Here is a 72089-nt window from a genome sequence, read left to right as displayed (position 1 = left end):
CAATGGACTGCGTGTTCATAGTAAAGCATGTCGGTTTTTGGTTCATAAATCCAAACGTCCGTATATCACTGAAAATACGGTAATTGAATCATATAATGCCGAATTCCTTAAACACATTTATCTGTATAAATTAGACATGAATAGCCTAGTAGAGGGTCTAAACAACCTCGAGATGAACCAAGTGAGGATGTACATAATGATGAGAATCCAAGATATAGTACACATCAAAGAACGTCAACTTCGTTTGGATCAGATTTTTTAAGATTTCTCTTAGAAAATGAGCCTCAAACATTTAAAGAAGCGATAACGTCTTCACACTCATCCTTGAAAAGAGGCAGTCAATAGTGAGATTGATTCAATATTAAGCAACCATATGTGAGAGTTGGTTGATCTTCCTCCAGGAAATAAACTTTTAGGTTCTAAATGGATCTTTAAAAGAAAAATGAAAGTGGATGATACTTTTGACAAATACAAGGCAAGACTTGTAGTAAAAAGGCTTTAAACAGGAGGAAGGCCTTGTTTACTTTGACATATACTCACCTATAATGAGGATAACGTCAATTCAGATATTAATTGCCTTGAAGGCGGTATATGGTCTTAAAATCCATTAAATGGATGTAAAAACAACATTTCTAAATGCAGAATTAGAGAAAGAAATTTACATGGAACAACTTGAGGGTTTTATGGTTAAAGGTAAAGAAAATAAGGTGTGTAAACTTGGTAAGTCACTTTATGGACTAAAACAAGTACCTAAACAGTGACATGCAAAGTTTGACCAAACCATGTTGGCAAATGGGTTTAAGATAAATGAATATGATAAAAGTATTTACATTAAAGACACTCCAAATCACAAGGTCATTGTTTGTTTGTATGTGGATGATATGTTGATCAACAGTAGAGTCATTTCTGACATAAATGCTATGAAACGAATACTTGAGAGCAAGTTTGATATGACAGAACTTAGAGTTGCTGATGTGATTTTAGGAATAAGAATCCATCGAAATCCACAAGGATTGGAATTGTCACAGACTCATTACATCAAAAAGGTACTTGACAAGTTCAAGTATTTGAAATTTGTTATTGCTAAGACTCCATTGGACATGAGCTTTACACTTCAAAAGAATGAAGGTGAAAGTGATTCACAGTTGGACTACGCAAGAGTGTTGGAATGTTTGATATATATCATGAATTGTACACGGTCATACATAGCATGTGCTATTAATAAGTTAAGTCGGTACATGAATAATCCTAATAAAACTCATTGGATGGCAATGAAAAGAGTTTTGGGGTATCTTAAATACACTCAAGACTATGCTTTGCATCATAATAAATATTCTGCAGTAATTGAAGAATATAGTGATACAAATTAGATAACTGGATCAAATGAAGTAAAATCCATGAATTGATATGTATTTACTATAGATGGAGGAGCAGTCTCTTGGAAATCATCCAAACAGATATGTATTGCTTACTCCATAATAGAATCTGAGTTTATCGCATTAGATAAAACTGGTGAAGAAGAAGAATGACTTTGGAATTTCTTGAAAGATATTCCTTATTGGCCCAAACCATTGGCACCAGTATATATACAGTATAATATCTAAGTTGTGATAGGTAGGGTAGGGAGCATGATGTATAACGATAAATCCCATCATATAATACGAAGACATAATACTGTTAGAGAACTTATCTCTAGTGAAATTATCACTGTTGACTATGTGAAGTTAAAGGATAATATGTCGGATCTACTTACAAAAGGCCTATCTAGCTAAGGAGTTAAGAGAACATCCAAGGAAATAGGTTTTGCGGCCTAGGACCAGTCAGCATGGCGATAAATCTACCTAGCAGACTGGAGATCCCTAAGAGTTAGGTTCAAGGAGATAGGTTCAAGAAGATCAAATAAAGTTATGTCTAACAGGTTCAACATTGTCAATATACCCAACCCATTCTCATGATGTAGACAGTGTTTAGTAAACAATGATAAGACTTATGGTGTGAAATCTTTTAATGATTATCTAAATTTGGCAAATGTGACCAAATAGTTTAATCTATAGGATTGAACGTTTAGAAATCACCTATGTGAGGGTGAAGTGGAAGCCGCTTCAAGGAGAATGTTAGTAAAGGCCTATTCCATAAGCTCTCATGAAATTGGGACGTGTTCATGGCTGAAATAAACAAAATCGTGGGAACCATAAACGATAAAAGGCTGGTTGTGTGACATGTGTTGTCTAGGTGTACATAAATCTCAACAGTTCAAATATATCAAATTTACCGATTGGTCGAGTGCATCCGATGCATGTTCACTATGGAAAGTTCAAAAGGAAACTCACTTATTCAGATGCAATCAATTTTTGCTTGATGATCACATACTTGTCCGTAAAATTTTACAAAGAGTAGTCATTCTCCATTCATGCGGGGAATTGTTGGATCAATGGTGTGAATAAAAAATGATAGTAAATTTTTGAAGGAAAAGTGAGCATACTTAAAAGGAAAATGTACTCACTAAAGGAAAGTCTATTTCTCCCACATTGGTGGGAGAAAGCAAGTTTATGGTATTCTTATTAAGAAACACTCCTTCAAGTGAATAGTGAGGCGAGAACCAAGAGGTGCCTCACGCAGTCGTCGTCATTGCTCGCTCGGCTCGACTTCAGCTTTGAATTGATGAGATTAATTTTTTTAGATAAAGTTTAATTGAAACTTGGAAAAAACTAGTCCAAAAATCCAATAGAAATCTTTTTAGTCCATTAATGTGCATGTAGAATGCATGCAGAAAAAACTGAAGGAACATAACTCTTCAAGTAAAAGACACCGTATTGTGAAAAAGGATGACTGTTTGGATGGTTGTTACAAAAGACATACTGTTTTGAATGGACAGACATGACCATGCCAAAATGATACACCTTTCTAATGAACCATTGCCTCATTTTCGAAGGGGCACTTCATGGCTATATAAACCTGCATTTTCTCCACAGGTTTGAATATGAAATTTCTGCAATGAAAACATTTCTAGTGCTTCTAAAACTCTATGTGATCACCTCTCGTTGAGTGAGTTCAAAGAATTCAATAGTTTGAGGTACCTCTACTATCAGATTGTAAGCCATTTTATTCTAGGAGGAAGAATTTCGCAACCTCGGATACTTAAGGAGAATTAATTCCTTAAGAACACTCCGTGAATTCAGTGGACTTGGTTTTATTTCTGCTTCATCTTGTTTCTTTTAATATAACACACTTCTTTGATAGTTCGTATTGAACTTATGTTGAAGGTATTGAAAAACTTCATAACTGTTCTTGAAAAAATCTTGAACGTGTGTTGAAGTTTAGTGAATAAACATACAGATTATGTCCTCAAAAACAACATTGTATCACTGTAAAAGCTCTTATCAAGAGCAAAATAAGAAGTTTAATATAATTTCTTTTAAATTTAGAAAAAGATCCTTTTTTGTGGAACAATCTAAAAAGAAAATAAAATGCATAAATTTTTTGAAAAATACCTATAAGCTATATATTGTAGAAAGAACATTTACATTATCAGTGTAACTTAACTGATTATTTGAGGTGGCTACTTTATTTTCTAAATTCTAATATCAAATTATTTTTTATATTATCAATACACAAAACATGAACACCTCCGAAAATGAAGGCACTTTGAACCTCCATTCTTCGAGGAGCAACATCTTTGTGTTTTCTACTTTCTAATAATATTATAGTTGATGAATCCATCAACTGTTTTTGTTTTTTGTTTTTGTAAGTTGTGTCTTTGGACTCATTTGTCAACCAGTCTGATACAACCTTTTTGGCGTCCGCTGAAACACTAATTTGACTAGAAGACTGTTGGAAAGGCCAGATTTTCTTGCTTCTCTTAAATCACTTAAATTTTTCAAATACAAAAAATTCCATTTTAATTTGTTAACATTTTAAATTCATTCGTTCAAGAGACAAGTTTCGTAGCTAAAAGTAAAATTTATTTCTAATCCTATTTAGTAATGAAGCAGTGATGGAGTTCGGAAATATTATGTTAGCTAGCAATTTAACGACATATTTGCAGCTAACTTTAATTTTATTTTTATTAATAGTGAGTTTTTGTAAAATGGAAACCAAACTGAAAAATTGATATCAAATAGTACATCTTCAAAGTGATCAATAAAAATGAAATGATTGATGCTGTTATGAAGCATCTTATAACAAATTAGGTAGGTTTTTGACCATGAAAATTACAAAAAAAATGAACTTGGAGCTGAAGTAGAAATTAGAGTTATTTTGATTTTTTTTTCAAATACAACTTCAAGTTATAATTGAAATTCTTATGATCAAATACTATTTTGAAATAAAGATTGTTTTTTTTCAAAAAAGGTAAAAAAAAAAATCCTTACGTCCAAATAGGGCCCAAGTGTTTTGACATTTCTGGTAACTACACATGGATATGAATATACCACTCTTTATACAAAGTTGCTCAGTATATGGAGAAAAATTTCCTTCATTTTATTTGGGTCATAGGCCATAAGAAGTGATAATGGACCAACACAGAGATTAACCAACTTTTGTAGCTCAAACATCCATCAATATAATGTAATAAATAATATACAGAAGTTCAATGAATCTTTTGTTCTTTAGCTGTGTTTGGTATGATTGAAAATAATTTCTAATTTTTCTTTTAAAATTTTTCATATTTTTTGGTAACAATATTTTGCTTTATCTGAAAAAATTAATTTCTTAAAAATTTAAAAAATATTTTTTCTTTAAAAGTAGAAAAAACTAAGTTTAATACGTTTTAAAGTGATTGTTTCCTCCTACCTCCTAACACCCTATCACACTCTTAATCCATCATAGCAGAGCCATAATTTTTTGTCTGTGATATCTAAGTTATGATATCTTTTAATCTATGGATTTTGAATAAATTATTCGACATATATTAAATATTTTTTTTTAACATAAATAGAGTGTTTGAGTTAAAAATTAAGTTATGTTGAACTTATATTGTAATGTCCCATAATTTTCTCGACTCGATATCACTTTGTAGAATGCTTAATAAGTTGACAACTTGAATGATGTTTTTCTTTCTAAGTGTTAAGAAAAGGATTTAGTCACATTTTGAGCTTCTAATCTTTGATGATTTTATTTTGGATCTTTTTGACCTTGGAAAGTTAATTTTTAAGTTGATTCATGATCGGGGAAGTCAATAGTATATGTCGTGTGAGTTTTGAAATTTTCGGACAAGCGTAAGGGCATGTTTGGTACCCCAAAACAACATCTTGGGGTAATATGCCTGCGGCGCTCTGCCCAGTCCGACACCTAGGTGAGCCGCGATGGAGGCCGCGGTGCCCTGCCCAGAGCGGCGCTCCAGAGCCCGCGGCGCCCTGGCTAGTCTATCCCGTGTATTTTTTTGCAGTCAATCTCCACGTTTTTAAGGGCAAATGGGTTATTTTCCTTCACCCTAATTCGCCCAAACACGAAATTAAATCATTTTTTGGGGGAAATACATAAAAAACTACTTATGTTATCTCAAATCAAAATCTAGTTCCTTCTTTTGAGATCAAAGTTCATCCTCAAGGTCAAGAACTCCATAAGACTAAATTAAGATTCAGATTTCTCTCTCTACTTAACAAAATAAGGTATGTGGGGTTGTCCTAATCTCATGGTCATGATTTTGATACGAATTTAAACAAAATTTTAATAATTACTTAAGTATGTATGCAATTATGAGTGGGGTTTTGTTTTAACACAAAAAGCATGCATCGTGATATGATTTTGAGAAGAATATTGAAAGATCATGGGGTTGGTTGCTTATATGTCTTAATTGTTGAAATGGTGGACATGCGATTTGAATTTTGAAAGGTGTTATGAACATGAGTTGTGAATCTTTTCATTTCCATGATGATGTTTTATGCACTCCATATTATACTATTGGTAAACTACTGAGAACATGAGTTTTAAATCCACTATTGTACTACTTTATAAATGATGAAGTTTCTTAACTATTACGTGTTGGGAATCATTATGCATATGTTGGTGTATGAGAATCTTGTTGGTATTCATACTATGATTTGCATAAGAAATTTTGAGAATTAATGTAGTACTAATGACTTGCAAGTTGGGGTATGACAATACCCTGCAGAGGAATTACCTCGAATGAAAAGAATATTGTGAGTATGATGCATATTTTTCTTATATCAAACTTAAAGCTTGATTGATGTGATTTAGATGGTTACCTGAAGAAATCACGAGTCAGATGACTCTATGCTGGAAACCGTGATTTGCCGACACGAGAACTCGGTACCCTGCTATGTGATCTTGCGTACTGTAGCGCCCTAATTTTTTAGAACCAAAACACCACACAGTTCTCATGATCCCAAAGGACCACAAGCTAACCCTCTGCTGGTACCTGTAAGTGAGTACTACATAATATACTAAAATAAATACGGAAAATTGATGGAAACTTACCATAGGGTTCAAAATATCTAAAATACTCAAAACTGAAAACTGAATACTGATATATCTATCCGAAAAGTCTCTAAACTGTCTGAACTGTGGAGTTGATGGGGCATGTCCTAACTAACTTCATCTCCTGAAACTAAATCTAATCTAATGCAATAATAATATACGGATGTTCCTCGAATGAAGAGGACTCACTGTTACATCTACTGCTGCTGACTGAGTCTGGACTGCTATGGATGCTCTGGATCCCGTACGTCTGAGCCTATGGTATAAGACACCATAGCGCAGAAAAGTATGCATCAGTACTTTGAATGTACTGGTATGCTAGATGAGGTAAGACAGAATGCAAGGGCTTATGCATGAACATTACTTAACTGAATAACACGAGAATACTGAATGGGGATATATGCATGAATACAAAAATCAAAACTGGAATCACAGTAACACTATATACGAACTCTGAATACTGGTTTCTGAATACTGACTTACTGATGACTGGGTTTACTAATACTGATATCTGAGTTTACTAACTCTAGAATACTGAATAACTGAATATTCTAATATCAATAACTAAATTCTGAGCTTGTTACTATCGAATGACTAAATTTGAGATCAAACCTCTCTAACGGATGATCGCTGAATTTGCTAATAATGATAAGGAATGATTGTATCTGAGATCAGACCTATCTAGCGAAAAATCTCTGAATTTTTTAATAATAGAAATGATGGACTGAGTTTGAGATTGGGCCTATCTAACGGGTGATCTCTGGATCTATTAGTACTGATACTGATTAACTTTATTGGAGACCAGGCCTATCTAGCGGGTGGTCTATGAATCTATGGAACTATCTAAGTTCCTTACTAAGATGGGTGACTGTATCTGAAAGTCCTGATTTCTGAGTTCAGATGGGTGATTGTATCTGAAAGTCCTGATTTCTGAGTTCTACTCTGAAGACTGATACTGAAACTGCAACTGTGGGAGTTCTCACTTATCCGACATACCCCGAATCTAATTTAGTGGGGTCCAACTTATAACCCAGCTGGAAGGGTGTTAATAACTTGGCACGGGTAAAGACCTCTGCTATGGTTAAGCCTCTCTAATAGGTGACCCTGAACAGGAAGTCAAGGCTAAGGCAGAATGATAGTCAAGCCTTAATCTAACGGGTGACTCCTGGTCCTGCACTGGCTACGCAGTTCTGGAGTTCTGGGAATGTTACTAACGACTCTACCTCTCTAACGGGGAGGCCATTATCCCTGTACTCACTCGGTGCTAGTTCCTATTCCCAACTGAAGGACTCTGAACTGATTCTTAACTGAACTTAGACTGAGCCAAATCTGTTAATGTTCATATTTCTTGACTGATCTGACTGAGTTCACTTGGTTTCGTTATCTGATGGAATGCTACTTGGATTCTACTATTTGGCTAAATACTACTGAATTCTTGTTAGCCTACTTAGTCTTACTGAAGTCTGAGCTGAATACTGAATACTACTGAGTACTACTAAATACTGATTACTTCTGAATATTGTTGAGTCAGAACTGAATACAAAGTCGGATTAGATTGATACTGAGACTGGATTGCACGTATACTGAGATTATTGAATTTCCTTAAGTTCTGTAACTGTCTGAATTCTACTGAGCATAGCACGACTGAGATTATCTTGAGACTGACTCAGCTCTAGACAAGCAGCTAAATTTTGGGTATTAAATACCCCCAGGACTCAATAACATAAATATCATAAAATAGGACAACTCATACATGACATGACAATAGGCTATTATCCACAACATAATCAATGCAACATCTCGCCAATCACTTGAATATCGTGAACATATAAAGGTATAGAAAATGCATACCAATATCTCAAAGTTCACTCAATAAGGAATACACGTGAATGGGAATGCATGCAACATATCATAAATCATTCAATAAGACTTTTCACCAAACACTTGGCTTACATGAACTTATACATAATTGGAGATTTCTTGCTAACCATGCTATATTGATTCTACTTCCTTTACATAAGCATTTTTTCAAACATATGGGGAGCATACTTTGGTTATGCAATAAATACTACAAGCAAGTATCATGATTACGCCAACCAACTTGCAAAATTTAGGGTTTTAACATGGACATGATGTAATTCAATCCATATCAAGATCAAGACTTGCAACTTGTATTCAAAAGCATGAATTATAACTCAACAACACATAATCATGAACTTCAATACACATAGATTATGAAATCTCATAAATACATAGATTTTGAAATTTTGAAAAGGATTCTTGGACGTCTTGGGTGGAAAGAACCCGAGAATCAACATCTAACATACCTTAGGAGACTCTTTCTTGAAGGTTCTTGGAGAGATTCTTGGTTTCTTGAAGAAGGATTTTGATCTTGTTCTTGGGTTTTTGATCTTGAAAGAAACCCTATCTTTTGATATTATAGATGAATAATGAATTTAGGATCCTTGATATGATATAAATAGGTGCTAAAAGGGTGGAAAAAGATGAAAAAGCCCTTTTAAAAGAGACTTAAAATTACTGATCGGGATATACGACGATGGGGTGCGACGGTCCATCGCTAGATCGATGGTCCATCGGTCCTGACCATCGCACTTGGCCAGTGAATGGGACTACTTCCTCATGGCGATGGCTATAGGTGACGGTCCGTCGGTAGCTCGACGGTCCGTCGGCCTGCTCGTTGCACCTGGGTAATTCAGACAGCTTTATGTAAAATGTCCATAACTTTTTATCCCGACATCGAATTTTGACGAATTTGGTATAGAAGGAAAGCTTATTAAATTATCCATATAAGAAAAAGTTGATATTAGGGAAATCTACATGGTTGAAAATATTTCTCACTTGAGAAGCCATCCCTTAATCATATAGAGACGAAAATAGGCTTTAAGAAAGTTTGGGGTATTACACGTACCTAGTACTATGTCATCCCAACGCAGACCTATGGTTAGGAGCCCTGCTGTGTGATATTGAGCCCAACTATGACATATTGAGTTGATTGGGGTTGTGGCACCCTGCTGTGTGATCTTGTGTGTCTTTCCCTCACTAGTACTCATATCTTGGTGGCAACTGAGATTTGGCAATTAGTGAAAATGTGAAATTGTAGGGTGTACCATCTAGCTCAATAGTGTTGCATTATTGTCGAAAATCATTAGAATATGCCCATGTGTTTTCAAATGATTTTGCGTTAAAATGTTTTATAATATCTCTCACCTATATTGTATAGAAGTTGTATTTTGTTTTTGGATTACTTTGCATAGCAGTACGATTGTATTGACTAGGGGTGTTCATGGGTTTGGTTAAAAATCAAGCCGAACTGTAAATCGAACCAAGCTGATTAAAAAAAACTGACGTTTGATTTGGTTTAGTTAGGTATGGTTTTAAATTTTTAAAAGCCGATGCTATTTGGTTTGGTTATGGTTTACTTAAAAAATAACCAAACTGAACTGATAAATTTTATATATATATATATGTTATAATTATTTATATATAATTTATGAATAAAATATAAATATTTTATTAAATTTAATCTAAAACTAAATTTTAACTAAAAATTATAAAAATACACAACTTATGTTTCCAATATTACAAAAAATCCCAACTCCCTAAATATATTACAAAAATCTGAACAAATACACAAAATGCTATGTATATGTCGACAATATTGTGTATATTAATAGGGAGAGAAAGTAAAGTAATTAAAAAAGTGGGAGAGATTGTAATTACTTCCAAAAGGGTTGGTACTTATGTTATTTATACAAATTTTAATCTATGTCTAGCCCAACCACTACTTTAGCCCAATTGCCCAAAGCCCTAAACCCAATCCCAACTCTACCTACTATTACTAATAAGTTAACCCCAAGGTCCCTACCTTACTTTTTCTACTTCAACTTTTACAATACGAGTTACCATGGTCCCTGGTTCAAATGATAGTTTTATGTCTCCTTATTTATTCAATCGTTTCCCTATATGATTAGCTCACCTAGCTAGTCTATAAAGTAAACAGATAACTAAAATTTGCCCAACTATGTCTCTTCTTGCAGTACACTGCAATAGAATACAAAGATATATTTTACAATGTACATGTATGTGTTTGTATGTTGTTGGATAATCTTAGTGCCTACAATACAAAACTAGTGCTTTTCATCTCAATGTTGGTTTTGTTTAATGTGTTTGTTCTAATTTTGAAGAGTTTATAGTGTCATTTATCCATCACTGTACAAATATTTCATGAGAAATTGTTCAATGTGATACTCATTCTATGGGTTAAAAAAGGAGTTTATTCTTGAGATAGTTGGAGTAGGCTAGTCAATAACCAAAAAAACCAAACCAAACCAAAAAACTGAACCAAACTGACAATAACCAAACCGACGGTTATTTTTTTTTGTGGTTTGATTTGGTTTTAGAAATTAAAAAACTGACTAAATTAGTTTTGGTTATGGTTTTAACCACTAACCAATCCAAACTGACCCATGAACACCCCTAGTATTGACCCTCTATATTTCATGGCCTGAGGCTCAGTCTAGAGGTCCTGCTAAGCCGTAGAGTTATTCAAATAGAACTGAAGTATGTAGTTGGTGAGCCTTCTTTATTCCATAAGGCCTAGTTCTTTTCAGTCACTTGTTACTTACTTTGGTTTAGGTTCACTGGGGGCCTTGTCCCAGTTCAGACAATTGTTAATTTCATATGTACTAGAGATTTCACAGAAAGAAACAGATGTTGTCTAGATGTTGATGGATTTTCTTTCGTATTGATATACTTAACTCAGTACATGACCATGATTCTATAATGATTTATATTTCTGCATTCTTTCTTTATTGTATGAGTATTGTGCATGATTACCAGATGTAGAAGGGCACCCGGGCCTCCACGATTCAGGATGCTCATTACGGCCAGGGGCCCAACTCAGGTTGTAACAAACTTGGTATCAGAGCAAGGTTCATGGTCCCAGGATGTCTGTGAAATTATGTCGGGTAGAGTTTTGTTTATGGGTGTGTAGCGTGCCACACTTATTGGCAGAAGGCTACTAGGCATTTAGAAATGTTTTCCTTCTTTGTTATTTAGCTCATGTTGTAGTGTCTGAATGTCCTCTAATCAATGATCGCTTGTATTTCAAAAAAGCTATCATGTCTCCACATTGCTCTAATGAACAGAACACCCAAACTGAAGATGTCCATCCTACCCACGGAATGAGGACACGTAATAGGGCTCACACTCCTGAATTTGTTGTTACTTTGGGAGTCCCTCCTGTTCAGACTATTATACCCAGGGCACCTAAGGCTCTCCGTTCTAGGACTAACCACACTCAACCTCCCCAGAGAGAGGTATCGAATACTGAGTTCAGACAATCGATGCATATGATCGCACAGCTGGTGGCTTCACAGACCCAACGGTAGGAGGATATTGAGTCTGCATCTAGTGCTTTTGAGACTACAGGAGTGGGTCAGTTTATGAGGTTGAATTCACCTAAGTTTACGGGTACAAAGGTGAAGAAGGATCTACAAGAGTTTGTAGATGAGATGGAGAAAATTTTTTGAGTGAGGCATGTGGATGAAGTGGAAGGGTTTGCACTAGCGGCTTATCAACTGAAGAAGGTAGAAAACCAGTGGTACAATGAATGAAAAGATTCGGGAGGAGATAGTACTGAGCCTTCTGTGTGGGGTGAATTTATGAAAGCCTTCCTGGATTGATTCTTTCCCTAGGAGTTGAGGAAGTCTAAGGCTGGATAGTTCATGAACTTGAAACAGGGAAAGATGAGCGTCAAGGAGTACACTCTAAAATTTAATCAACTACCCCGCTATGCTCCGGAATTGGCGGGAAACATAAGGGCTCGTATGAAGAAGTTTGCATCCTGTCTTTTGGATGACTTGGTGTTGGAGTACAAAGGGGCAATGTTGAACAAAGATATGGACTTCTCCAGATTGTCTGTTCACATACAGGAGGTTGAGGATCAGAAAAAGAGGGTTGCTGAAGCAAAGGAGAAAGACAGGCAGGCCAAGAGGGCTAGATCTTGAGATCAACACTACAACTAATGTTAGGATGGAGATTGGGGTAACAGGTGGTTGAAGAAAAAGACTTGGGGTAATGCGCAGCCTTCGGTCAGTGGCCACGATTCCACGTGATCAATGACCCTTTAGTCCTCAGGCTAATAGTGGTTGGAGAATGCAGGACACCTGTACCCAGGGAAGAGTGACGCAGCCCGCCAAATCATTTTCCCGTTATAGTACCTATAGGAAGAATCACCCAGGAAAGTGTTACTTCAAGAGGAGGAATTGTTACTCTAGTGGCTAGGTGGGCCACATTCAGAGATATTGCCCTTCTACCAAAGGTAATGCCAGGGGAGGGGGGCTAAGTCCTAAGCCACCTCCACAGCTCCTCCTCCTAAGGGTGCTATTTCAGCTACTGAAAGCGGTCGCAATCAGTTGTATACTTTGTCCAATCGCCAGGATGCAGAGGCTTCAAAAGATGTAGTCATGGGTATGCTGCAAATATTTTCCCGTAATGTATATGTGTTACTTGACCCAGGTTTTGCCTTGTCTTATGTGACTCCATATGTGGCAGTCAGTTTTGGTTTTGAGCCTGAGAATCTTTTGGAACACTTTTCTGTTTCTACTCCGGTTGGTGACTCTATTATGGTTAGGAGGGTGTACAAAAATTGTGTTGTGTCTGTCTATAATCATGATACTGAGGTTGATCTTGTAGAGCTTGATATGGTTGATTTTGATGCTATTTTATGGATAAATTAGCTCTATTCGTGCTATGCCACGCTATATTATTGAACCCGAAAGGTTACCTTCTCTTTTCCAAATAAATCGGTGATAGAATGGGAGGGGCATTCGTTAGCACCTAAGGGGAAATTCATATCTTACCTCAGAGCCCATAAACTTATATCTAAGGGCTATTTATATCATTTGATTCGAGTAAAAAATTTTGATACGAAAAGTCCTTCTCTCTAGTCTGTCCCCGTAGTCAACAAATTTTTAGAAATTTTTCCCAATGATCTTCCAAGATACCACCTGATAGAAAGATAAATTTTTGTATTGACTTATTGTCGGTAAATTTTTGTATTGACTTATTGCCGGACAATCGTCCTATTTCCATTTCGCCATACAAAATGGCTCCTGCTGAGTTAAAAGAGTTGAAAGAGCAATTAGCAGATTTTCTTGATAAGGGTTTTATCCATCCTAGTGTTTCTTCTTGGGGTGTACCTGTACTTTTCGTGCATAAGAAAGACGGCTCCCTCTATATGTATATAGACTACTGTTAGCTGAATAAGGTCACTGTTAAAAACAAATACCCTCTTCCCAGAATTAATGATCTATTTGGCCAACTTCAGGGTGCTAAGTGTTTCTCCAAGATAGACTTCGTTTGGGGTATCATTAGTTGAAGGTTAGGGAGGCTGATTTTCCCAAAACTGCCTTTCGAACCAGATATAGCCATTATGAATTCTTTGTCATGTCCTTTGGATTGACTAATGACCCTACAGCTTTTATGGACCTAATAAATAGGGTGTTCTGCTAGTTTCTAGATCTGTTTGTTATAGTCTTCATTAATGACATTTTGATTTATTCTAAAAGTGAGGAGGATCATGCCAGTCACCTCTGAATCATTCTTCAAACCCTCAAAGATCATGGATTATGTGCAAAATTTTCCAAGTGTGAATTCTGGCTTAATGCTATTGCTTTCTTGGGGCATATTGTGTCTAGTGAGGGAATTAAAGTTGACCCCCAAAAGATTGAGGCAGTGAAAAAATGGCCCAGACTCACGATTCCAACCGATATTTGGAGCTTCTTGGGTTTGACGGGGTATTACAGAAGGTTCGTAAAGAGTTTTTCTTCCATAGCTGCTTTGCTTACCAGGTTGACATAGAAAAGGTGAAATTTGTGTGGTCCGACTCCTGTGAAAATAGTTTCGAGAAGTTGAAAGACAGGTTGACTACCGTACCTGTTTTGACCATTCCTGAGGGTACAGAGGGTTTTGTTGTGTACTATTATGCATCTTGGGTGGGACTTGGGTGTGTACTTATGAAGCATGGTAAAATGGTAGCTTATGCATCCAGACAATTAAAGGTGCAGGAGCAAAATCACCCCACCCATGACTTAGAGTTAGCAACTGTGGTATTTACACTTAAAATCTGGCAGCACTATCTTTATAGGGTACACATTGATATTTTTGCTAACCATAAAAGTTTACAGTATGTCTTTTCATAGAAAGAACTGAATCTTAGGCAAAGGCGGTGGTTAGAACTGTTGAATGTTATGACATGAGCCTGCACTATCATTTGGGCAAGGCAAATGTAGTGGCCGATGTCCTCAGTAGATTATCTGTGGGTAGTCTTTCTTATGTTGAGAAAGGAAAAAGGGAGATGGTGAAGGATATTCATTGGCTTACAATTCTAGGGGTTCGACTCCTGGATTTGAAAGATGAAGGAGTAATTATTTATGAGATATCTAAATATTCCTTTGTGCTAAAGTTAAGGAGAAGCATGCCGAAGACCCTATCTTGATATAGATTAAAAATAATGTGGGTCAACAGATAGTGATGTTGTTTGAATTGGAGGTGATGGAATCTTGAGGTATCAGGGTAGATTATGTGTACCGAATATGGATGGTTTACGAGAGAGGATTCTTGATGAAGCTCGCACTTTGAGGTATGATGTTCACCCAGGCTCTACTAAAATGTATCATGACCTTAAGGCTATATATTGGTGGACTAATATGAAGCGTGATGTTGCTAATTTTGTTTCTAAGTGTTTAAATTGTCAACAAGTAAAAGTGGAACACTTGAGGCCATGTGGTACTTCTCAAGAGATAACCTTGCCTATGTGGAAGTGGGAGATGATTAATATGGATTTCATCACGGGACTTCCGAGGTCCCGAAACCAATATGATTCTATTTGGGTGATTGTAGATCGGATGACCAAGTCATCTCACTTTCTACCTGTGAGGAATAACTATTCGGGAGATGATTATACCAAGCTGTACATTGAGAAAATAGTTTATTTGCATAGGGTGCCAGTATCCATTATATTCGATTGAGGTACACAATTCTCTTCGCAGTTTTGGCAATCTTTTCAGAGGGGCTTAGGTACCCAAGTGATCCTGAGTACTGCCTTCTACCCTCAGGCCAATGGGCAAGCGGAACGCACCATCCAGACCCTTCAGGATATGTTGAGAGACTGTGTAATTGACTTCAAGGGTAGTTGGGTAGATTATTTACCATTGATAGAGTTCGCCTATAACAATAGCTACCATGCCAGTATTCAAATGGCTTCTTTTGAAGCACTTTATGGGAGGAGATGTAGATCACCAATTGAGTGGTATGAAGTGGGTAAAACTCGGTTGTTTGGGCCTGATCTTGTTCATGAAGCAATGGAGAAGGTGAAAATCATTAAAGAACAACTCAAGATAGCTTAGAGTCGACAGAAGTCCTACACCGATGTTAGAAGAAGGGAGTTAGAATTTGGGGTTGGTGATTGGGTGTTTCTAAAAGTCTCCCCTATGAAGGGAGTCATGTGATTCGGGAAGAAAGGGAAATTGAGTCCTCGCTATATAGGACCATATCAGATTTTGAGAAAGATAGGTAGGGTCACTTATGAGTTAGAGTTGCCCATAAATCTGGCTTCCGCTCATCCCGTATTTCATGCATCTATATTGAAGAAGTGTATTGGAGATCATTCCTTAGTGTTGCCTGTAGAGGAGATCAATGTGAAATACTCCTTGTCATACAAGAAAGAACCCATTATAATCTCGAATCACCAAGTTTAAAAGTTGAGGAGTAAGAAAATAGCTTCAGTTAAGGTGATGTGGAGGAATCAAAAAGCTGAGGAGGCTACTTGGGAATTGGAAGATGATATGCGGGAGAGGTACCCGACTCTTTTGTAAACCATGGATGATGATTTAAAAGGTACAAATCCTATACTACTCTTTTTTTTCAAGTTAGTTCTTGAAATCATGCTTATCTGAGTCCTAAGCCATTATTCGAGGACGAATGATCCCAAGGGGGGATAATGTAATGCCCCATAATTTTCTCGACTCGATATCACTTTTTAGCATGCTTAATGAGCTGACAACTTGAATGATGTTTTTCTTTCTAAGTGTTAAGAAAAGGACTTAGTCATATTTTGTGCTCCTAATCTTTGATGATTTTATTTTTGACCTTCCCGACCTCGAAAAGTTAATTTTTAAGTTGATTCATGATTGGGGAAGTCAATAGTACATCTCGGGTGAGTTTTGAAATTTTCAGACAAGCGTAAAGGCATATTTGGTACCCCAAAACATCAGTTCGGGGAGATATGACCGCGTCGCCCTACCCAATCCGACACCTGGGCTAGCCGCGAGGAGGCCGGGACACCTGGACCAGAGCGGCGCTTCAGAGCCCGCAGCGCCCTAGCTAGTCCGGCCCGTGTATTTTTCTGCAGTCAAGCTCCACGTTTTAAAGGGAAAATTGGTTATTTTCCTTCACCCTAATTTGCCCAAACACGAAATTAAATAATTTTTGGGGCAAAATACATCAAAAACTACTCTTATTATCTCAAATCAAACCTTAGTTCCTTCTTTTGAGATCAAAGTTCATCCTCAAGGTCAAGAACTCCAAAAGACTCAATTAAGATTCGGGTTTCTCTCTCTACTTAACAAAATAAGGTACATGGGATTGTCCTAATCTCATGGACATGATTTTGATATGAATATAAACAAGATTTTAATAATTACTTAAGTATGTCTGCAATTATGAGTGGGGTTTTATTTTAACACAAAAAGTATGCATTGTGATATAGTTTTGAGAAGAATATTGAAAGATCATGGGGTTGTTTGCTTATATATCTTAATTGTTGAAATGGTGGACATGTGATTTGAATTTTTAAAGGTGTTATGACATAGTAGGGATCCTAACCTAGTACTATGTCATCCCAACTCGAGACCTATGGTTAGGAGCCCTACTGTGTGATCTTGAGCTCAACCATGACATATTTATTTGATTGGAGTTTTGGTACCCTGCTATGTGATTTTGTGTGTCTTTCCCTCACAGTACTCCAATCTTGGCGGAAATCGAGATTTGGTAGTCGATGAATATGTGAAATTGTAGGGTGTACCATCTAGCTCAACAGTGTTGTATTATTGTCGAAAATCTTTATACTATGCCCATGTGTTTTCAAATGATTTTACATTAACGTATTTTATAATAGCTCTCACCTATGTTGTATAAAAGTTATATTTTGTTTTTGGATTACTCTGCATACTAGTACGATTGTATTGACCCCTTATATTTCAGGGTCTGAGGCCCAGTATAGAGGTCCTGCTAAGCTGTAAAGTTATTTAGATAGAAGTGAAGTGTGCAGTTGGTGAGCCTTCTTTATTCCGGAAGGCCTAGTTCTTTTCAGTCACTTGTTACTTACTTTGGTTTAGGTCCACTGGGGGCCTTGTCCTAGTTCAAACAGTTGTTAATTTCGTACGTACTAGAGATTTCACTGACAGGAACAGATGTTGTCTAGATGTTGATGGATTTTTTTTCGTATTGATGTACTTAACTCAGGACATGACCATGATTCCGTAATGATTTATATTTCCACATTCTTTCTTTGTTGTATGAGTATTATGCATGATTACCAGATGTAGAAGGGCACCCGGGCCTCCATGGTTCAGGATGCTCGTTACGGCCAGGGCTCTGGCTCGGGTCATGACATATATCTACTATATTAACTCTACAATGCCGTCCACACTTTCCACCTCACTGTCACGATCCAAATTAGGATACGTAATGGCACATGTCATATCCTCTAGCATAACTAAGACTATTTCAACCTAAAATCAATGCTCAATGTAAATCAGAAGCAAAAGAAGAAGAGTATAATACTCCTAAAATATTTAAATATGAGTTAATAATTCAAAGATATATCCTAGATTTGGTTGCCGCTAGTAACAGCCTCTAATACTAAATGATATCAATAATATAAAGTATCTTAAATACAGATAAAACATAAGATAAATGAAAAGAAATCCAGGTAAGCTCTATGAAACATCAGTTACTACCTTGATCTCTGCAAACCAATGCATGCACAGGGTGTGGAAGAAAAGAAAAAGGAAAGAAAAGGAAAAGAGAGTATGAAACACGTGTACTCAGCCAGTATCATCAATAATCGATCCTAATTCAAAGTGTTGGCGAGTTCCACTACCTCAACTACGCAAGGTTCTCCATCAATCTAATCTACAATTAATAAGTACACCACTTCACCCTAACAAGATATCCCAATACATCAGTCAATGAATATCAATATACAAGGAAAGCCAAATAATTCAAGTGAGTCAACACTATTCATTTTAAGATCAACAGGTAAAAATAGTCATTTATGAGGAAAAATCACTAACATACTATATCTGGCTCGATTAATTATGTCCAGCCAATAACCCAGAATAAAATAGTGAGAGTGTATAATTATTTGTATATCAGGCTACCAATAGGTGCGACACTACATGCCTCACTAATCAATCCATAGTTATACCCCATATCTCATAAATATTTCAACACTCAAATCAACCAAGAGATAGTATTATATGATATTATGTAGTGAAATAAATGGGGGATATACAATATCACAAACAAGGTTCAATCACAATAATTAAATATAAAAGTAAATACTTAAAACAATATCAAAACGTACCAAGAAAATGCAATGCAAGTGATACAATACAATATAGTGCTATGATGGTGGGATAATGATGAATGATTGAAAGCCATCACATGACTTTCTGCATACACCTTTCGGGCCTTAGCACTTTCAGGAGGGAAGATTCGCAACCCACATACTTTCACAATCTAAATCTCATATCTCAATCAACCTTGATGGTAAATGACCTCGTTCAAAAAATTTATAAAGTGTATCAATCAACCTTGTCAGCTAGAGTTCACGACCAAGAGTCTTATAAAGTGTTCTATATTCTTTCAAATGAAAGTTTCTCGGTGGTTCCATATCTCATGAATACGTATGAATGAATGAGAATTTAATGCTTACAACCAATAAGTATGAAGATGATAATCAATTCAATACGTATAAATGAGCATAGAATCAACTCAATATGATAATAATTCATGATATAAGCCCTATCACAGCACCTCTAAAATAAATAGTCATATAAGACATCGATAATATCATTTTCAACCCACCACTAGAGTATAACTATAATGATATATAATTTCATGCTCAAATAAGACATATAATATTAAGTCAAGCCCCCTCTCAAGCGGCACGACAATAAATAAGGCAATTTAACACATAAATAAGGTCATTAAAATCACATCGATCCCCCAGTTGCGTGACACAATAATAAATAATCTCTCAAGTCAATAATAATATCCACATATGCCCCAACCCCAACAATACAAAATTAGCAGTAATTCAAATAACAATATATCGCAAAACTATCCAAACCTAACTTGTTCTCTACAATAGGTCCATCTTTTTCAAAGATGGTATCATTAGGCTGAATAACTAAAAGAAGAACTTTGCTAGTTATCAATATGATTTAATAAGAGATACTAAACCCCAATAATCGCATCAATTATTACAAGTCTATTTATACTCTAAGCATTTTCTAAATCTCATTCAATCCATCAAATAATAATAATAACATATTTATTCCTTAAAGGCCACTAAGCCCCTATCTTATAATATATCTCACTAAAAATGATTCAAGCTCTTAATTAACTATCCATAATCAATTATTCAAGGTTGATATCTACGATATAATCTAAGTATAATTACAAGTTGCAAGACTAACTAAGGTAAGCAATTATATAATTAAAATTCATCAAAAAATTCTAGAACCCGCGAGGCGCTTGTCATTTCACCTAAGTTGGACCTCCAATCCTATGAAATTCACAAAACACAAGAAAAAGATGTACAATATATAAACAATTCAGAAAAAGTTAAGACACATCTTAACTTGTCTTTAAAGAAAATCTGCAAGTCAAAACTCACTCCAGGACATCAACTAAAAGCTCTGCTCCCCCAAATCATCTTCAAGCATGTCCAATCTAGTCAAATATGACATCAAGTCAAAATATGTCCATCAATACCCATATCAATATATTTTGGATCCAGACCACAAATCACTTCAAAAATTATTTTTAAAAAATTCAAGGATAAAATCAAAATTTAATATAAGAATTACGTTTTCCTTATCATAAGAGTCTAAATTCAAAAACTCAAGTAAAAATGATCTCAATCTACGCTCAAATCAAATAAAAATAATTTGATACTTTGATTTATTGCACTCAAAGTTAGGCAAAAGTTTTAAACTAATCAGTTTTTCAAGGTCTTATAATTGACATGTCCTAAACGTTCATGCCATAATTCATTTGACTCAAGTAAGTAAGATGAAATAGAACTCTTATTCATATCAATATTCATTATATTAATCTTTAAAAGGACCTTAGAGAGGTAACCTTTACATACACACACTTCACCCTTACTAAGTAAAACTTTATTAGAAATAAATACACATTTAAATTCATTCTTAGACAGAAGTGAAGTAGAAACTAATTTCTTTTGCAACTCTGAATATGAAGGACATTGTTTAGTGTGACCACCTTATCTAATGTCATTTTAAAGCAAATCTTGATTGTTCCTTCAACCTTTGTTGTAGCTGAGTTTGTTATGACTATCTTCTCATCAGTTTGAGCTAGAGCATATGATGCAAATAGTTCTTTGTCGGCATATGCGTGACAGGTGGCACCAGAATTAATCCACCATTCTCTAGAGCTTCCAACTAGATTTCACTCTGAAAGCATAGCACACAGATCATCTTCTCATCTTTGAATTCAACCATATTTGCTTAATCCTTTTTTTACCCTTCTTTAAAGCCCGACATTCTACAGACTTGTGGCCAACTTTGCCACAGTTAAAGTAACTTCCTTTAAATTTCTTATTAGGAGGATTTTCTTATCTTCCTGATGCATTCTTTGTCTTCACTATTTAGATTTGTGCAAAAACCAGTTTGATGAAAAGACACCTCTTTTCTTTTTTAGATGAGAGATGATTATGGCTGAAATATCATTAGACCAACTATCCTAATTAGTACAAAATAACATATGTAAGTTTGTTACATAAGAGGACAAAACTGTGCAGACAACGTGTGCTAGCAGTACTGTTCCTTACACATCAGGGACCTAGTCCCTTGCATTTAGCTGTTCATCATCAAAACTACATACAATAATTTTGCCCCTTTTTTATGATGACAAACCAACAATACAGTTTTGAGCATCAATGCACATTCATCACATTTATTCATTGTGATTACCACCTAAAGATAAATGTTTTCCCTATCATTGTGCTTCCTCCATCATGCAACACAAGGACCTGGTTCCTTATTGTCATTTGTAGCAAATACTCTGATAGTCCCTTGTTGTCATTTGCAGCAAAACCTTGATTTCTTCCCCCTGTCATCATGCACCTTCATTTAGTTTATTTGCATACTTTCCTCTATCAACATGACTCTCTTCAATAATTTATTTAGCATATCATATACTTCCCCCTATCAGTATGCTTATACATCTGAGCACACACACATGCCTGGTCACCTGGTCCTCACACATGAAGTTAGTATTACCCTTTCTGGCATCATTAAAAATAATTAACAATAAATCAAGAGTAAAGATAAGTACCAACAATTAACTCATGGCCACTGGGGCAACACTAACATAAAGAACAACTTAAAATAAAGGAAATAAATGAATAAATAGAATTTCATTCATGATCAATTAGGATAAGTACCACTACAATGTACCAAAAAAATTATAAAACTATTGTTTGCAGAGGCCACTATAGGAATAGGAATTGGAAACTAACTTAAGATACTGGCACAACAAGATTCAGGTAGAAGGGGGTTTAGGGGAAAATAATTTTAACATGTTCATTCTAGCAGCCTCAATAGTATGAACATCAAATAAATGTTTAGTGAGGGTCTTTACTTTAAAATTTAGTCCTTGAAACTCACTAGTTAATTCTGCAATTTTGACCTTGAGTTTTTCATTTCTACTGCAAGTAATTCAATGAAACCAGGTCCTTTTGATGATAACTTTTGATGTTGTAGTTTCAGGTGCACTATTTCAGTGTCTTTTTCAGTTAACATGATCCCCAACTCCTTCATTTCTTTGTTCAAGCTTTCTTGAGCACCCAATAGTTCTGATACTTGGGATACAGTTCCCACTTTCCCTTCAATGCACTCATTCTCTACTAGAGTTGTCAAACTAAACTTTTGTTGGACTGTTCTTAAGGTTCCCTTTGTCCCAATTTTTCATAGTGATCAAAAACCTTATTTAGCAAGTACCTATAAGGCATCCCATGCTTTCACTTTTTTATAGATTCTCAACTACCAAATCTATGCTGCTGAGAGAATCAAACTTTTTTACATGAATCTCTTTGTCGACCAGATTAGCAAATATAGAGTTTGACTCAGAAAGGGTAGTTGAACCAAGTTTTTGTAAATTATCTGAAATTCCAATAACTTTCAAATTCTCAAAAGGAACCTAGATTTGAGGGGCATTTAAGGACTGTGGTTTTTTTAAGGAAAGTGGTCCTTCATACTGAAGAATCTCTTATTCAATTGGAGACTTAAAACCTTTGTTTATGTCAACTATTAGGACACAACATTCACTGGGGCTTAGAGTTTTGATTGGAGTAGTTTCACTTAGGGTCTCAGGAGTCTCATGGGAAGGACTGAATGGTAACGCACTTTGTGGCTCTTGATAATGATCAAAAGACAACTCTTTCATGGGGTTTGAAGAAGAGGGAATTTTAGACATTTTGAATTTTTAAGAAAGGAAGAATAAGGACCAGTTTTGATTGAGAAAAAAATAATATTCTGAGTTGATTGTGAACAGAATGAAATAGGAGGATTTGAATTTATAATTAAAGAGATGGCCATTTGACATTTAAGAGATACCTTTTTGAATAGATGCATCTGATAACAATGGTGTGACTCTTCATATTTGAACCAAATCGATAATTTTTGTTCATATGAGACAGGACATGTGGCATTTTCTAACAAAATTTTTTAAAAAAATTTAAGGCACATTAATTTGGTACAAACCTGAGAGATAGGACCAGGTCCCTTTCTTACTTAAGTAAATTTTCAACTTGTCGTAGCTTTATTGTTTTCCTCCAAAACTGTCCCCATGGGTTTATACCTATAAAGGTATGATACAGAGTTAGATTAACATGAACTTATTCTATTATGGATACTTGTCTCCTTGACATAGCTAATTTTTAGGAGTGACACTGACTCAGATGTTAGGTTAGGGTATTTTTATCAAGCTCAATCTCAATTTGTACCTTTTTTAAACATGTCTGAGGACTAGGTTCCAGGATTTACTTCACTCATACTACCTCAAGTTTCTTTTTTTAGGATGAATTCCTTTGGGACCAGGTCCCTTGAAATTATCTCTTTCAAAATGAGACACTTTCACTTTGAAGTGTCTTAAGAGAGAGAATCCAGTCAGATTTTCTAATATTGAGCTTGGAGTACATACTATCAACAATTCATTCCTAATTACAATCTTTTTTCTCATACCTGAAATCATGATCACAAGTTGGATTTGGGAACCCACTTAAGTTTGAGTTCCAGTTGGAGGATAATGGTATGATCACATCATTTTTAGCCCATCTAGGTAGAGATAGCTTCCTCTTCACAATTTTTGGAGGCTTGAAACCTTTATGAAGTGATTTCCCTTGCTGAACATATCTTGAACCATTTTATTTGACTTTAATACAACTCTGACAATTTTTCTTAGTGTGCCCATATTTACTACAGTGAATGCACAGGCATTTGTTTTCCTTATTTCTAGCATTATTGACTGTCTTCTTTTGAGACACATTAGGCTGGAATTTTCCTTGATAGACAAGACCTCTACTAATATTAACACCTTGACTAGTCAAGTCAAAAAGGATTAATGAGGAAGAAGCCCACTTAAGAGACTTGTTCAACTCTTCTTTCAAGAATAACAGGTCCCTCTCTAATTCTTCATTCTTGTGAAGTGCTGACATAAGGTGTTTTTGTGAAGCTTTCAATTTCTTCTCAAGATCAATCTGAAGCCCTGAGGCTTCCTTCTTCCCTTTACCGTCTCCACCATTTGCCCTTTTCAGTATACAATTCAAATTTTCAGACTTAAATTTAGTGACAATTTCTTCAATTTTAGATATCTGAAGAGTTAAGGCACTCAATTCATGTTCTTGATTTCCTACTTTTTCCTCCAAAGAATTCTTCTCAGCAGTTAATTCATATACAGTGTCTATCAATACACTAGCAAGAATTTTTTATCTTTCTAACAGTGTAGCTATCTAGGTTTTCCCTAAGATCATAGAGTGTTACCTCCTTTTCTTCTTCATTCTCTGTGTTTTCCAAGAATGTAAACAAGGAATCATAGATAACTGGACTATTTTCCAATGGTAAGATAGAAACATCTCCAGTCTTCTCATCTTTACCTGAATTACTGGAAGAGTCTCCCCATGCTGTCATTAGAAAACATAAAGAATCTGAGGTCATTTTCTTATCATCCGATTTCAGCATGAAATCATCTCCATAATTTTTGTATTTCTTAGATTTGGTAGACACAACTCCTCCCAAGTAGTTAATCCTTCTTTACTATATAACTAGCTGCATTTTTTCTTCTTAGTATCTTAAGATTTTGAATCTTCTTTTACATTGGGTAATTCCTCATGAATTGTTCAGAGTGACCACCACAATCCTTGTTACCAGAAGTGCAACATCAGTGTCTTCTTCTCCTAAGTCTAATTCCAACGCCTTTAAAATCAAGAATTTTTCCTTTTTGCTTCCTTTCTTTCCACCCCTAGTTCAATCAGAACAATCATGATAACCATGACACTCTAGGTATGAACCTTTTAGAGTGAACCTGATCTAATACCAATTATTGAAATCCTTGGGGGTTACGCTATACAATGAGGGACCAGGTCCTTCAAAGTCAAACACAAGTGATAGAAAAGTAAAGCAACTATGAGGTGCTAAAAAAACAAAGGTAGGGCATGAAAGTAAAAACACAGGATTTTTACGTAGAAATCTAGGAAGAAAAAAATCATGACTTGCCCTCAAAAGCACCAAAATAGTCCACTTTAATCAAACTCTTCATTACAGACTCAATTGTGAACCTAACTCTAGGTTTCTCCTGCTTGCACTACCTCTATTACAAGAACTCCTTGACACCTATGAGAAGTTTTTCTTAAAAACTGGCTAACTCTAACTAGCAACAAGCTTAGACAACTCTACCTAAGCATTTCCCTCATCAAAATAAAACACTACTCTTATAGCATAAGTAGTTCGATTACAAATCAACACTCAAGAACACTCACTCACTCTTTAAGCATATTACAAATATAAGAATATGAACAATACTTGAGCATTCCTGAAATAGAGTTTTTGTTGCCTTACTTCACTCTTTAGATTTGTGTAAAAACTCATTTGATGAAGTGGCGTCTCTTTTCTTTTATAGATAAGTGATGATTAGGGTTAAAATATCATTAGACTAGCTGTCCTAATCAGTACAAAATGGCACCTGCAAGTTTGTTACATAAAAAGACAAAATTGTGCAAACAACGCGTGCCAACTGTACTGCTCCTTGCAAATATAGGGACCTGGTCCCTTGCAGTTAACTGATCATCATCAAAACTCCATATAATACTTCTGAAATCCACACCAGAAATTTTTTTGGATTTTGCCGTCAGTGTCATGATAGGAGCAACATTCGTACGACTCAAAGTAACAGTGTTAGTTATTGCAACATCCATCGTTCCATCATTGACTTGATTATCAATAGTCATTTTTCTGTCACAAATAGACAAACACTAAGTATTTTAGAATATTGACAATAAAGTTTTCAAACTTTAAACAACCTGTTTCTAGTTTAACTATGAAGTTTTTATATTCTTCAAATAGTCAACCAAATAAATCAAACTTGTGATGAAGTTTTTATATCTTCAAATCACTATTAAGTTCAAACGGAATAGAAATCCAAAAAAACTTTAATCTCCAAAAACCTAAAATATGGATTACTGTAAATTCGTTAAGATTATTATTTTCTGGATTTAGTAAAATCTGTATTTAAGAACAAGAACTTCAAACACATGTCCAAACTAAAGTATGAACAATCAGATGAATTTGTAACTCTATATTCATAACTTTGAACTTTTGACAATAAGTTTAACCTAACTTATAAACAACCAATAATGAAGGTCAAACTATTTTCTAAAATAGCAAAACCAAACATTTAGAAAGAGATGCAGATTGAAAGATTTAAGGCAACCAAATTCACGGTGTGTCCTTAAGAAAATTATTCCCCTTAAATACCCAAATTATAGAATATATCCTCCCAACATAAAATGAATCACTTCGACAGAATAGCGGTACCTCAAACTCTGGCCAACGCACTCAATGGTAGCAAATCCCACTAAAGTTTTTCAAGAAAAAGCAGTGTTTTTAATTTAAAATTTCAAGTATGTACTTGAGGAAAAAATCAGGTATTTATAGTCATCAAGATGTTGCTTCAGAAAGATGCACCTCATCATAAAGGTGCAACTCTTTGAAAAAGGTGCAACTCTTTAGAAAAGTCACAACCATTAGAAAGGTCATAACCCTCAAATTGAAAAGGTGTATATTCAAATTGCATCCTTTCTTTTAGTGTCTTTTCGATAAAAAATACCTATTTATTTTTCATTCACACCTCTATAAGACCTAACATTAGTATCGCTTTACAAGTAGGTAAATACTTCTTTTTTAAAAAAAATTAGAAAGAACAAATACTACCATTATATTTGGATAGATTATTTATATGTTCCTTATATAATATTGATATATTCAAATTATGCATATATTCTTCATATATACTATTATTTATATATTCAAATTATGCATAAATATAAAATATTTTATACATCGAACTATCTTTTTAAAAAGATAAAAAAAAGAATACAATAAAATGATGAAATTTTTAAACATTAATCATAACTTTCTCCTATATTATAAGCCACAGTGTGGTAGGTGAAGCAGAGAGGAGACCGTTGACATGCCTGTTTGTCGACCTCAATATGATTTTACTATATTGCTCTTAATTAATTATTATATGTTACATACATATTACAAAAATTAATAATATTTAGTAAAAAAAATAAAATAGATATTTATGACATGTCTGCTTCAAGTGCTTCAATCGTAATTTTACTGTACCACCCCTAATTAATTATTATAAGTCATTTAGATATTAAAAAATTAATAATAGTTAATAAAAAAATTAAAATAGACATAAAATGGCAAATTAACTCTTGATGTTTTGAATTAATTTTGCTATATCACGTCTAATTAGTTATTATGAGTCATTTAAGACATGCCTACTTCAATCGTGGTATTTGGTTGACTCTAAAAATTATATTAGTATCGCTTAAATTGGAATAGAAGAAATATTATTAGAAATCAAAATAAATAAAAACTTAAATTATTTTTAAAGTATAATTGACTATCAATGTCGTAAAAGTTTGAACAAGGAGAGTATTATAAATTAGCTAACAACTTAAAATAGTAAATTATAAAGTATTATAAATTATAATAGTTAACCACTTACAATATCTAAAAATATATTTAATCTGTTATATATTTCAAAAAATATATTATTTTAAAATTACATAAAGAGTATTATAAATTACAATAGCTAACAATTTGAAATATCTAAAAAACAATTAATTTGTTATATATTCAAAAAATTACGTAAAAAGTATATTAATCAAAATCATTAAAAACTTAAAAAATTTTAAAAATAAAAAATATTTAATTGAATCTTGAAATTTTATGGGTGTCTGTAACACCACGAGTCTGTACCCTGGATGCTACACGATGCTTACGACCCCGATGGACCACAAGCAAACCTATGACTGATATCTGTTGTGAACACTGAAACATGATATTGTAATAAATGTGGAAGAATAGGTTGAAATGTCATAAGGTTCAAAACATCTGAAATACTGAAAAATTATATCGTCTGAAATAACAATTTGTAAAACTGAACACTGTCTGAAAACTAGTCTGAAAAGCCTCTAATAGAAATTGTCTGAAAGTAGAGTTGATGGAACAATCCCCCAACTAACTCCATCTACTAAAATACTGATTCTACTGAAATAATGAAATAAAAGAATATCCCCAAATGATGAGGACTCACTGATAATCTACTGCTGCTGGCTGAATCTGAGTCTATCTATGCGTAGTCAAGAACTTGAGCGTTCGAACCTATGATATTAGACATCATAGCACAAGAAAGAGTATGAGTCAGTACATGGAATGTATTGGTATGCTAGATGAGGTGAGGCTGAATGCAAGGGTGTAATACCCCGTACTTCTACCTAGCTTCAAAATTATTCTAAAAATGTTAAAGACTTGATTAAAAGGATGAATCCACTTTTATACACGTGAAATTTTCAAAATTTTGACTTTTTATTGTGTGGGAAATAGAATAAGATTTTCATTGATAACGAATTCGCCTAAATCCGATTTCGGGGTAGAAAGTTATGGCTGAAATAAAGAAAGCAGTCTGAACCACCCAGGTGTGATGGAAAGGGCCGATGGACCATCGATCTAGCGATGAGTCATCGCCTAAACCATCACAGCGGAGGTAGTGAGTCGACCTTCTAATCAGACGTGATGAAATAGCCGATGGACCGTCGAGCTAGCGATGGACCGTTGACCAAATCATCGTAACCAAGGCAGAAAGATCATATTCTGGCCTAGTACGATGGAAAGGTCGAAGGGTCATCGAGCCAGCGATGGACCATCGCCCAAGCCATCACAGATCCCGTTCAACAATTTAAAGCCATTTTTATAAGGGTGTTTGGGTCTTTACCATCCTTTTTAATACCTAATTATGCCAGACCAAGGCTCATAACTTTATTATTTATTTACAACACCAAATTAGGTTTCTCTCAAAGATCAATACCCAAGAATAAGATCCCAATCCTTATTTAAGAAACTAAGAGATTCAAGTTCTTCAAGTTCAAGAACTTCAAGAAACTCACAATCAAGGTTTGTCAAGTGTTGATTCATGGGTCCCTTTCACCCATAAAGCTCAAGAATCTCTTTTAAAAATCCAAGATTGTATATTTATAAATGTTTATGATTTAGTTGAATTGAAATTCATGTCCATGTTGTTGTGGGGTTTTGATTCATATTTTAAATTTCATGTTCCAATGATTGATCTTAGTGTGTGATGATTTGCATAATATTAAGGATAAACCCTTCAAATTGTAAATTTATTTATGTAACCATGATAATTAAATGTATAGATGATGGTATAACCAAAGTATGCTCTCCATATGTTTGATTAAATGCCTATGTGAAGGAAAAAGTGCCATTATAGTATGATAGTATGAAATCCCCATTCATGTACAAGTTAATGCATCTCAAGTGTTTGATGAAATGTCTTAGTCAAGGAATTATGGATATATATGTAGCCATTGTTGTGTTTTCGAACTTGTGCCATGAATTACTTTTATGCTATCGAGTCTTGGGGGTATTTATACCTGATAATTTAGTTGTGTGCCTAGAGCCAGTGTCAGTTTCATGATAATCTCAGTCACGCCAAGATCAGTAGAATTCAGTCAGTTACATAAATCAGGAAAACTCAGTAATCTTATGAAATCAGTCAGTTAATAGAATTCAGTAACATTTTATCACTTCACAAAACTCAATGAACTCAGTTTAGTTCATCTCAGTATAATTAGTTCAGTGTTTACTCGGTTGGGAGTAGAATTCAGCATCGAGCGAACCCAAGGACGAGGGAACACACTGACAGTAGAGGGTGTGACCCTTAGAAGCAATCCTTATATTCCAGAACTATGTAGCCAATATAGGTTGAGATATCAACACTGTTAGTTGAGGGTTGATGAGGTGGATCAACACTACCAGATGAGGGTCCCACCATTATCCTTTGGGGACACTGCCAGATGAGGGTCACTCACAGCTTGTCCTTACCAGTGGGGAGGTATTAACACCCTTCTAATTGGGATTATAGATTAGACCCCAACTCAGATTTAATACCTTATTAGGGGCATATCGGTTAGATGACTATCTCCCACAGTATCAGTCTCAGTCTTAATCTCAGTAAAAGAACTCAGATAGTTCTTCAGATTTTGGACTGTCAGATACAGTTACACAGTTCAGCACAGAACTCAGCTAGTTCCAGTAGAATCAGGACTGTCAAACATAGTCACTTAGTTAATACGAAACTCATGTTATCAGTATTCAGATTTAGTATTATTATGCTTTCAGTTACAGTTACACACTCATGTATGTATTCTCATGATCATGTTATACAGTCAGTTAGCATTGTTCATGCAGATGAACCCTTTGCATTCAGCCTTTCTCACTTGCATACCAGTACATTTAGTCGTACTGACGCATTTGCGCTATAGTATTTTTATACCATAGATTCAGAAGCACGAGCATCAGTAACATTCCAATTTTAGTAGTCAGAGTCAGCAGTGAGTCCTCATTGATTGAGGATGTTATGATTTGGTTATTTCATATCTTTAGTACTTAGTTATTTCAGTAGTTGGAGTTAGTTGGGGACATGTCTCATCAACTCCTTATTCAGACTGTCTAGAGGCTTTCAGACTATAGCATGTTCACATTTATTTAAGTTGTTTTAGTAATTATGTACTATATTTCCATATATTATGTTTTATCATATATTTGAACCTTATGGCCTTTCAGCCTTTAATTTCACATTTTTACATCATATTATACAGTGCTCAGTTACAAATATTAGTCATGGGTTTGTTTGTGGTCCGTTAGGGTCATGATCATCGTGTAGCATTTCGAGTACCAGATTTAGGGTTTTACAAACTTGGTATTAGAGCCTAAGGTTTAATAGAGTCCTAGAAAGTCTGAAACCCGCATCTAGTAGAGTCTTGTGCATGGTTGTGTTGCATGCCACATTTATGTACAGGAGACTATAAGATGTTTTAGGAACAGTTTCCCTTCTTTCAGTATTCATGTCGTGCTTGTGAGCATGATCTCAATTTCAACTCTTAGTCTAATTCATTTCTCCCTTTTGTTTACAAAACGTGCCTCCAAAAAGAAGAAACGGAAATCAGTCAGCCTCTCAGCCCGTCCAAGCATATCCCTTGGACGAACATGTCTCCCAAGCAGAGTTCAGAGCTACATTCACTACTCTTTCTAACTCAGTTGCTGCTCAGAATGAACGGCCAGCTGTAGTTCTGGCTAATCCAGTGGCCAACATTGTCGCAGCTAGGATTTGGAACTTCACCCGAATGAATCCTCCATCCTTTTTTGGGTCTAAGACAGATGAGGGCCCTCAAGAATTCCTTGACTAGGTTCAGAAGGTTACGAATATGATAGGGGTTACCGCTAGTGAGAGTGCTAAGCTAGTTGCATATCAGTTACAGGATGTGGCTCACACATGGTTCAAATAGTGGAAAGCAGAGAGGGCTATAGATATAAGGCCTATTGAGTGGAAGGAGTTTGCCACTGCCTTTCTTGATAGATTTTTCCCCTAGATATGATGGAGGCTAAGGTGTTAGAATTTATCAACCTCAGGCAGGGAAACATGACAGTGAAAGAGTATTCTCTTAAGTTTACTCAACTAGATAGATATGCTCCTCATATGGTGGCAGATAATAGGGCCAAGATGAGTAAGTTTGTTTTTGGGGTGAATGATAGTATGGTTAATGAGTGCAAATCTGCAATGCTGATTAGTGAGATGGACATAGCCAGGCTTATGATCTATGCTCAACAGATAGAAGAGAAAAAGATTAAGACGAGAGAGAAGTAGAATAAGAGAGCTAGAACCAATAGCTTCAACTTCAATCAGCCTAAGTCAGAAGGTGGTAACTGTTCTCATTTCTACCTAAAGTCATCCATTCCATCTCCTTTCTCAGCCAGCACTCTAGCTCCTAAGTTCAGGGATGATAATAGAGATAGGGCGCCAGGCTCTAAGTCTCAGGGTAGTATTAACAGTGCCCGCACCCATTCTCTTTGTCAGACTTGTGGTAAGAACCATAAGGGTATTTACAGAGCTGGTAGTGATGTGTATTTCAGATGTGGCAAGCCAGGATACAGAGTTAGAGATTGTCCCCAGTCAGGATTTTAGCAGTAAAACCGCTCATCAATTCAGTTCGGTCGCCTAAATCAGCAGGGTGCCACTTCCAGCGCAACCAGTGGGCATTGCCCAAAAAAACTCTATGCTCTTCAGTCTCGATAGGATCAAGAAAATTCTCCTGATATGGTCACTGGTACATTACAGATCTTTCACTTGCATGTTTACGCTTTGATAGATCCAGGTGCTTCTTTGTCTTTTGTTACTCTTTATATAGCAGTTGATTTTGGAGTCAGTCCTGAAATTCTAGCAGAGCCCTTCTCAGTCTTTACCCCGTGGGTAAACCATCATAGCCCAAAGGGTATACAAGAACTATCAGATTATGATATTTCAGAAAGTCACATCAGTAGACTTAGTTGAATTAAATATGACTAATTTTGACATCATTCTCGGTATAGATTGGCTTCATTCCTGCTATGCCACAGTCGACTGTAGAAATAGAGTGGTCCAATTTCAGTTTTTGAATGAACCTATCCTAGAGTTGAGGGGTAGTATTTCAACGTTCTGAGGTCATCTTGTTTCCTACCTTTTAGCACACAAAATGATATCTAAGGGATGTGTCTATCATCTCGTTCAAGTTAAGAACACTAGTTCCGAAACTCCCAGTCTTGAATCAGTCCAAGTAGTGAATGAATACTTAGATATCTTTCCCGAAGATCTTCCAGGAATTTTTCCCGAAAGGAAAATAGACTTTGGCATTAATCTTCTTCCAGATACTCATCCCATATCTACTCTGCCATACAGAATGGCACCAGAAGAACTTAAAAAATTGAAGGAACAATTGAAAGATCTCTTAGATAAGGGATTCATCAGACCCAGTATATCCCCATGGGGTGCACCAGTCTTATTCGTGCGAAAGAAAGACGGTTCTCTTAGGATGTGCATTGATTACTGTCAGCTCAATAAAGTCATGATAAAAAACAAGTATCTACCTTTCAAAATCAATGATTTGTTTGACCAATTTTAGGGTACCGGCTATTTCTCTAAGATAGACCTCAGAGCAGGCTATCATCAACTGAGAGTCAGAGAATGTGACATTCCAAAAATAGCATTCTGAACTCGATATGGTCACTTCAAATTCTTAGTCATGTCCTTTGGTCTTACCAATGCCCCAACAACTTTTATGGACCTGATGAACCGTGTGTTCAAGCAGTACTTGGACATGTTCGTCATAGTCTTTATAGATGATATTCTTGTCTATTTCTGTAGTGAGTTTGATTATGCAGACCATCTTAAAATAGTATTGCAGATTCTCAGAAATCATCAGTTGTTTGCCAAATTCAGTAAGTACAAATTTTTGCTAAGGCGATGGCATTAGATTTGATCCTCAAAAGACCGAAGCAGTAAAAAACTGGCCTTGCCTTGTCTCTCCATCAGATATTAGGAGTTTTTTGGGATTGGCTGGTTATTACAGATGGTTTGTTGAGGGATTTTACTCTACTGCATCCCCTATATCCAGATTGACTCAAAAAAATTCAAGTTTTAGTGGTCAGATCCTTGTGAGAAGAGTTTTTAGGAGTTGAAAACTCGACTCACCTCAGCCTCATTTTAGCTCTTCCAGATGGTTCAAATAGGTTCATGGTGTACTGTGATGCATCTAGAGTGGGTTTGGGTTGTGTCCTCATGTAGAATGGTAAGGTCATAGCCTAAGTCTCTAGAAACCTTAAGCCCTATGAGAAGAATTATCCTACTCATGACCTTGAGTTAGCAGCCGTAATTTTTGCCTTAAAGATTTAGAGACATTACTTGTACGATATTCATGTAGATGTGTTCACAGATCATAAAAGCCTTCAGTAAGTGTTCTCTCAGAAAGATCTTAATCTCTATTAGAGAAAGTAGTTAGAGCTCCTAAAATATTATGATATGAGTGTCCTTTATTATTCGGGCAACGCAAATGTAGTGATTGACGCTCTCAGTGGACTGTTTATAGGTAGTGTTGCTCATGTTGAAGACAGTAAGAAGAAGCTACCTCAGGAAGTTCATCAGCTTGCCAGACTAGGTATCCTCTTAGTCGATTCAGCCGAGGGTAATATATGGGTTCAGAGTAGTTTCGAATCATCTCTAGTTTCTTAAGTTAAGGAAAAATGAGATAGAGATCCCATTCTAGTCAAGTTGAAAGAGTCAGTCAAGGATCAGAAGGTTGAGGTTTTCTCCCAAGGGGGAGATGGTGTATTACATTATCAGAATCATCTGTATATGCCAGGTGTAGATGACTTGAGGCAACGAATTCTTACAGAAGCGCATGGTGCACGTTACTCGATTCAGCCAGGGGCCACTAAGATGTACTGTGATTTTATGGGAAATTTATTGATAGAGTGGGATGAAAAGAGATATTGCAGAGTTTGTGGATAAGTACTCTACATGTCAGCAGGTGAAGGTTGAGCATCAGAAGCTAAGTGGGTCCATGCAGGAGTTTAATATTCCTACTTGGAAGTGGGAAGAAATGAACATAGACTTTGTGATGGGTTTTCCTCGAACTCCTTATCAGCATAATTCAGTTTGGGTCATTGTAGATAGGAGACCAAATCAGATAATTTCCTTCCAGTCTATACCTCTTATTCAGCCAAAGATTACTCTAAACTCTATATCAAGGAGTTGGTCAGATTATGGTGTTTCAATGTTTATTGTCTCAGATAGAGGTACCCAGTTCACCTCTCATTATTGGAAAGCGTTCTAAAAGGGTCTTGGTACCCGAGTTCATCTCAGTACACCTTTCACCCTCAGACAGATAGTCAAGAAGAAAGGACCATTCAGACCTTGGAAGATATTCCAAAGGCGTGTTCAATTGATTTCAAGGGTAGTTGGGATGACAACTTGCCTTTGATTGAGTTTCCATACAACAACATCTATCATTCTAGTATTCAGATGGATCTATTCAAAGATCTCTATGGTAGGAGATACAGATCTCCAATTGGTGGTTTGAAGTCAGTGGGCCACCATAGTACGTCCTAACTTGGTCTTCAATACCTTAGAGAAAGTTCAGTTAATCAAAGAGAGGCTCAAGACAGCTTATAGCCGATAGAAATCGTATGCAGATGTGCGCATAAAGGATCTCGAGTTTGAGATTGATGATTATGTGTACCTAAAAATCTCTCCCATGAAGGGAGTAAAGAGGTTTGGCAAGAAGGGAAAGCTCATTCCCCAATATGTCGATCTCTTCCAAATTTTCAGTCGCTTCGACAAAGTAATTTATGAGCTCGAATTGCCTTCAGATCTTGCTTCAGTGTATCCAGCCGTTCATGTCTCCTTGCTTAAGAAGTGCATAGGGGAATTAGCAGTCGTAGTCCCTATTGAGGGCATAGACATTCAGAACAGTCTCTCTTATGAGGAAATCCCAGTTGAAATCCTTAACTATCAGATTCACAGACTGAGGAACAAAGAAGTACCTCTAGTCAAAGTTTTTTCGCAAAATCAGTCCATTGAAGGAGCTACTTGGGAAGCAAAAATAGATATACGGACCAAGTATCCTCACCTCTTCTCCGTTAATTCCGAACCAACCCAAGTTAATAGCTTTCCTTAAGTTCATTTAGCTTATAGTTCAAATTTTAGTTACAAACTATGCTCAGTTTTTGTTTCAAACTTGGTATCTTTACCCTTACATGTTCAGTCGCATGTTCAAGAGTCAGTTTAGTTATGTATTCATGCATCAGATATGCGTGATCAACTTATCAGTACTCTCAGTCATGCATTTATGTATCAGCTTAGTTATAAAACCATGTGTAAGGTATGCAAGATCAGCATGAATCTTAGTAATGTCAATGATGTAGTCATGTTTCAGTTGTTCATGTTCAGTATGTACTTCATCTTATCATTTCTCCCATCTATATCAGTATTATTCGAGGACAAATGTTCCTAAGGGAGAGATATTATAATACCCCATACTTCTACCTACCTTAAAAATCATTCCAAAAATGTTAAATACTTGCTTTAAAGGATGAATCTACTTTTATCCACGTGGAATTTTCAACATTTTGACTATTTGTTGTATGGAAAATTGAATAAGCTTTCCATCAATACCAAATTCGCCAAAATCTGGTATTGGGGTAGAAAGTTATGGCCGAAATACAGAAAGCAGTCTGAACCACCAAGGTGCGACAGAAAGGGCCGACGGACCGTCTATCTAGTGATGAGCCATCACCCAAACCTTTGCAGCGGAGGCAGTGAGTTGACCTTCTAGCCAGGCATGATGGAATGGCTGACGGACCGTCGCCCATACCGTCGCAACCAATGCAGAAAGATCACATTCTGGCCTAGTATAATGGGAAGGTCGACGGGTCATCGAGCTAGTAACGGACCGTCGCCCAAGCCATCACAGATCCTGTTCAGCAATTTAAAGCCATTTTTATAAGGGTGTTTGGAACTTTTTCACTCTTTCTAACACCTAATTATACCAGATCAGGTCTCATAACTTCATTATTCATCAAAACACTAAATTAGGGTTTCTCTCAAAGATCAATCCCCAAGAACAAGATCCCAACCCTTCTTTAAGAAGCTAAGAGATTCAAGTTCTTCAATTCCAAGAACTTCAAGAAACTCACAGTCAAGGTATGTCAAGTGTTGATTCATGGGTCCTTTTCACCCATGAAGCTTAAGAATCTATTTTAAAAATCCAAGATTGTGTATTTATAAATGTTCATGATTTAGTTGAATTGAAATTCATGTCCATGTTATTGTGGGATTTTGATTCATGTTTTAAATTACATGTTCCAGTGATTGATCCTAGTGTGTGATAGTATTAAGGATAACCCCTTCAAATTACAAATTTATTTATGCAACCATGATAATTAGATGCATTGATAATGGCATAACCAAAGTATGCTCCTCATATGTTTGATTAAATGCCTATGTGAAGGAAAAAGTGCCATTATAGTATGATAGTATGAAATCCACATTCATGTACAAGTTAATGCATGTCAAGTGTTTGATGAAATATCTTAGTCAATGAATTATGGATATATGTGTAGTCATTGTTGTGTTTTTGAACTTGTTCCATGAATTAATTTTATGTTATCGAGTCTTGGAGGTATTTATACCCGACATTTTAGTTATGTGCCTAGAGCCAATATCAGTTTAATGATAATCTCAGTTACCCCATGATCAGTAGAATTCAGTCAATTACATAAATCAGGAAAACTCAGCAATCTCATAACTCAGTCAGTTAATAGAATTCAGTAATATTCTGTCAATCCACGAAACTCAATGAACTCAGTCTAGTTCATCTCAGTATAATCAGTTCAGTGTCTACTCAGTTGGGAGTAGGATTTTGCACCGAGCAAACCCAAGGATGACGGCACACACTAACAGTAGTAGGTGTGACCCTTAGAAGCAATCCTTGCATTCTAGAACTATGTAGCTAGCATAGGTTGAGACATCAACACTGTCAGTTGAGGGTTGATTAGGTGGATCAACACTACCAAACAAGGGTCCCACCATTCTCCTTTGGAGACACTACCAGATGAGGGTCACTCACAGCTTGTCTTTACTAGTGGCGTGGAATTGACTCCCTTCTAATTGGGGTTACAGATTGGACCCTAACTCAGCTATAACATCTTATTAGGGGCATGTCGGTTAGATGACTATATCCTAAAGTCTCAGTCTCAGTCTTAGTAAAAGAACTCAGATAGTTCTTCAGATTCAGGACTATCAGATACAGTCACACAGTTCAACACGAAACTCAGCTAGTTCCATTAGAATCAGGACTGTCAGACACAGTCACTTAGTTAACACGAAAATCATGTTATTAGTATTCAGATTCAGTATTATTATGATTTCTATTACAGTTACGCACTCATGTATGTATTCTCATGATCATGTTACACAGTCAGTTAGCATTGTTCATGCATATGAACCCTTTGTGTTCATCTTACCTCACTTGTATACCAGTACATTCAATTGTACTGACGCATTTGCGCTTTGGTATTTTTATACCATAGGTTCAGAAGCACGAGCTCCATAGCATCAGTAGCATTCTAATTTCAGTAGTCAGAGTCAGCAATGAGTCTTCGTCATTCGAGGATGTTATGATTTGATTATTTTATATCTTTAGTACTTAGTTATTTTAGTAGTTGGAGTTAGTTGGGGATGTGTCCCATCAACTCTTATTAAGACAGTCTAGAGGCTTTCAAACTATAGCATCTTCACAGTTATTTCAGTTATTTTGGTAATGATGTACCACATTTTCAGATGTTATATTTTATCATATATTTGAACCTTATGGCCTTTCAGTCTTTAATTCCGCATTTTTACACCATATTATGCAGTACTTAGTTATAGATATCAATCATGGGTTTGCTTGTGGTCCTTCAAGGTCATGAGCACCGTGTAATATTTTGGGTACCAGATTCAGGGTGTTACAAAGGGTTTATATACATGAACAACAACTTACTGCATAATTTTGAGTAGCAGAATATGATAGTACATGGATAACTGATATTGCTATAAAAACTGAGTATGCACTAATGTACATCTATATAAATACTGTGACTAAGCTTTTCTGAAGCTAAGTCCTGAGTTCTGATACTGAGTGACTGATATCTAAAGTTACTGATAACTTAGTTACTGATACCGATTAACTGTATCTGACAATCCTGATTCTGTAGAGCTTAACTGAGTTTTATTCTGAAGACTGAAACTGAGATTGTGGGAGGTAATCATCTAACCGACATGCCCTAAATAAGGTAACTGAGTTGGGGTCCAACCTATGACCCCAGTTGGAACGGTGTCAGTACCGTGCCACGGGTAAAGATACTGAAGAGTTACCCTCATCTGGCAGGTGCTCTAATGAGAACGGTGGAACCCTCATCTAACAGGTTAAAACACCTCAGCAACCCTCAACTGGCAGATTTGATGTCTCAACCTGCGCTGGCTACGTAGTTTTAGAATGCAAGAATTGCTTCTAGAGTCACACATTCTACTGGCAGGTGAGCCCCCATCCTTGGCTTCACTCGGTACTGAATCCTACTCCCAACTGAAAGACACTGAATTGAGTATACTGAGTTGGACTGGACTGATACTGAGCTTACTGATTTTTCTTGAGTTCGATAACTAACTGAGTTCTGCTGAGTTATGCAACTGACTGAGAGTACTACTAATCGTGATGTGATTGAAATTCTGTAACTGACACTGGCTCTAGGCACACAGCTAAATTATCGGGTATTAAATACCCCCAGAACTCGATAGCATGAAAAATAAAGCATAATATACTCTTGAAAATCATAACAATGTATACTTGTCCATAGTTCACTCATAGAGGCATTTAATCAAACACTTGTAATGCATCTACTTATACATGAATGGGGATACATGCTATCATGTTATAATGACACTATTTCATTCACATAGGCATTTTATCAAACACATGGGGAACATGCTTAGGATATATAATAATAATAAAATCATATAGTTATCATGGCTACATCAATCAACTTGAAAATTAAAGGGTTTATCATGAAGATCAAGTAATTCAACACATACAATTATTAATTTTCTTAAAAGCATGTAATTTAATCATGGACTAAAATTCAATAATTACATGAACATGAATTCAATTCAATTCAAGCATGGAAGTGCATAATTCAATAATCTTGTATTTTAAAAATGAATTTGTGGACTCTATAGGTAAAAGAAACCCATAGATGAACACCTAACATACCTTAATTTGTGAGTTTCTTGAAGTTCTTGGTGAATCCTTTGAGATTGCTCTTGTTTTCTTGAAGCTAGGGTTTGTAGTTTTGAGAGAGAATACTTTTAATTTGGGAATAAATTGAGTGAGTAATGACTTAAAATATTTTTTGAAATTAAATTCTGTATCTGGGCATGTTAAAATCATGGAAAAAGACTGTTTTACCCTTGGACGAAACATTTAATTTCCATCGAAATTTTCTGAAATAGGCACCTGGCGCGATGTGGCACTATCGCACCGTGTCTCTGAAAATTGCTAATTAGGAAAATACATAGTGGCGCGAGTTGCCACTTTGGTTGGGACCTGGAAGTTCACTGCGACGCGGTGGAATCGCTTTGGTACACTAGAAATGGACAATTGTGAAAATAAGTTGGGGCACGACGAGCCGGTATCGCGGCACTTCACTGAAAACTGACAATTGCCATTTTGACATACTCCGCGAAGCGCTACTGGCCTGAATGACGGTGTTTAATGACTGAAACTTAAAATAGCCATAACTTCTTACCTGGTTATCGAATTTAGGCGAATTTTATATCGTTGAAAAATTAATTCAATTTCCTACGCAATGGCAGACTCTAAACTAAAAAATACTGAGCGTTTCAAAATTTTTATATTGGATAACTCATGAACTGAGAGTTAAGTTATGCTTGAGAAATACGGGATATTACAGTGTCATATTAACAACTTTAAATATTCTTAAACAAATTTCATTAATCTAAATATAATAATATACGTCTAACTAAGAATTTATCAACCAAATAATTGAAGATTTTAATTAAATGATAAAATTAAACATAATGTAGAATTTTTGAGTATCAATATTGGGTCCGTGTGTAGCACGGGATAGCCAACTAGTTTTGATATAATTGGTAGTTTCTTTGGTTATTCAAAAAAAATTGGTAGTTTTCTGTGTGGCTAAGCAAATGTCTCTGTCGAAAAACTTAATTATAAGTTGAACGTTTGAAAGAAAGGATTGGATTATTTTTAAAAAAGATTACACGCACTGATATCACTTACAATAAAATAATGATTTTTTTATTAAGTTAAAAGACTTTTAAATGATATTCACAACTTTCCAAACATGATTATAAAGAAAATAATGATATTTTAATTAAAAAATTAATACCTACATTACTATTTTTCCAAGGAAAATATCTATTTGAGTATGTATTTTATAATTTTTTTTTTGTTTTTAAATATATATTTTTTATTTAGTACCTAGATATATCATATTTAGAAAATATTTATCATCTATTTCTATTAAATTATGTATTAAAAGTGAATTATATGTACAATATATATGTATTAGTAGTGTATTAAAATACAGTATACTTGTTTTGGCCAAAAAAAAAAAAACACTATATATTAAAAACACATTATGCATGCAATATAGATGTATTATACTATGCATTAAAAGTTAATTATGCATGCAGTATAGATGTATTAGAAGTGTTTTAAATGTCTTATACTTATTTTGATTAAAAAAAAAAAAACTACATTATGTATTAGAAATGAATTATGCATGTATAAAAATCATATAGCTATAAATGGTAAATATTTAAATATGCTATATTTAGATAATTTTTTTTTATAATGCATTAAAAATTTAGAAAGTTGAAATAAATGCCCGAAGACTTAGGATCCGTTTGGTCATGTGACATCAAATCAAACGAGATGAAGCTGACGTTTTATTTGAACACGCAATTTGAACTTTCAAGTTGAATTTTTTTTCTCATACACATAAAAACTCAATAAGTTGTGAAAACTATTTAAATTGTCTCAATTTTTTATACAATCTTACTAAATAAGCAAAAGCTCATAATAAAAATATAATATACCATCACAAAATTATTCTGAAAAAATACAAAATTTATAATTCAAACTTTAGTTCAATAAAGAAGTAAAATACCTTATAGTTGGAAGTAATAATAATAAATTTTAGTTGGTGAAGTTTGGTGAAAGTAATGATTATATTATATATAAATGGTATAAAGATTGGTAAGAGTAATATCAACTAGTATTAATTTTGTTTATATGGAGTATAATAAATGGTGGATAGATATAAATATTTTTTTTCCTTTTTTATAAAATATAAACTTGTAGATTAATTTATATTTAAAAAATTTCAATTTTTCATATATAAAATTTGCATATCAAGTTTGTTTTGAGAATTCAAAATTTCAACTCATGATATGAAATTAAATTACATGTTCAAATGTTGATTTCATCTCATAATTTTGAATCACGAGATAAAGTTGCATATCCAAACGCCTAAGTAGGTGTTTCATATCACGATTTCACATTTTCAAAAATTGACCCACAAACTTATATATTTTAAAATAACCCCACTATTTTGTATTCATCGACCATTTATTTCAAATGTAAATAGTTAATTTATTATTGGTATTATTTCTCTTGATATTGCACCAACCAATGGCTCAAAGTAACAACTCGGTACGTCTTCTTGATCATCTTGGCGAGAAATATATGCTCAACGTGTGAAGATTGTTTGTATTATGTAGGAGAATTATATTAAAGAGTGGTATACTATATTAATGTTCAATATTTCTTTTTATAAATTAAAGTTTGATCAATAAATTAATGTTGTATTTTTTTTCAGAATAACTTTATGATAGTGTATTATGTTTTGTTGTGAATTTTTGCTTATATGATTAGAGTGTATAAGAATCGAAAAAAGTTTGATAATGTTTCTAATATAATTGTCACCATAAAATGGAATAATGCATAAAATTATCAATTAAAAATGTTTAATACCGAATACAGGAATCTAATTTAATTTTAAAAACTCTTGGTTCTATTGTAGTAAATTATAAAAATCATATGAAAATATTATAATTTATATTTTTTTATTATGGTGAAAAATATGTCATAAATGGTGATTAAAATTTCTATACTTTAACTCTCAAAAATAAAATGTAATACTTCCTTTGTCCCAATGTATATTATACGACACACTTTCTTCTTAGTTAGTTTCTAAAAGAATAACACATTTTTATATTTAGTAACAATTTAACTTTAAAATATGCATTTTAACCTTAATGAGCTCATTTATAATCACATCAATATTTATAATTTATTTTAGACCACAAACTTTAAAAGTCTTTCTTTCTTAAATTCTATATCAAATCAAACACCTCTCATAAATTAAGACTGAGAGAGTAAGTATTTTTAACACGAATAGAGTAATATTCTTATAAACAATGTATTCAAAAAGATAAAATTCATTCTCCAATATATTAAGTCACAATAAAGCTGTTGAAACATGTAACTCATGGTCAATATGCCCTACTTTATCGGTTTCAATTGTGATTTTATTATATTATTTCTAATCAATTGTTATTTCGTCTATATACCATTTTTAAAATTTTAGTAATATTTTTTGTTTTAATTATTCTTCTTACTTTTTTTAATTCATTATATTTAAAAATTATATAACAAGTATTATAAATCACAATAATTAACAATTTAAAATATTCTTATATGAACTTTATTGATCTAAACAAAATATATAAGATAATATTTACATATTTAAGAATTTATTAACTAAACAGATGAAGATTCATAATTAAAAATGATAAAATTATACATATCTTAAAATTTTCAAATACACACTAACAAAATCAACTAATATAAATAGTTATTTGAAGGGTTAAGAAGGGAAAATCATAGGTAGAGGTGCCGACCTAATTGTCTTGTTTGTCCTTACTAGTAGTTGTAGGACTATCTTTATAAAGTAGAGGGACATGACCAGTGTCAACACGGGCCCAACATTAAAATATTTTGATTATGTATAATTAGTAGATTAATGTTAATTCGAATTATGATTTATAAAAAATTAATACACAAAATATATTAACTACTTGATAATATTTTTCAATGGGTCAAATTATCTTGCACGATGATTATATATAACTTATTCATATAAATAAAAAAAATTTCCTGCATTTTAAAGTTTAGATCTTTAATCATACGACTGAGATTTTCTACATTAAATACAAAATATAAACTTAAAATTAATACATAAGACTTGACACTTGTTGTATAAAATAGAAAATAATTGTTGAAAAATATAAAGGGTTATCTAGTCATTGCATATTACATCACATGTGGGTTGCAATTAATAATCCAAAATTACATCGTATTCCCCTACTAAGCCGATATAAACATCCTTTACTTTCATTTTTCCTTCTCTTTTATTTGTCAACTTGTTCTTTGAAGTTAAATTAAATTAATATTTTAAATTTAAATTTTAAGTGTTTCAAAAGTTATATAAAAAAAATTTATAGGTTACCATCTGTCATATCAATTTAAGTTATTTGATTTTGAGAACACGATAAAATATACTTCTGTAAATGTTTTATCGAACTTTGCTTTTGTATATGTTCCTTCCATTAAAACGTAGGAGTCGTTTGTTAGAGTTTATAAAAATAATTTTTAATAGAACGTATTAGTAAAGTTTGCATTAATAATGCTTGAATTAGTAATATTGGCGTTATTTATGCTATCAATATTTCTTATACACTGTTTGGTGTGCTGTATTAGAATCTGACTTTTCAATCTTGATATATTTAAACAAAAGTTTTTTTTTTTAAAGGACTGCATATACATTCTAAGATTCATCCGGGATCTAGCACGAGTTCAATATATGTTTTTTTTTATCTCAATTTATGTGACACATATAGAGTTTAGATAATCAATCATATTTTAATATGTATTTAGATAATTTAAATTGTTATCAATTGTAATTTATAATATTTTTAATGTAATTTTCAAATAATATACTTTGATTTTCTTATCCAAGCTTTCGTGATATTGATAGTGAATTGTATTTTGAAAATAATTTAAGTTTTTAATTATTGTGATTTATAATACTTTTCTTCTATTTCAATTTAAGTGACATTAATATAATTTCGAGAGTCAACCAAATATTTTATATCTTTTAAATTTTGTAAGTTGTTAATTATTGTATATAGTATTTTTTATGTATTTTTTGAGACATATAGCAGATTAAATTATTTTTATATATTTTAAGTTGTTAAGTAATGTAATTTATAATATTTTTTATGTAAAGTTTGAATAATATATGTCTTCTCCTTGTCCAGAGTTCTGTATCGTCGAAATCCAATTATATTTTTTAAATAATTTAATTTTTAATTATTGTGATTTATAATATTTTTTCTATTTCAATTTAAGTGGTACAATGCTTAGATGAACATAATAATTAATTAGGGGTGATATAGTAAAATCACGATTGAAGTAGCGAAACATAAATGTCTTAAATGACTTACAACAACTAATTAGAAGTGACAAAACAAAATTACTATAAAAAATACTTGTGAAATTTTTTTAAGTGAACCTCATATGAGACGTCAAGTTAATTTAAAACATTAAGAGTTAATTTATCATTTTTATATCTATTTTACTTTTCTTTATTAAATTTTATTAATTTTTTAATACTCAAGTGAATTATAATAATTAATTAGGAGTGATATTCAGTAAAACTATGGTTGAAGTAGCTGAAGCAAACATGTCATAAATGTCTATTTACTTTTTTAATTAAATATTATTAATTTTTTAATATATAAATGACTTATAATAATTAATTAGGGGTGATATAGTAAAATCACAGCTGAAACAGACATATCATAAATATTTATTTATCTTTTTCTAATTAAATATTATTAATTTTAATACGTAATGACTCATAATAATTAATTATGAGCATATAGTAAAATCACGGTTTGAATATTATTAATTTTTCAATATATAGATGACTTATAATAATTAATTAGAATGATATACTAAAATCATGGTTGAAGCTGTTAAAGTAAACATGTCATAAATATCTATTTTATTTTTTTAATATATAAATAACTTATAATAATGAATTAGGGGTGATATTTTTTTTCTAAATTATTTCTGTTTTGAGGTATAATTATAAAAGAAAACCTCTCCACCCATACATATAAAATTTGTGTACACTGTTTTACCCATATCCTATTTAGGAAACTATATTGGATGTGTCGTAAAAAAAGAGCCAAGTCCTACAGAACCGTTGTAACTATAGACACAGCCGGCGCCAAATAGTGATAGTTTCACTCCATCAAAACTTTCCATTATAAAGTCTTTTCTTTCTAGAAAAAATAATAAAAATATCAAAACTTAATGCGTCCCTCTCATTCACTTTCTCTCTCATACACATCACACATCAAAACACAAAACAGTAAAACAGTGTTCATTTGTTTATTCCTATTTATATATATTACCTCCGGGAGTAATACTCCTGGTTGTTTTTATGATGATGGAGAATACTAGTAAAAACAGTGGAGGGTTTTCTACTCCAAGAAGTGATAATAATACTTTCCCAGCTGGTCTAAGAGTTCTTGTTGTTGATGATGATCCTACCTGGTTGAAGATTCTTGAAAAAATGCTTAAGAAGTGTTCTTATCAAGGTTCAACTCATACTCTTTCTTTTTTTTTTTTTTTCTTGATTGAATTGTATTTGGATATGCTACACTTGAGCCGAGAGTCTTTCAGAAACACTCTCTACCTCCCCAAGGTCTGCCTAAACTTTAACCTCTCTAGACCTCAGTTATGAGATCTTACTGGGTATGTTGTTTTTTTTTTGATTGAACTCTGTTTTCACCACTGCAAAAGATACCCGTTTTACTCTGTTTTTTTTTTTTTTTTTTTTTTTTTAAATCTTCTTATTTCTAGAATTTTGATGCTTTCTATGTGAAAAGGCCCTTAACTGTTTAGGGCTAGAGATTCCTAGAATCATGTACTCCTCTATGAGGTTCAAAAAATTATTGAACAACTCTTATGTTGATTGTCAATTATTTCCATTGAGTCATTGACCAAAAACGGAAAATATTCCTTCTATAGATTGTTGCTTCTGCAAAGATTAAATACTACTCCAAATGATCCCTTTTTCCCCTTGGGCAAGCTCAGGAAGGCATCGAAGGGGAGGGGTATTAAGAAATTAATTCGTAGGATTTTCAGACCCACACTCAATTATTGACATCTTAAGATGACTAAGATAACCTTTTTGATGTTCTTGAATAGTGTTAGATTTTATTTCATAGCTCCATTAAATTGTTACACCTCTTTGTGGATGTAAATCTATCCATTTGATCGTCTATATAGAGGTCATGCTTGAGTAAAAAATGAGTAAGATCTTTGTGGTTTGATAATTTAATTGGTCCGTAGCAAGTTGGAGTTGCATTTGATGAATTTAGTTCCATATATTGTGGCAAGTGAACTCCTTTGTGAAGATAACAATGGCTAACTTCACCTTAGTTTTGGCACTGATATGAATTGGTGAGCTTTTCCCTGACCCGACTTTGTGGGATTACACAGGGTATGAATTGGTGATTTTTGATTGTCTTTGAGTAAGTACCTTGAGTGTCACAAATTCACATACTTGTATCACTTTTATTTTCCCAACTCTGGAGTTAGGTCATTTATAATTAGCTGTGCGTCCTTATGATAACACAGACACAATTGCAGTCTTAAACTGATAGCTTGTACTGATTTACACCGTTTTGAGCCAATATGGATTCTCTGTAAGATCCCAACACGCGTCTCATCTCTCCGATTGTATTACTTTGGTGCTGAGGTAGAGAACTCATTGTTGCTAATGAGCTAATTGCTTATAATTTCCCATGAAATTTCTAGATTGCATGCTCAGTTGTGGTTGCTTGATGCACAACAAAGAGATCAAAGAGTACTTGTTAGCTTTAAGTGGATCCATTTATCTCTAATTTTATAGTTGCTATCTTTTGGTTTCTGAAGACCTTATTACTGGTTTCTTCCAGTGACAACATGTGGTCTAGCACGAGAGGCTTTGTATCTGCTCCGAGAGAGGAAGGATGGATTTGACATTGTGATCAGTGATGTTAACATGCCTGATATGGATGGATTTAAGCTTCTGGAGCATGTTGGACTTGAGATGGATCTTCCCGTCATAAGTCAGTTCTCTTTCGTTGATGACTTACTACGTTTTGTTCTGGAATAATATACTAATCGGCTGCTACACTTTTCTCCACTACAATTGCACTGATATTTTATATTCCTTTCCAGTGATGTCTGTTGATGGTGAAACAAGCAGGGTGATGAAGGGTGTTCAACATGGTGCATGTGATTATCTTTTAAAGCCTATACGAATGAAAGAACTTAGAAACATATGGCAGCATGTACTCAGAAAAAAGATGCAGGAGGCAAGGGACGTTGGAAATCATGAACTTGACCAGTATGATGAAGTGTGGATGCTTAATGGAGCTGAAATCCTTTCAGGCAAGAAGAGAAAAGATTTTGACAATAAGCATGATGAAAAAGATATGTCCGAACCAAGAGGTGTTGATTCTTCTTCCATGAAGAAAGCCAGAGTTGTTTGGACTGTAGATCTTCATCAGAAATTTGTCAAAGCTGTTAACCAGATTGGATTTGACAGTACGTTCACTGAAAATTTCTTTCTTACTCTCAAGTTACACAAAATGATTAAAACCAAAACTTTAGCTCCATTAATCTTCAAAGTTTCTCTAGTAATTGTTCTTGGGATATTGTGATAATGTTTTCTTATACTTGGCAGAAGTTGGTCCCAAGAAGATCCTTGACTTGATGGGTATCCCATGGTTGACTAGAGAAAATGTTGCTAGCCATTTACAGGTAAATATTCTTACAACTTGTATTTCTTATGAGGGGCATTTGGTTAAGCAGTTTCTTGCTAGTTGCCTCCACCCTAAAATCAGATCCAGATAGTGGAAAGGCACCTGCGTTTCGATCCAGAGGATTTCAACTATGAGATATTTTATGATGATTAGAGATAACTAAAAGAAAAGATGACTAGCCTATTCACTTAGTTTGAGCTAAACAATGATAACCGCCCTTCACTATATTAATGTGAATGGTTTGAGATTGAGGTTTATAAATTTAAGAGTCTCATAACAGTACCGTTTTCTTGCAGAAGTATCGGCTTTACTTGACTAGGTTGCAGAAAGAAAATGAAGTTAAGGCCTCATTTTGTGGGGTGAAGCATCCAGATGTTTCTTCTCAAGAAACTTCTTCTAGTCTCAGCCTTCAGAATCCAGTGGATGTGTGCACTGATGTTACGAATGACAAGTATGGTGGTGTTTCTGGAGGCAAAGCTATTGTTCAAAATGGGAAATCCAGCATATGTGAGAGCAAGGTAAAGGTTGTTGTTTCAGTGCCAGCAGCAGAGCCTAGTTCTGTGGTTGAAGATAACTTTGGTTCTCCTGCTGCTGTTTCAAAGATAGGCCTCAACGATTCCTTTGGATTGGTGAATACTAATGTTAAGAATTCTAAGGTACCCACTACATATTGCTCTACTGGAGAAGCTCCACAACCTCAATACAAGCAAGACTTTAATCAGTCAGCAAATGGGTCAAGTCACCAACCACTGCCGGTGGTTTCTCATCAAATCCCAGTGGATCACACACAAGAGACTTGTTTTCTCAGCCATGTACCTTCTCGTGAAGAGAGGGACAGACATCCAGATATAAAAATAAACCTTCTTTCTTCAAGAGCAAAAGTGAAGGAGTAGGAAAATATTCTCCAATAGAAAGTACTATTAACTTGTTTCAACAAGTGAATCAACAAGCAAATTTTCATACTCTTCAGCAAATGGCAAGTACTACATGGACTGGGACGAGTCATAATGTAGTCAATGGTCCACAATCAAGCGCAGGAAATCTAACTTCGAGAAGTGGATCAATTGTTGCATCTGCAGGTGAGGACATGTGTGGTGCTTCTATTCTAGGGGAATGTTTTCTAGCTAATAATGGCCTTCCGAACACAGAACAATTTGGCTACAATGATCCACGACCCATTTCTGGAGTTCCAACATGCTTGTATGATACATTGAGGTTTGATTATGAGTATCCAGTTGACTCATTGGAAGGTATTGTGATGGACCAAGGTCTGTTCATAGTCTAACCTTTATCCCATGGGAAGCTTTAGATGGTAGACTTGCTCATCAACTGGCATGGTTTTCCTCTACTAAAGATAGCTTCTCAAGGGGGGAGGAGTAGCTTGTATGGAAGACTCTTCACAAACATGTACTTTAGAGAGCACGTTGGCAAATTTTTAGCACAATAAGCAAGCTTCCTGAACAACTAACAAGTCAAAGCATGCTTAATATCTGGTATTGTAAGTAGATTTAGTAAGGACCACAGAGCATGCAAATGTGCTCATCCCTTTTTATTTTATCTTCTCTTTTTTTTTTTTCTTTGGTAGAAGGGGCGAATCTTGTAAGGCCACGAGTTGCAACCATCGAGCTGCAACACTGCTAGCTAATCCCTTTGCAAATTGTTGTATTCAGCCAAGGCCAAACATGTACTTTAGAGAGCACATTGGCAAATTTTTAGCACAATAAGCAAGCTTCCTGAACAACTAACAAGTCAAAGCATGCTTAATATCTGGTATTGTAAGTAGATTTCGTAAGGACCACAGAGTTCATCCCTTTTATTATATTCAGCCAAGGCCAAAAGTTCATACTATTGATATACAGAAACATGCAGAATTTCACCACTCGAGTGGAAACACAAAATGGACACCCTATTGTATTAGTAGACATTTGGAGATGTATGCACCGCATTTGTGGCCCCTGGAACTTCAAAATAGAAAAGCAGCAGCATTTTGTTAAATGTTTGGAAAATGCTCTGTGTGATTCAGCAGCTGTCTTAAACATGGATATTTGGAGAAGCATTTTCCGGCTCATAGATAAATGATGACTTGGGATTGTCTGATCTACCTTTCACTGGGAAATAAATTGGAAGGTTAGCATCTTTTGATCCCACAGGCTTCCCTGAAATCCTCCAAGGTTGTCGAGGTTTGTTGTCTTGAACTTCTGACTCTGGCTTCCCACTGGATTTAGGTGAGCAAGTTTGTTGTGGCATCTGCAGGCCACAAATATAAAGGTGAGAACCGAAATGTTTACAATTTCAGCAGGCATATAAGACTTTTTATCTAGTGTCCTTGACACGTCTAATAGGAAGGAAATCTCTATCAATTACATATGACTGCTTGCCAATGAAACTTCTACTTATATCAATGGAAAGAGAGTTGTACCTTCTTCATTTGATTACTTGATTCTCTTTCCCGAGGAACGCTTGCATTTGATACAGCTATTGATTGATGAATAAGCACATTTGTTTTAGCTCTTGATGTAAGCTCTTTAGAACTACAAGTGGCTTTCTCCTGCAAAATGAGACAAGTCTCCTCTCGTAGGACATTACAACAGCATACCCAGTGTAATCGGTCCACAAGTGAGGTCTGGGTAAAGAGGCTATATCCGATAGACCCTCGACTCAAAATGAATGTTTTCGAAGCAGGATTGAAAGATATTGTTGTGAAAATAGAAAAACTTCTTATTGATTTGATTAACAATGTACAAGAGGTGCTCTTTCTATATTAATTAATCTAAGGCTATGTAAAAGTTATGTATGATTTTCTCTATTCAGAAGATAGAAATATATTCTAACATGCTTTCTGCAAAGGCAAAAGTGCAAAATTCAACTTGAGTTTGCTTATTTTGAAACATAAGAAACTGACGTTGAAAGCTCACAATCACCAAAAGAAAAAGCAGTGTTGGAATCCTGTCATTCGCAAGGCGCTGGTAACTACACAACATACAAAGTGCTTCTTGCACTACACACAAAAAGGAATCTATTCTCAATCATTAAAAAGAGATCATGTGACAAATATCCAGAAACATTATCGACATAACTTGAATTAGTAGAGGAGTGGGTTAAATGATCCTAGAGGAGTGGCACCTAAACGGTTATACAGAGATTGGAGCACCTGCTCGATAGAGGAGCAGCTCCGGGCACCAAAGGAAGAACAAAAGAAGATTACATTGGCCGGTACCACCTGCCGACAGCGGCAATTGGTGGGTACTGCCTTCTGACAGTGGCACGAGTCTCTACCAAGATCTTAGAAGCTTTAAACCAAGTGAAAATAGAAGTTTCTCATTAACTTGATTAACAATGTACAACAGGTGCTCCTTACATATGATTCTTAGCTATCTATAAATCATGTTTGATTTCTCTATTTAAGTGTGATGAACCTAGACGTGTATGAACCTAGACATATATGATTTTCACTTAGATATTCTAATACCAATGAAAGAAATTAAGTCTTCTTCACTGTTTTGGCACGTGAGACCAATTCAGCCTCATTGGATTCAACAACATTGCGACTAATGGTAGCAGCTAGCTTGTCAATGGGAAAGAGAAGAGTACCTTCTTCATCTGATTACTTGATAATTCTCTTTCCTGATGAATGCTTGTATTTGGTCTAGCTTTTGGTGTACGCACTTTAGAACTACTAATGGCTTTCTCCTGCAAAACAAGACAATTGCACTTCCTAAGTATACTGACAAATGAAATTCAATCTTCTTCCCTGCTCCTGAACATGATACCAGTTCCCCAAACAACATTGTTGCTAATGGTAACACCTAGCTTGTCAAGGAAAACAAGAACGGTACCTTCTTCATTTGATTACCAGATGATTCTCTTTCAAGGTGAATGCTTGGATTTGGTTTAGCTCTTGATACAAAAACTTTAGAACTACCGGTGGAGAAGGCTTTCTCCTGCAGGGTGAGAATTCTCCTTAGTATACTGAAAATGAAATTCAATCTTCATTTGATTACTAGATGATTCTCTTTCAAGGTGAATGCTTGGATTTGGTTTAGCTCTTGATACAAAAACTTTAGAACTACCGGTGGAGAAGGCTTTCTCCTGCAGGATGAGAATTCTCCTTAGTATACTGAAAATGAAATTCAATCTTCTTCCCCGCTCATGAACATGATATACCAGTTCTGCCAACTATGTTGTTGCTAATGGTAACAACTAGCTTAGCTTGTCAAGGAAAACAAGAACGGTACCTTCTTCATTTGATTACCAGATGAACAAGAACAGTACCTTCTTCATTTGATTACTAGATGATTCTCTTTCATGATGTACGCTTGACTTTGGTTTAGCTCTTGATATAAGCACTTTAGAACTACAGGTGGCTTTCTCCTGTAAAACGAGAAATCAACTCACCTTAAAAACAAATTCAATCTTTTTCTCTACTTCCTAGTTGAGGAATAGCTAATGATGATATTACTTTGGAAAATGTGTAAATTCCATGGATATAGTGAGATGGTCGGCAAAATACACAACTTCACATCTTTGGTGGTCTTATCTATTCTTGACATCCTTGTGTTCATTGCATGGAGATAGGAAGACTTGCTAGGTTCATCCCTAATTTTATGCTGAGTACCAATTATGCTGACTACCAACACTACTTTCTAGTGTTGAGGAATAGCTAATGATGATATTACATTGGAAAATGTGTAAATTCCATGGATATAGTGAGATGGTCTGCAAAATACACAACTTCACATGTTTGGTGGTCTTATCTATTCTTGACATCCTTGTGTTCATTGCATGGAGATAGGAAGACTTGCTAGGTTCATCCCTAATTTTATGCTGAGTACCAATTAGCAAGCTTAAATTTCACATATATGCCTCTGGAAATTAAGTGATGGAAATGACCTTTGGTTTGGCTTGTCGCTGCTTTTTTTCTGCCTCCTTTGTGCTCAGTTTTTGTTCTAGCTTCTGAAAGAACTGAAGTGCAACGGATTACAAGTGACTAATCAGATTCAACGGATGAAAAATGGAATAGAAAAACACAGACATCAATTAGCTCCTTCATGTACCTCTCTTCGCTTTGCTGCTCTTTCTTCACTCCTTAAGCTGAAAGGAGAAAATACAGTAGGGGAACATGCTATGTTTCCGTGCTTGTTTATTGGTTTGATATTTCTGCTCCAAAATGTAAAAAAAGCTTGAGCTTCAAAGTGTCCTGACTTAGTAACTTGTGTACGATACACCCTTGTGGTGGGGCCCTTCCCCGGATACTGCGCATAGCGGTAGCTTTAGTGCACCGGGCTGCCCTTTTTTTTTTTTTTTTACTTACTTTTCTTGTGTCCTTCCTAAGTAACTTGTAAGACAAAACATGACCTTGTATTTGCGTCTACTTGCTTAAGAATTAATACATAAAATATTGCAGAAAGGCGTATATATAAACAAATCTTGAAGACCATGCATGCATATAAAAAAAACAAATCTCACTTTACCTTCGTTCCTCAAGAGATATCAAAAAAGTCATTATCAAACTAAAATAAAAGGCAAATTTTCGAACAAAATATGAGATGTTATAAGATCTCACCCCGAGTGTGATAGCGATTCACCCTCTTCTTTTCTGCTTCTACACAATGATTTGTCAAGTTTCGTTCTGTCCCTGCAAGCAAATAGTTTGTTCCATTCAGTAAATGTTTAGACAACGGATGCACACTGAGATCTTCAGCAATAAAGAAAGCCACAGCTTCTGTAAAGACATTTGAATGCTTTGTCTTGCTTTCATTAACCTCGCTCTTTCAGTTCCTAAGCAATACGTTTACCTTCTATTTTCTCGTTGAGGGGTTTCAGAAAGATACTTTGATATCCCACTTACTGATGCCTGCATTTTGCAGAAAAAAGTTAGGTAATTTGATAACAGAAAAGCAACCTATGCAGGAGAAATTGATAAAGATCAATTAATACCAGAGTTGAAGTCTGTTGAACTTTACTATCTCCAGATGTTTTGGTGATGGATCTTACAAGTCTTGAATTCACTATCTTCTCAAGAATCGGAGACAACGTTTTCTTTGTTTCCTTTCTGTGAGAAAAAAACTTGATTGACATGTGACGAGATTTTGGATTCGACAGCTTTTTGTCAATCAGGACTTTTCCGTTCTTTCTGCTAGATGGAGCAGATTTATCAGTCAGTATAGGTTGCAGACCTGTCACCGGTTTGACACGAGATGTGAACTTTGATGATTCAAAGTCTCCCCCCATAGCAGCATTCTACAAGATTGAAGCATATTCAATTAGATATGAAAGAGTCACAAATTAGGCAACAAAGAGGGAATAAACCAGGTAACGGTACAAACCTTTAACGGTACAAAGAGGGAATATTCCCACTTACCTCTACAATAACATTTTCTGGCTGATTCAATGACTTGAGTTCATTCTCTGCTGAATAAGATTGTTTGATAGAGTTTTCAGTCTCAGCAGTTTCCAAATTAATTTCTTCATGAATAGGATAGCTACCACAGGTAGTTGTATTATTATCCCCATTTCCCTGCACTTCTTCAATACCCATATGGCTGCCATTCTCTGGCAACTCAAAGCGCATTGTGCAATGATCAAGATCTGAATCTGTCACATACAAATGATCTTGTTCTCCCTGTGCTTCCTCAGAGTCCTGAGAGTCCCCATAGCTGCCATTCACAGTAAACTCGGATTCCTTTTGAGAATCATCAATAGTTTGAGTTGTCACATTCAACTCTCCCTCTTCTCCATGCGTTTCTTCAATACCCACATAACCGTTGGTCCCTGTCAATTCAGAGTTCACTGTGAAATGATCATTGTTTTGATCTATCACATTCAAATCAGATGACTCATCAACTGCTGCATTTTGTTGCTCTAGCAACAAAACAGCTTTTTTAGCAGCTGCTTTTTTGTGTTGAGTCTCGAAGTAAGCTTTTTTTTCAGCAACTGAACCAGGCCTTGCATACTTCTCAACTTCCTCAAGATACCGATTGCGAGTAAATGAGGACCACTTCTCCCAGGCCAGCGATTCAGACATAAATCTTCCAAATGACACTGATGTTGTTAATGCACGCTCTCCCTGTAATGAGGAATTTTCCAGCTCAGTTTCTAAATGAGAAACTTACCCACATATAAATCGCAAACACTCGGTACTAGAATTGCAAATGATTTGGATCCATAAATTCATATTCCCCAACATGCTAATAATGAAAAACAACAAAGGAGAGCAATTACCATGACTAGCAACAACAACATTGTTGGGTTCAAAGTATATGAAAAGTGTGAATGGGGAACCCAAGTGGACGGAAAAATAGAGAAGAAAACACTGAAAGTGTACTCTAAAATGAAAAGTCTACTAATTTCTCCCACATTGGTGGGAGAATGTGACTTTCAAGTGTTTATATTAAGAAACACTTATTCCACTTGGTAAGTGAGGCAAGAAATAAGAGATGCCTCGCGCCGTCGTCGTTGTTGCTCGCTCGGCTTCGGCCTTGGAAAATGATCGATCAGATTTATATTTTTGGACAAAATTTAATCCGAAGAGAAAATATAAACGCAGTAAATTTTTTCTGTGTTCTTATATATGCATGCATATAGTGTTTTGAACTGATGCTTCAAAAGGATGCACTGTTTCGAACTGATGCAACTCTTCAACGAAATGACACACTGATTCATGAAACGATCTGTCTGTTCGAAAAAGATGCAATCTTTGGACGAACAGACATGATTTTTCAGGAAAGGTCACACACCTTTTAAGTGAACTATTGCCACTTTTCAGAAAAGGCATATGAAGGCTATATAAACCTACTTTCATCCACAGGTTTAGACACGAATTTTCTGAATTACAAACTCTTTTCTTGTTTTCAAAATATTCTGTGTGATCAATCAAATGTTTCGTAGAATCCAGCAATTTGAGGTACCGCTATTATTCTGATTGAAGACCATTTTATCTTGGGAGGAAGATTCCATAACCTCGGGTACAGTGAGAGAAATTATTCCTTAAGGACACTCCGTGAAGTCGGGGGACTTGGCCTTACAAATTCTATTTCATCTATTTTCTGAAAATAAACACACTTCTTATAAAGATTATTCATAATTTAGTGTTGAAGGTGTTAAGTAACTTCAAAAGTGTTCTTGTCTTAAACTTGAACTAAAGTTGAAGTTGGTGTTGCATGTGTACAAATTCTTGTACCCGAACACCATAAAATAACAATCTTAAGGAATAATTTGTAGAATCTGTATTGCTTGTTTTTGTAGATTAAAGCTTTAAGCTTTCTACTCCGTTTGAACTTAACTAGTGATTTGAAGACATAAAATCTTCATCACAAGTTAAAGATCACTCGGTTGACGATTGAAAGTCATAAAAACTTCATCATTAACTAGAAACAAGAAGAAGAGTTTAAAGTTGCTAACTTTATAAGTAGTATTTTGAAAATACTAAATTTTATTGTCTTGTGGTGACAGGAAAAATGACTAACGAAAGTCAAATGCAAGATGCGGCTACGACTGTGGGGGCAACTAGTATTGCCTCAACAAGTCGAGCAAATGCTCCGCAAACAATGGCACCTGCGGAGAAGCCCGAAAAATTTGCGGCCATTGACTTTAAGCGATGGCAGCAAAAGATATTCTTTTACCTCACAACACTGTCTTCAAAGGTTCACTAGTGAGGATGCTCCTGAGGTGCCCGAGAGAACCTCGGACAAAGAGCGTTTCATAATTGTAGAGGCTTGGAAACACTCGGACTTCCTTTGCAGGAATTATATCTTGAGTGGTCTCCAAGACGACCTCTATAATGTTTACAGTGGAACTAAGATATCGAAAGAACTATGGGGGCACTAGAACGAAAATACAAGACAGAGGATGCGGGAATTAAGAAATTCTTTGTTGCAAGGTTCCTGGACTTTAAAATGATAGATAGCAAATCGATTGTCTCTCAAGTGCAGGAATTGAAAATGTTCTTAGTACTCACATGTTGTTTTGTAGGTTTGATTGTGAATGATGCATTTTAAGTAACAGCGATCATTGAGAAGCTACCACATATGTGGAAAGACTTCAAAAACTACTTGAACCACAAACGCAAGGAGATGACTGTCAAAGATCTTATTGTCCGACTGCGTATTGAAGAAGATAATAAGGCTGCTGAGAGAAGGTCAAAAGGGAATTCTACAATTAATGGAGCACATATTGTAGAAGATGACCAAAACAATTTTAAGAAAAATAAGAAAGTTGAACAAGGAAACAATCAACCCAAGAAGAAATTCAAGGGAAAGTGCTTCAACTGTGGCAAGATTGGCCATAAGTCCACAGATTGTCGTGCTCCTAAGAAAGGCAAGAAAAATGACCAAGCAAATATGATTGAGTCCAACAAAGAATGTGATGATCTGTGTGCTATGTTTTCAGAATGCAACTTGGTGGGGAATCCTCGCGAGTGGTGGACGGATTCTGGTGCCACTCGCCATGTTTGTGCCAACAAAGAGTTGTTTTCTTCATTCGCTCCGGCTCAAGTAGAAGAATCTACATGGCTAACTCCGCTACGGCTAAGGTAGAAGGAACAGGAAAAGTGGGCTTGAAAATGACTTCAGGAAAGGTCTTGACACTTAACAATGTCTTGTACGTTCCGGAATTACGTAGGAACTTGATTTCTGTTTCACTTATAGACAAGAACGGATTCAAATGTGTAACCGTTTCTGGAAAAGTAACCGTTTTTTAAATAATTATAATTAACAAAGAAAAAGTGTATGTAGGAAAAGGCTATCTCACCGAGGGCCTTTATAAGATGAATGTAATGAATGTTGAAATCAATAAAAGTTCAAATTCTTCTTACTTGCTTGAGTCTTATAATTTGTGGCATGAACGTTTAGGCCATGTTAATTACAAAACGTTACAAAAACTGATAATAAAATCAAAGTGTCAAACGTGTGTGGAATTAAAGTATGCAAAGCATCCTTATAAGTCCGTTGAAAGGAATTTCAATTCCTTAGACTTAATACACACTGACATTTGTGATATGAAGTCAACACCATCACGTGGTGGGAAAAAGTATTTCATAACTTTTATTGACGATTGCACTAGATATTGTTATGTCTACTTGCTAAATAGTAAGGATAAAGCAATAGATGCGTTTAGGCAATACAAAACTGAAGTAGAAAATCAGTTAGAGAAAAAGATAAAAATGATAAGAAGTGATGGGGGCGGAGAATATGAATCTCCCTTCGCTAAAATATGTGTAGAGAATGGAATCGTTCATCAAACTACGGCCCCGTATTCACCTCAATCTAATGGAATTGAGGAAAGAAAAAATCAAACGTTGAAGGAAATGATGAATGCCTTACTTATAAGTTTCGATTTACCGCAAAACTTGTGAAGGGAGGCTATCCTTAGAGTTCCCCATAGTAAGACACAATCAATTCCTTATGAAAAATGAAAAGGAAGAAAACCCAACTCGAAATATTTCAAAATGTGGGGGTGTCTAGCAAAGGTCCAAGTTCTTATGCATGCCTAAAAAGGTTAAGATAAGACCTAAGACTGTGGACTGCGTGTTCATAGGATATGCTAAAGCATGTCGATTTTTGGTTCATAAATTCGAACATCCGGATATAAATGAAAATACGGTAATTGAATCAGATAATGATGAATTCTTTAAAAACATTTACCCGTATAAAATTAGACATGAACAGTCTAGTGGAGGATCTAAACGACCTCGAGATGAACCAAGTGAGAATGTATATAATGAAGAGAATCGAAGACGTAGTACACGTCAAAGAACGTCTACTTCGTTTGGATCAGATTTTGTAATATTTCTCTTAGAAAATGAGCCTCAAACATTTAAAAAAGCGATGTCGTCGTCACACTCATTCTTTTGGAAAGAGGCAGTTAACAGTGAGATTGATTCAATCTTAAGCAACCATACGTGGGAATTGGTTGATCTTCCTCCAGGAAATAAACCTTTAGGTTCTAAATGGATCTTCAAAAGGAAAATGAAGACGGATGATACTATTGACAAATACAAGGCAAGACTTGTAGTAAAAGGCTTCAAACAAAAAGAAGGCCTTGATTACTTTGATACATACTCGCCAGTAACAAGGATAACATCGATTTTAATGTTAATTGCCTTGGCAGCGGTATATGATCTTGAAATCCATCAAATGGATGTGAAAACCGCATTCCTAAATGGAGAATTGGAGGAAGAAATTTACATGGAACAGCTTGAGGGTTTTGTGGTTCCAGGAAAGGAGAAAAAGGTGTGTAAACAATGGCATGTAAAGTTTGACCAAACCATGTTGGAAAACGGATTCAAGATAAATGAATGTGATAAATGTGTTTATATTAAAGACACTCCGAATCACCAAGTCATTGTTTGTTTATATGTGGATGATATGTTGATCATCAGTAGAGACATTTCTGACATAAATGCAATAAAATGAATGCCCAAGAGTAAGTTCGATATGAAAGACCTTGGAGTTGCGGATGTGATCTTAGGAATAAGAATCCATAGAACTCCACAAGCATTGGCATTGTCACATTCTCATTATATCAAAAGTATACTTGAAAAATTTAAGTATATGAAATTCAGTATTGCCAAGACTCCATTAGATGTGAGCTTTGCACTTCGAAAGAATGTAGGTGAAAGTGACTCACAATTGGAGTATGCAAGAGTATTGAGATGTTTAATGTATATAATGAACTATACACGACAAGACATAACATGCGCTGTTAGTAAATTGAGTCGGTACACGAGTAATCCCAACAAAACTCATTGGATGGCAATGAAAAGAGTTTTAGGGTATCTCAATACACTTAAGACTATGCCTTGCATTATAATAAATATCCCGCAGTACTCGAAGGATATAGTGATGCAAATTGGATCATCTGATCGAATGAAGTAAAATCCACAAGTGGATATGTATTTACTATCGGTGGAGGAGCAGTCTCTTGGAAATCATCCAACCAGACTTGTATTGCTCACTCTACAATGGAATCTGAATTTATCGCATTGGATAAAACCGGTGAAGAAGCAGAATGACTCCGGAATTTCTTGGAAGATGTTCCATACTGGCCCAAACTAGTGACACCAGTATGTATACACTGTGATAGCCAAGCGACAATAGGTAGGGTAGGGAGCATGATGTACAACGGTAAATCTCGTCACATACGACAGAGACATAATACCGTTAGGAAACTTCTCTCTAGTGGAATTATCACTGTTGACTATGTAAAGTCAAAGGATAATATGTCGGATCCACTTACAAAAGGCCTATCTAGAGAAGGAGTGGAAAAGACATCCAAGGGAATGGGTTTAAGGCCTAGGACAAGTCAGCATGACGGTAACTCTACCTAGCAGACTGGAGTTCCCAAGAGCTAGGTTCAAGGAGATCAAACAAAGTTGTGTCTGACAGGTTTAACATTGTCAATTACCCAACTCATTCCCATGATGTAGACAATGTTTAGTAAACAAGAATAAGACTTAAGGTGAAAAATCTTTTAATGATTATCTAAATTTGGCAGATTTGACCAAATAGTTTAATCTATAGGATTGAACGTTTAGAAATCACCTATGTGAGGGCGAAGTGGAAGCCGCTTCAAGGAGAATGTTAGTAAAGACTTCTTCTCTAAGCTCTCATGAAATCGGGACGTGTTCATGGCTAAAAAGAACAAAACTGTGAGAACCATAAACGGTAAAAGGATGGTTGTGTGACATGTGTTGTCTAGGTGTATAGTAAAGCTCGACAGTTCAAAGATATCAAATCTACCGATTGACCGAGTGCATCCGATGCATGTTCACTACAGAAAGTTTAAAGGGAAACCCACTTATCCAAATGCAATCAATCTTTGCTTGATGATCACATACTTGTCCGTAAAATTTAATGAAAAATAGTCATTCCCCATTCATGTGGGGGATTGTTGGGTTCAAAGTATATGAAAAGTGTGAATAAAAAATGGAGGAACCCAAGTGGAAGGAAAAATAGAGAAGAAAATACTAAAATGGAAAGTCTATTATTTCTCCCACATTGGTGGGAGAATGTGACTTTCAAGTGTTTATAATAAGAAACACTTATTTCACATGGTAAGTGAGGCAAGAAATAAGAGATGCCTCGCGCCGTTGTCGTCGTCGCTCGCTCGGCTCGGCTTCGGATTTGGATTTGGATTTGGATTTGGAAAATGATCGATCGATGAGATCTATCTTTTTAGACAAAATTTATTTGACAGAAATTTAATCCAAAGGGAAAATATAAACGCAGTAAATTTTTTCTGTGTTTTGATGCTTCAGAAGGATACACTCCTTCAACGGAATGACACACTGATTCATGAAATGGTCTACCTGTTCGGAAAAGATGCAATCTTTAGACGAAGAAAAGGTCACACCTTTTAAGTGAACCATTGTCACTTTTCAGAAGAGGCATATGAAGGCTATATAAACCTGCTTTCATCCACAGGTTTAGACACGAATTTTCTGAATTACAAACTCTCTTCTTGTCTTCAAAACATTCTGTGTGATCAATTAAACTATTGAGTGAGTTCGTTGAATCCAACAATTTGAGGTACCGCTATTGTTCGGATTGAAGGCCATTTTGTATAGTGAGGGGAATTATTCCTTAAGACACTCCGTGAAGTCAGGGGACTTGGCCTTGCAAATTCTATTTCATCTATTTTCTGAAAATAAACGCACTTCTTAGATATATTATTCATAATTTAGTGTTGAAGGTGTTAAGTAACTTCAAAAGTGTTCTTGTCTTAGACTTGAACTAGAGTTGAAGTTGGTGCTGCATGTATATAGATTTTTGTACCCAAACACCATAAAATAACAAACATACCCAGTGTAGGGTCTGGGGAGGGTAGTGTGTACGAGAACTTACCCCTACCATGGGAGGTAGAGAGGTTTCCGATAGACGCTATGGAACAACAACATAATCCTAAAATGAAGTGTAATTCTGCTCCTGCTGGATCAAAACACACAAAAATAAACTCTAATTCTACGGACTAACGAGGACTGAGTCAATTCAATGAAGAACTGATGATAACAACAACAACAGCAAGAATAACAACTACAACCAAATGCCAAACAAGTTGGAATTGACGGTATGAATCCCTAATTCCGTTTGACCGGTATCATTAAGAGAAATGACAAACAATAAATTGATTATGTCGATATCTGGGATGCAGAAGCTACAGAACGTAAAAGCAAACCTAGTGCCCGTTTTCAGCAGTCAAAAGATTTCATAAGCCCTTGCATGAAAAGGGGCAGAAGATTGTATTTCACCAATACCCATTAGCTCAAAGGAAAAAATTGCATTTTACCAAGACTCAAAGAAGAGAATATTTAACTGAATATTGACAAAAAAACAGTAAAACTTGCTATTCACCCTCATAGGCGCAAAGGGGCAAACGATTGCAATTTGCGGAGAGCCGGAGACCCATTAGCTCAATTAAGCAAAAGAAAAAAAAAAAAGACTAACCACATTGCGTTCTTGAGAGGGTTGAGAAAAGGATCGCACTAAACAAGCTGAAGAAGAAGATTCACACATTTCCTTTTACCTACAGAAACAGAACCCCAAGAAACCCCTCTTTTTTTTTTCTTCAAATTTTTCTTCTTGGTTCTTGGAACCTAAAAAAGGTGTTCTTGTTATAGAAAGAAAAAAATCAACTTTTCTTGGATGGAGAAATGTAAAGGGGAAGGGGGTTATAGAGGGTATTTGTGATAACTGATAAGATTGGAACGTTATACTTTCGGACAACGATTATTTTCCAATCCAAGTCATACAGGAATGTGGCCATCCCAACGGCTAGTTTTCTTTCTTTTCGACTTCTTTTTTCATAATTATCTCCGACTCTCGGCTCATAATAATCTTAGTGGTTTGAATTTTCTATTTAATTAATATCCTAAATTATCTGTCCTAATCACCCACATTACAATGGAAAAACATTCTATCAAGTACAATTCGAAGATCCCGATCAAACAATTCAAATTCTGTCAAGTAATATTCAAAGACCTTGTAGATTTATGTCGTGTGTATCATAAAATAATTTATGATTCAGATGTATCTGAATACATATATACTCATAAAAGGAATTAAAAATGACAAAAATCACTAATTATAGTTAACTTATGGCACTTGAGAAAGTACCAAACAACTAAAAGTTACCTATGACACTTGAGAAAGTACCAAAACAACTAAAAAATTTCCAACAAAAAAAAAGTAAATAAAAATTACATTTTGACTCATTTTCTCAAATGTATTTTGACGGTCGTTTGGAGTGAGGTATAAGGGATAAATAGTCACGGAATAAAATAAAGGACTATTTTATCTCATGTTTGGTGTGAGATATTAGTCAATACCGAGATTATTTATCCCACCATTTACACCATAGTGATGGGATAAGTTATCTCATATACATAGTGGAATAACTAATTTATTAGTTATCCTAAGATAACTCTTTCCCAACCAACGATTACAGTGCAACCTTCTTGTTGGAGCTTTTTAGACCATTGTTAAAATATAGTATAATACAAGATTAAAATAAATAAATAAATAAATAAAACTTAAATAGGTCAAACAAACATTTTTTTTTGGGACAAACAAACATCAAGGGTGTGTTTGGTATGATGGAAAATATTTTCCATAAATATTTTCCATGGAAAATATTTTCCATGGAAAATGTTTTCCTAGAAATAGTTTTTCTGGAAAATAAGTTGGTTTACTACTTATTTTCTCATGTTTGGTTGGCGAGTTGAAAACATTTTATGGTGTTTGGTTGGTGATAGAAAATATTTTTTAGAAAAATATTTCTAGTGTTTGATTGGTGAGTGAAAAAATATTTTTTAGAAAATACTACTAACTGTTAACTAGTATATCAGTGCCTCTAGCAACTCAACAATTTATAAGAACTAATTTAAGCATAACAAATAATATCAATATCGAATACTAAAATATTACAATCACTAAAGTTAATCAACTACTAATTAGCAAATATAGGAGATATTTTTCAACATTTTATTAAAATAATCTCAAGATACTACAATCAATAGAAATACAACAGAACGACAAACTTATTCAACCTTGTGAAACAAGCTACATCGATGACATAATAAAATATGCAATTAGCAAAAGTAACATAGGTAAGTCTTCCTCTATGCATATGAAAATAACAATACATTCAACGAACATTGGAAAAGAAAAAAATTCAGGCTTCACTATTTTTTTATTTCAAGCGGTGAAAAATTGAAGCAAAGCACAGTGAAAAATATTTTTGAGTAATGTGAATTTTGTAAGAAATGTGAATATGAGTGTTGTTGGGGTGGAAAAAAGGGGTGGGGGTGGGACACAAATCACATTTGTCATTTTCCGAAAAATGACTTTCCTTGACCCATGAGGGTCATTTTCCCTCAAATGAAGGAAAATAAGTTATTATGGAAAATATTTTCCCAACATTTAACTACAACTAAACAAGGAAAAATAAGAAAACGTTTTCAGAAAATATTTTTCATCATACCAAACACACCCTAAAAGAAAAAAAAACTTACATAAATCCCTTCATGTTTACCCATAATTACTCCTTATCCTTTTAAAATTTTTTTTTTACTTAAAATCCAGATTTTCTGAGTTTTCAGATACAAGTTTTGTGAAAAGAGATACATAATGTCTGATACGTTTATTTAAACCAAAAATCATGCTAAATATGAAAAATAATGGTTCCGTACTTTAATTAGGAGTGATACACGCTTCTAAATCTTAAACCAATAGTAAATAATTAGTTATTATGATGATTTTTAAATCTTCCTTCTTCTCAAAATCATTTTTCTATCACATTTCTTTTTTTTTTTTTACAATTGACAATGAATATCTCAGTCTTATTACGATATTTCAGTGTTTAGATTACTGATGTAAAGTATGATGGATATAAGAGTGATTACATTGTAATCGAAGAATATATAACATATGAAAAATTAATTTCGGCCATTGCTGTAGAACTTGAAATAGAAGAAACAAGGAAAAAAAATCAAAACTGATACGTTGTTGATGGAAACTCATCTACCTTGCTTATCTGTAACACCCCGAATTTTGGTCTCTGAAAATTTTTGAGTTTTTGAACTCACTACCCAACCTACGACTCACCTTACGAGTCGTAAGGTGTCCTTACGTCATAGGAGCTAAATCATCATCTGACTAGTAAGTGGTACCTATGCTACAATCCTGATTACGACTAGAGGTCACGAGTCGTAAAGAATCATTACGAGTCGTACGATGTGAGTCATAGGATCAATAGTATCTACGTTCCCAAGGACTCTGCCTTGACTACGAGTTAAGGGATGACTCATAGCCAGTCGTTACGAGTCATCGGGTGACCCGTAGCGATTGGACAGTAAATTTTAATATTTTAATCAAGGGCATTATGGTCAATTCCCCCATTCCCCACTTAGACCCCACATACATAAAACACTTTGGGGACCCTGTTTTCAATACCTATCTATTGTAAATACTCTCTCAAATTCTCTCAAATTTCCCATTCAAAGATAAAATAATATAAGAAGAAACTACGAAAATGGAAATGACATAAAACAAAGGAAACAGACTAAATACAAAATCACAAAAACAAGAAAACAATGAAATGGAACGATAAAGTAAAAGACAGATAGATTGACATAAGTTGATAACGAGAGGACAACCAAGGGTATACTAAACCCTAGACCTTCCTATCAATTATTGATAACACCAACCTCTTACGAGGACACAAACAAAAATGGATTCCTGAGCACCCATGTTTCTCAACAACCAAAGAAACTCCCAACAAGTTTCAATAAAAACACTCACAAGTGTATCTCAATTTATCATTCAGCAACTATCTCCAAATGAAGAAAAACCTAGCTATTTATAAACCAAAGGCCTTTATTACAAAATGAGCCCAAAAGTGACCCTAAATATCAAGGGGCCAAAAAATGACCCCAAATACCAAATGCCCATATGTGGGCCCAAACTCCCTTCCTTTGCTTTGTGGACCCCGTACTCTTCACGCTATCTTCCAAATACATCATGCCTCAATAATACAAGTGAGGACATCATCAAATATAGCTATTCCTATGCTCTAATCTATCCTCCAATCTCGTATGTGCTTTCCTAGGATGATCAAGTTGTGGATTCTAAGGTTTTGTCCTTAAAGCATAAATCCCAAAAGAGTGGAGCTCATTTGGCTTATATCACAAGGCTAGGCTTTCAAGAAGTTTGTCATATAGGGCTCTAAGGGTGAATTCTTCTTAAATTTTTTGGGGATTAAGGCATGTATCTCTCTCCCTAAACTTGTGTTTTCATTATTGCATGAATTGGTTTAATATTCACATGGTTTTGATATTGGGTCTTCAATGATGACTTTAGGTTTTTCATGTAAATTGTTTAAATGTTTTTCCTATGATTATTATGGATTTGTTGTGCATTGAATTGATGATTTGTGAACCCATGGGGTTCATGGGAGTGGTGAATGAAATAGGGGTACAAGGATTCCCAAAATTTATAAACAATGGAACTAAAGGTATAATGATTCCCCCAAATAATTAGTTTTTGGCAGTAACAGTTATGAGAACCCCAATCCACTTGCATAATTGGCTTTAGAATGTGATTAATCAATTGGTTTGGTTTATTTCCTTAAAACTAATGCCTTGCATAAATGGCTAAATGGTTAAGGATGACATTAAAAAACCTTGTGGGGTACAAGGATTCCTATAAGCGGATAATAATGATTTTGAAAACCTTTTGGGATACAAGGAATCCCCAAAATCAATTTTAATAATGGAGTCTAGGGTATAAGGATTCCCCAAGTGTTGGTGTAATGACATTCTCCTGCAAGATATAGTAGGTATGATGATACCACTTAACAATGCCTTAATTATTGACTTCTTGGACTAGTGGATGAGTTATGTGCTAAATGTTTTAATTGGGCTTGAAAGGAATTGTGTAGCTAGCCGTAAAGGTGGAGGTCCCGAGGGACTAATATTAAAAACTCACGGATTATGTAGCTAGCCGTGAAGGTGGAGGTCCCAAGGGACTAATATTGAAAACTCACGTTTTCCAATGTGAGGGTTGGTTTAGATAACCGTGTGTTTATGTCACGCAATATATATATAAATATATATATATGTGTGTATGTGTATATATATATATATATGTATGTATGTATCATGGATGACATAGGGTATAAGAAATCCCCGCCTTCTTATGATATCTCTGATTTGTGCGGCTAACACACACTGAGGCCCAATCAAGGGGTGACAGCTAGACCCATATAGCCCGTGGGTTGTTATTAGGATGGTCAAGTTACACAATCCAGATTAATTTTTAAAGTTCATGCTAAACCTTATTTCCTACCCCAATATGTGTTATATATTTATATGTATAAATATATGATTGTATGCACTAGATTTTGACTGATTTTGAATAGTTGACTATGGCATTATTTTACCCTCTTATCCCCAAGTTACATGCTAGTGCTCAACCCGCTAACCATTTCTGCACGCTGTATCTCCACGCGATGAAGGTATTAGAAACACTTCCACTTTTCCAAGGTATTAGTTTTCTGTCCCACCTAAGGATAATGTAGACGGAACCCATCCTACCTATGGGGTACAAACCTGGTCTAGGGTCCCAACTTCTGATTATACTATCCCTCGTGAAGTTCTATCGATCCCTTCTTGTTGAATGCTATTACTTTTTTGGGTCATGTTGTTTCTAGTGAAGGGATAATGGTAGATCCACATAAAGTTATGGTAGTTATGAAGTGGTCTAGACCCATGACTCTAATCGATATTCAGAGCTTCTTTGGTTTAACCAGGTATTATAGGAGGTTTGTGGTGAGCTTCTCGTTGTTTGCTGCCCCGTTGACAAAGCTAACCCAGAAAAAGGTAAAGTTTTTATGGTCTGATGTTTGTGAGAGAAGTTTTAAGAAGTTGAAGGATAAGTTGACTTCTGCTTCTATTTCGTCCCTGCCCGAGGGTACTGATAGTTTTATTGGGTATTGTGATACATCCCATGTAGGACTTTGTTGTGTTTTGATGTAACATGACAAGGTGGTGGTATGCTTTTAGGTAGCTTAAAGTTTATGAGAGAAATTATCCGACTCATGATTTGGAGTTATTGGTTATGGTGTTTTCCTTGAAAATATAACCTTACTACTTGTATAGGGTATATATTGACATTTTCTCAGATCATAAGAGCCTGCAACACGTGTTCACCCAGAAGGAGTTGAATCTCAGGGAAATGAGATGTCTTAATTTGCTCAAGGATTATGATATGACTTGAGTTGCTCAAGGATTATGATATGAGTCTCCATTATCATCCAGGTAAAGCTAATGTGGTTGATGGTGCTCTTAGCAGGTTGTCCATGGGAAGCTTATCTCTTGTGTATGAGGGAAAAGAAGGTTTGGTAAAGGATATTCACCGGCTGGCTAACCTTGGAGTTTGTCTTCTGAACTCAGAAGATGGAGGTGTGATAGTTCAAGAGGTGGTTAAATCATCTTTTATTGTGAAGGTGAAAGAGAAGTAGGTTTTGGATCTTATCTTGATACAAATTAAAGATGATGTGGGTCAACAGAAAGTGATGACTTTCGAGACTGGTGGTGATGGTGTCTTGAAGTACCAAGGTAGGTTGTGTGTTCCTTATATTGATGGGCTACAAGAAAGGATTTTGGCTGAGGCTCATGAGCCTCGATATACGATTTATCCTGGTTCGACAAAGATGTACCATAACTTGAAGGAGATTTACAACAACAACAACAAACCCAGTGTATTCCCATATAGCGTCTGGGGAGGGTAAGATATACACAGTCCATACCACTACCTCCGGAGAAGTAGCAAGACTGTTTCCGATAGACCCCTAGCTCAAGACAAAAAATATTAATCAAATCCACAAAAAAGTATGTAACAAGATGACAAGACATAAATACACCACCCACAAGGAATAACAACTAAAGAATAATACACCATCGCAATACAACATGCAACAAGGTAGCATACCAAGAATAATACACCCACTAAGCTACGCCCTACCTTACCGACCCAAACTAACACTAGCCTTATATCCTAATACGTGACCTTCATAACTTCCTATCTAGGGTCATGTCCTCAGTGAGCTGTAACTGCTTCATGTCCCACCTAATCATCTCTCTCCAATATTTCGTTGGCCTACCCCTGCCCCGTCTGAAGCTATCTAAAGCTAGCCGCTCACACCTACAAACCGGTGCATCCGTGCCCCTTCTCATCACGTGTCCGAACCATCTTAATTAGTTTTTCCGCATATTATCCTCCACTGAAGCCACTTCAACCTTCTCCCGGATAGTCTTATTCCAAACTTTATCGCCCCTAGTAAGCCTACACATCCAACGCAACATCCGCATTTCTTCCACCTTCAAATTTTAAATATGAGAATTCTTGACTGGCCAATACTTAGTTCATTAGGTTATAGAGAAGGTGAAGGTGATTAGGGATAGGCTTAACACCTCTCAAAGTCGTCAAAAGTCCTACGCAGATGTAAGCCAAAGGGAATTGGAGTTTGACATTGGCGATCGGGTGTTCTTAAAGGTGTCTCCCATGAAGGGAGTGATGAGATTTGGAAAGAAAAGGCAGCTCAGTCCCAGTTATGTTGGCCTGTACTTGATTTTGAGGAGAGTGGCCAATGTTGCTTATGAGTTGGATTTGCCTTTTAGTTTGGGTTCTATTCACCCGGTCTTTTATGTTTCAATATGGAAGAAGTTCGTGGGTGCTCCTTCCATGATTGTTCTTTTGGATAGTGTTGGTGTTTTAGATTCCTTGTCGTATGAGGAAGTCCCGGTGGAAATCTTAGATCGGCTAGTCCGTCAATTTCGGACTAAGGATGTGGCTTTGATGAATATCCTATGGAGGAATCATAAGGTTGAAAAAGCTACTTAGGAAGCTAAGTATTGCTTTAGGCTGAAAGATATTGCTTTTGATTGGGTTGTTCTATGGATGGAAGGTTGGGGTGAGAATGCAACTCTTATGAGTTGGCAGGTGTTTCATAATGCTTTGCTGGAAGGGTTGTTTCCACGTAAGACGAGGGAGGCTAAGGTGGAGGAGTTCATGCACCAAAGGCAGGGATCTATGATAATGAAGGAGTACTATCATAAGTTCACTCAGTTGTCTAAGTATGCTCCCGAGTTGTTATCTGACTCTAGAGCTTGTATGAATAAGTTTATTACTGAAGTTTTTGATTTGGTAGTCAAGGAGTATAGGACTACTATGCTGATTGAGGATATGGATATTGCTTGGTTGATGACTCTTACTCAACAAATTGAGGCAGAAAATTTAAAAGAAAGAGAGAAGAGAAACAAGAGGGCTAGGACTGGATAGTTTGAGTATAGTTAGCCGAGGCATGGTGGGGGAAATCGTTCACAATTTCAGGGTCATTCATAAGTGTCTGTGCCATCTTCAGTTAGTGCTCTTGCACCCAGAACTAGGTAAGAGAAGTAGGGTAAAACTTTGAATTCCAGGTCTCAAAACAGTGTAGTCGGGAGGCCTAGTTACCCGACATGTGTAAAGTGTGGCAGGACCTATCCTAGTGAGTGTTTAATGGGCAAATAGGGTTGCTATGGTTATGGTAAGCTGGGTCACAAAATCAAGGAGTGTTCGTATGCTAAGTAAGGAAGTTGGGATGTTCGTCCTCAAACTCAGGTTAATAATGCACCAGCTCAGTAGGGTCGCCCAGTCCCTCTACGGGGCGTATCATCCAGTACCGATGACGGTAAACACCAAAATTGGTTCTATGCTTTACTATCTCGTCAGGAGAAGGAGAGTTCACCAGATGTTGTCACTGGTATGCTTCATGTATTTCACCTTGATGTATATGTGCTGTTAGACTCGAGATCAAATCTCTCTTATGTAACTCTATTGGTTACTGTAAATTTTGGGGTAGGTCCTGAAAATCTCTCTAGGCCCTTCTCAGTTTCTACCAGTGGGTGAGTCAGTTATATCTAGACGAGTCTATAAGAAGTGTCCTAATACCTTTCTCTATAAAGTCACATTAGCGGATCTAATAAAATTAGAAAAGGTAGACTTTAATGCCATTCTGGGCATGGATTGGCTCTATTCATGCTATGCATCAATAGATTGCCGCACCCG

General features: G+C 35.2%; 2 protein-coding genes across 4 annotated transcripts; one reads left to right on the top strand and one right to left on the bottom strand.

Annotated features, from left to right (window-relative positions):
• The first annotated feature begins 46420 nt into the window (after positions 1 to 46420).
• Positions 46421 to 50728, top strand: LOC107847535 (two-component response regulator ORR26). Its single transcript, XM_016691838.2, is given in 6 exon segments — positions 46421 to 46770; positions 48136 to 48288; positions 48401 to 48769; positions 48909 to 48985; positions 49284 to 49833; positions 49836 to 50728. Coding segments are annotated over 6 exon segments (1743 nt in total). The 5' UTR covers positions 46421 to 46613; the 3' UTR covers positions 50273 to 50728.
• Positions 50729 to 50771: 43 nt separating this feature from the next.
• Positions 50772 to 63753, bottom strand: LOC107847534 (protein WVD2-like 7). Of its 3 annotated transcripts, none has more exons than XM_016691836.2 (11): positions 63429 to 63744; positions 55349 to 56053; positions 54925 to 55227; positions 54783 to 54841; positions 54551 to 54622; positions 54042 to 54144; positions 53878 to 53949; positions 53260 to 53358; positions 52579 to 52677; positions 51407 to 51535; positions 50772 to 51234 (listed from the first exon to the last, which is right to left on the bottom strand). In XM_016691836.2, exons 1-11 carry the CDS (start codon positions 63495 to 63497, stop codon positions 51019 to 51021), a joined length of 1926 nt encoding a protein of 641 aa, XP_016547322.2. In that variant the 5' UTR covers positions 63498 to 63744; the 3' UTR covers positions 50772 to 51018. The 3 variants fall into 3 exon arrangements, 2 of the variants coding, with proteins under 2 accessions (XP_016547322.2, XP_016547323.2); XR_001667549.2 differs by lacking the exon at positions 50772 to 51234 and adding an exon at positions 52824 to 53076 and having other exon boundaries at positions 51493 to 51535; positions 63429 to 63753; XM_016691837.2 differs by lacking the exons at positions 51407 to 51535; positions 52579 to 52677 and having other exon boundaries at positions 63429 to 63749.
• Positions 63754 to 72089: the final 8336 nt, after the last annotated feature.

This window comes from Capsicum annuum, chromosome 11, assembly GCF_002878395.1.
Source record: "Capsicum annuum cultivar UCD-10X-F1 chromosome 11, UCD10Xv1.1, whole genome shotgun sequence".
Lineage (NCBI taxonomy): Eukaryota > Viridiplantae > Streptophyta > Magnoliopsida > Solanales > Solanaceae > Capsicum > Capsicum annuum.
Note: the sequence above shows the minus strand (reverse complement) of the source record. Positions and strands in the feature narration are given on the sequence as shown.

Bases quoted from the DNA above. Each gene is read 5' to 3' on its own strand.
- LOC107847534 (XM_016691836.2), bottom strand. From the start codon at position 63,497: ATGTGTGAATCTTCTTCTTCAGCTTGTTTAGTGCGATCCTTTTCTCAA. The intron at 54,842-54,924 runs GTATTAATTGAT...TGCAAAATGCAG, and splicing joins TTCAACAGACTTCAACTCTG to GCATCAGTAAGTGGGATATC. The intron at 51,235-51,406 runs GTACAACTCTCT...TGTGGCCTGCAG, and splicing joins CAAGTAATCAAATGAAGAAG to ATGCCACAACAAACTTGCTC.